Here is a 60,020-nt window from a genome sequence, read left to right as displayed (position 1 = left end):
CATCACTCAAGGATTTTGATTTCGTACACATTGTTGGCTTTCAAGAAATAACTAATCCAAGGAGATATGGTTTTTCATCACATCACCCCAATGACGTCGGCAGAGAATTGTTCACTGCCCCAGAGACTCCCAGGCTGCCACCTCTTTTACATAGTAAGCAGTTTCGACTAGTTCCCGAATCATTTTATACCTTTAATTATACTGGGTGGTCCCATCCCTAACATTTGGTAGGGGCTGCCCTTATTCGTACCCTACACACTACCCAAACAATTCTTATTTTCCCCCTGTTTAGAAGCTTCCTCGGCAGCTGCACTGCTTTACAGAACGTAACTTTATTTATTGTCTTCGGACCTAGTTCGACTAACACTCCATCACCCGTGGTTTTACAAATGGAAGACACTTCTGCTCCGCTATCTTCGGGTTTGATTTTATAACGTATTTCACTGAGGACTTCCGCAAAAGTGTTGCCTTCCGTCAGCTTACTATGCAGAGCTGGCGGTCTAGTCCTTCGTCTCCCCACCACTCCCCGTATCGTAACCGACCCGTTAAGGATCATTGACGACCCCTGATCTGGAAGTAGGGAATATACTAAAGTTCCTGACGGTTATAGGCTTGCTTGAGATAATGATTAATTGGTACACTATACCCAGCAAAATGGAAAATTACCATGATTTCTAAAGTAGGAACAAACAGGAATGCTATCGGGGGCCGTGTCTTAAAGCGAATACGAGCCAATTTTGGAACGCCTACAAATTTATCGTTTATCGAAACGTTTCCGCAAAAAGTCAAGAATTAATCTCATTTACTGGATCATGGACCTTTTCTCGATATCAGCACTCATCACAGAAGAATTACTTCTGTAGACGTTTCAAGGCTTATCTGTAGTATAGGAAGGGTATTGAATTAAACGAAAGCACTATCACGACATTTTCATTTCAGAATGGAGCGAAGCAATCTATCTTACCTACAGATATCTATAGGCCCTCCTGCGAATGAGACACACTATCTTTATTAGAGAAGAATCATAAATTCATACGTGTGACGCCGACATCTGAAGAACCACTGGCAGGCAATTTGGTTTGTATCGATGAAACCTTATGCATAGCTGAGCTGCATCCTAGGTTTCGCTTTCAATTATTCACCTAAAACGTCAACATGATAGATGATCAATGTGGATCCTTTACAAACTTTAAAGCTTTTCTTCAGCGAGTTTAAGACCCTTGATGAAATGGCCTAGCAAAGAACCTCCTTGATAAAAATTCCTGGTTATGCAAAATAATATTGTGTCTCAAATTTGTTTTGGCGATCTTCTTATTTTGTGAAACCAGCTTCAAATATAATATTTGCTCCAAGTGCTGAGGTAATCAGCTCAGACAAACCAACTTTTAGACATTTTTACACTAATTTGTCTAGACGGATCCAAATTGATATTTTCTGGGCAAAGAGTTCCATATAAACAAAGCTACCTAACTAATTAGTTAATCCTCCCTCAAAATGTTTAGGTGAGGGGCATTGATCACGTCTAGACGTTATCTCCATCAATTGGCAATTAGACAATGGTAAGGCCAGTAAAAGGAGGCTAACTGACATCTAGTAAAACTGCAACATTTTAACGAGCAAGAAATAAAAAGCTATGCATTTCTCTACCTTCTTCATTCCGTCTTCAGAAAAAAAATGGATCACCAAGTACCATCTAAGAAACTACCTCGAGTCATCAACGCTGCATTCTTCTCATCTGAGGATCTTCAAACTTTTGTTGATGCAGTTGAAGCAATTCCGCGACTAGAGCGCAAAAAGGAGAACAAGAAACTGTTTCTGGAGAAACTGCAATATCTGAAACTCCACGATAGGTCACCAACCGAATGTCCTGGAATATCAGCGAAGGTGCGGCAAACACAAAGTGATATCACTGAATTAGTTCGAAATTCAAGACTGAATGAAAGTCCTGCCGAGTTAACTCCGACTCGTGTTTCATTGCTGAGGGGACGTTGTCTTAGTTTTAGTCCAGAATATTACCAGAAGCGAAGATCTAGATTATTAATTAGAAAAATAGATTTTACTGATCGAGTGGAGATTGCGGAAGACGAGGGTGATGGTGATCTGGTTTGAAGTAGGGATATCGAATTTTAGTAATAAGGAAAATTTGTGGCTGTTCTAACATTGTTCTGAATAAAAATCTTATTTTTAATTAAATTATTAATCTCCTTATTTTGTGGTAAAAGATGCAGCTATTCTATATATATAGCTATTCTATAGCTACCCAAAAGCCAGCTGAAGCAATGACAGCTTGATAAGGTGATGGTAGAAGGACTCTCGCCTCCATGGGGGGACAAAACTGTGATTGAGAAGTGGCGAACCCAGCTTTACCGAGTCGACCTTGGTTCTGAACGAGACGAAGACCAAGGAAGAAAATCGCCACTCATAAGAACATTACTTAAGGACTATTCTTAGCCGTGCATTTTAGAGGTCAACCCCCTTTTACATTGAGTGATTTACCACCCTTTTTGTATCAGGCTGCGCTGTAGTATTTAACTTGTTCATCGGGTATAGACTTGAGTCATGACTTCGCTATTTTGTCGGCCAGAATATGTACCATATAGCAATTGATATGCACACCATCAAATTTACACAGGTTGATGCAGGAACCAAAAAGTACAGTATCTCTTGTTGGATAAATTTACTTTTGAGGAAATAGCGCATTGCGTGCTCAAAAGCATGAATTCAAGGATGAAATCATACCTAAGAGGAAAATCTGCTCTATCTTACCTAACCCCTATTGCCCCTCATCGGTCGCCTGCGATTTTTAACGGGGCGCTCACGATACGGCTGTTGTCGTTCCCGAGGTGCTGGTACTATATCTACGTCCTAAGTAGTAGCTACGAGCGTCGTAGCTCTCGGTAAAGAACGAACGAATGAACGGTACTCATCTGGGCACCCTGGGAGTCCCCGGAGTCATTGGCAGTTTTCTGAAGAGGCAGTTGTCACGTGTGTCAGGAGCCAGGCATTTCAGGACCCTCGTTGGCTAGTACATTAAACTGGTACTAGTACTTCGTATCGCCTCGAGCGAGCGCTGATCCGTTGAAGAGTTCCTGAATCAGTTCAGCGTATCTTAGGCCTGAGGCAACTGGGGTACGGGCTTTGTTTTCGAGCTCCCTTATACGCGATGTGTAGGTATGATTTCCATGGAAAATAAAAACAATAAATATCATAAAATCGACGAAACAGTAGGGAAGGAGGAGAGCTCACTGCGTTCGGGGAGGCGGTGAGAGCTTAAACAGCCGACACGATACCGGGACCCCCAAATAAGGAGAAAGTGTTTGAAATAATGAAGGCTTGCCTGTTCAATTCGCTAGTAATATTTATTAAGCCTGAAAATACCGATATTTCGGGAACTACTTGTTCCCTTCAAGTCTACACTTGTTAGCACTGATGATGCGTCTTGCAAAGTGATGCGACTTCTGTTGCGGTGACGGTAACGCCAGTACCCTGCAGTGTTTCTGTTCCGCAAAAAAGCCCAGAGAAAATCGTCAGATCTGAGAAGGTCGAATCGGACACACTCCGATTAGGAGCGCAGTTGATTTTCCCTGATAGCACCGAAGAAGGAAGGCTTGTCAGGAAATGCGCGGCGGCAGTGAAACACATGCGCTAGGCAATGTTCCTCCAAAAGAACGCCAGGGAAGGTGTAAAAAACGGACTGATGGAACTGAAAGAACTCTAGGATATCATTTCCTTCTACAAGCGAACATGGATACCCGTGGAAGACACGCGCGAAACAGTCGCAATTTTCACTGAAAGCACCGTAAGCACTAAACGCATCGCGGACAAACCACTGCAAAGCAAACTGGGTAAAATGCGGAAAGCGCGTCTGAAGGAAATTCACCCAAGTAGAATCCAGGCTCCAAAAAAGGCAAACAAGGACAAGGACAGGACAGGTGTTTCCTTTGTCGCGTTGTCAGAAAATCGTCTGTCCAAAGCCAATGGGGTTGTGGATGGTAAATCACCAACGGGAAAAACGAGTAGACGAAAAAGCACTAGACCGTCGGCTCCCCTTATTAAACTAGCGGAAGGCAAGATATATGGAGAAGTTCCCAGTGAGAACTGAAAACAAAGGGTAGCGTAGTCCTCGTTGAATTAGGTCCGAAGACAACTAACAAGAATACGTTCTGCGAGGTGGTCAAGGGTCTGCCGGGAGAGAAAGCTCTGGTTCCTAGCTTAGCGCCTATGTTCTCCCTTAAAATCCGAAATTTTGACTGTCTGACAGAAAAGGTCGAAGTGGAGGAGACCATCAAGTACAAACATGCGGAAGTAAGAGGCATCGCTTCTAACAATTTTCGAGACCAAAAACTCGCTGTGGTGGAAGTCGCGGAGCAATATGCAAGGAAACTCCTAACAGCGGGAAAATCAAAATTGGAAGGTAAGTATGCAGGATACAAATGCCCAAGACCGAATTCGGTGTTTCGGGATAACAGTTTTAGGGTCTGAATTCGGTGTTGGTGAGATAACGTTTTTAGGGTTTTAACCAATACTGCTCGAGACGACGTCGGACTTCCTTTTGGACACGGAAAGCCGAAACCTGGTAGAGGGTGATTTCAATGCTAGGGCCTTTGAATGGCGCGTGGCCCAACCAGGCACCGAAAGGAAACCGATCCTGGAGATGGTGGCGAGAACCGGCTTCGTAGTTTCAAACACCGAATCTACACCAACGTTCCGGCACCCAGGCTATGAAGGAAGCGTCCTTGATATAACCTTTGCGTCGAAATCGCGTTTGAAATGGTTGATGCTATGTGCTGGCGTGGATCAACCCGGCGTGGACCAATCCGACGTTTTCTATGAGAGTTGAACCTCGGAAGGGGGATTCGTTGAAGCCCTTGGAACAGTCACAGTCGCACTGGAGAGCGGTGGGTGGTGGCGTTGAAGCTGACACTAAAATAAAATAAAACGAATAAAAATTGAGTACACGGTGTTCTCCGATGTTGAGCCATCGCATGCTCTGGGTTCAAATCTTCGTTTCGGTCATGGATGTTGGTATTCGTCTCTGTGCTTTTCCTCCTACTGTAGGTTTATCACTTGTATAACGTAAAATCTGATGACAATGACTCTAGGGTAGTTCCATGAAAAATAGAGTAGGGGGGAAATAGCGACAAGGAAGGCCCGCAAAAAATGTGAACAGGAGACATATAGAGCAGTTCCAAATGGTTCTGGCTTACGTTTGGTCTTCATTTTCTCGAAAATGAAAAACATTTTATTTCTTGTAAGTGTTCAAATTTATTTCTATCAACGAGTATGGCGTGTATATTTTACAATGCACTACTACATAACTAAGTTTCATTTGAAATGCATGTGTTAGATTATAAAGCGGAGATTTTACTCATTTATTCCCTGGAAGCATATTGTAATCAAATGAGCTTCAGGCTGATTAAAAATATAAAAAAAAACGAAATAATTTACATTACTAGAACGAATATTATCTTTTTCATAGCTCGCGCCCAATAGTTTGTTCTTGGGGGTTGTCCAAATACGAACCTTTAGATACTTTTTTGGGTTCTGAAATCCTTAAAATGACACGAGACTGCTTTTAAGTACGAGCACGAAAATTTTAAAAATGTTCAAAGAAAGATTTAGATTGAAATGCTGGAAGTGTATAGAAGTTATTCGCTAGATGGCAGGCTTAGCATTGTCCTTTTCTATTTTTTTTTATCTATTAATGCTGACTTAATCCTGGCAGTGAAAGAGGAGACAATTGACGACGATGCATTAAGTCTACTATTAAAATTAATAATGATTTAGAAATTTGATGGCTTAGACCAGGAAGAACTGGCACTGATGAAAGGAAAAACTGGTTCCCGAGATAAGATATTCGCAAATTAAAACGGGTTTTTTTTGTTTTTTTAGATACAATCTTAGATTTTTAGGTAGAAAGAACCTCGTGTCTATAGACAAGGCAAGGAAGGAATCAGGGCTGAATATGAGTGTTAAAAAATAGAAAGTCTGAGTTTTGATAGTCTAAGCCATGTTATTGATTGATTTGGCACAGTATTTCTGGGAAATTTGATTTCCTTTGTTTTTGTTCGTTTTGTCGTTATTGGAAGATTCATGGTTCAATTTTTTTCTTCAGTGAATATCAATTTTTTTCAAGTCGACTTACGTCGATATATGAATTATGTAAAGTATTGGACTTAGGTAAAGATTCGATTAGGTAGTGCAAATGCGATATCTTGAGGCATCGGATGAAATTTTCTCCAAATGGGTCTCCATTTGCTCTGAGAGGGAGTTGATAGTGTTTTGTAACTCGTTCAATCGATTCACTTTGTCGTCGTATACGTTGACCATACCTGAAAAAGTGAGTACAAGGATTATTACCTGGACTTTTTATCTCCTATGTTTTTTTACTATTTTTATGGAATAAAACAAAAGTAGGTATACTGACCTTGAAGTTCCTTCAATTTCTCATCAGTATCGACGGTCAGCTTAGAGGCGCGCTTCAGCAGCTGCTGTGCCCGTTCACGAGCTATAGTGGAAGTCGAAGCCCTTAAGTTTAGGGTTTTATTGGCCTCTCCGAAGGACTGTTGCAGCTAGTTTGAAAGGAAAAAATAATATTCAAGGACCAGACCATATAAGAAAATGTTTAATCCTTACTTTAAAGGCCAATTCGTGAGCATTGACAGAGTCTTGTTCGACAAGTTTCAATTGTTGCTGAATACTGCGAACATCATGCTCGTTCTTGGCTGCGTTCTTTTTCAGCTTATTGATTTTGGTGACTAGTTGATCAACCCTCGTTGCAGTTTCATTAGCCGGAGCAGCAGCTTGTTTGGTTTCGGCGTCAATCTAGAAAAGAAAATGCGGATATATTATTATAATAAGTTCAATATTGACTGAAGAGTCGATAAATCCCTAAAAAAAATCAATATAATAGGCTGAGGCTTTCAGGGCCAGTAAGCTAATGAGGTACATTTTGGGCTATTAGGGCGAGGTCTATAGACTTTCATAAAAGACGGTGGTTGGCAATAAAACCCAATAATGGTTGTGATTGCTCAAAACTGCTAGAATAGGCCATACCTCCAGTGAACTGCATAAAAGCAGGCTCTTCAATCGATGTATGGTATAATTGTTAGCAAACTTCTATTTCTGCCTCCCCACGTCCTTTGAAAATGTCAACCGCAGCAATTGACGAAACTTTAAATATCGAAACCTATTAACCACCACAATGGAATTATTGCCTCTCCTTAATGTGTGACCACCCCCGCTTCCACCTTCTGATCACATTGCGTACGGGTGGCAGGCCTGTGCACCGACTAAGTTCTCTCCTTAAGATAGTATCAGGCCAGCGTGCTCCAATGATACGACACAGACAAGTGTTCACGTAGGCTTGAGTGATAGGGGGGGTCCTTTTACATTTTCTACTCCCGTATAGCGAAACAGAAAGAACACTAGCACAGAACAGTCTCAACTTGATCTTGGTGTTGAGATAACTACATTTCCAAATTTTAGACAGGACAACAAAAGCGGATCTAGCGCTGTTATCGCGTCGGGCATTAAGTTGGGCAGAAACCGCGTTTCCTAGGTATACAAATTGATCGAAGATTTCGATGTTCTACCCATTAATGGAGATAGGAAGAACGCGATGATTTATCAGACTGATAACCTTGGTTTGTTGGTGTTTATCTTCAGTCCAACTCTATTTCCCCCTCTTTCCACATCCATTTGCGCAAGATCTATAATACGATGAGAGAGCAAACAGATGTCATCAGCGTTGTCGAAATGTTCAAGGAAATTCCTACACTTCCTTCGGACAAGGCAGCATCAAGAACGTCACCAATAATAAGAAGAAATAATATCGGTGACAGAATGCAAACCTGGCCCCGATGGATAAATGCAGGAGAATCCGGAGCGGAAACCAGGCTGCTCTCGGGCGATTAAGCTTGCGAGATGTTCTATGAAGCAGTTACAGGATTATTTTATCCATTATCTTTGCGACGGCAGGGAGCACGCAGACACCCCTGCAATTATCACACATTAAAACGGGTCTTGACGATCATCTCCTTCTTCCGCTCTCTGAGAACGATCTTAGATTCGCAAGATATCGGTACGAGTGGAAGTAGCACATTTGCAGTAACTCTGCGGGGAGACCGTACACCCAAGCGGGTGAGGGTTCGAATATCAAACCCATATCTGGTGGGAATCGAATTACAGATCCTCAACTTGGGTAATGAACCCATGTTCTTCAATGCAATCAGGTAAAAGGCCATTGGCATTATGGTGCCATCTCCTGACATGGCGGCTCTTATTGGAAAGTGGAGGATATCAATCGAATCACGGTGTTAGATCACAGGTGCATTGATTTCAAAATGAGCATGAATTCTCCTCCAATTGCTCTATTTCAGAATCCTCGGAAGACAGATTGGGTGACGTAAAAAACAGAGCTGAGTGGCCAAAGTTACAATCCCTTGGACGTGCATCGAATTCATTGTTAGAATTGAGAAAACATACTAGATGACCACTACAGGTATCAAAAAAGTCTTCGAAGAGAAATGCCCATTCAATAGGCCAAAGAAGGGTACTCCTCAAGAGAGTTCTGAACCGAATTACACTGTTGAGTTGAATACGAAGAGGCTCAGAAAGCTCTAAAGAAGAACATAAGGTCAGTTAAACGATCATCATGGAGACGCTTTTGCGAAGAGACTAATGCGCTTGAAGCAACCTCGAACTTGAAGCGGGTAACCTACGTTTACAGACCAGAAAATACACAGAAAACAATGAAGAAACAGAAAACCATTTGCTCCAGGCAATATGGAAAATGTCAGCTCACCTGCGTACAGCCTTCAACCGAAAACTTAAACTTGCAAATAATATCATTTTTGTGAGTAAAATGCGCATTCAACTCGTTTTGGACAGGAAAAGCTACTAAACTTCCTAAAAGGACTCGAAAGACCAGTAGATCGGTTCATAGGATACATACATTCCTAGATGACCACATCACTGTAGACAGCATGCCTACTAGAAATACAAATCCATGGAGACATCACTCCATGCGCTCAAGGCAAAAATTGAAAACACTTTTATCCGAAAGGAGTACCTCCTTATCCGCATTTATGCATAACGAAAATGCCTTCAATTATGCCCCATTTGCAGCAATTGTGACGCGGCAAGAGAGCATGGAATCGATCCGCTGTCTGTTGGATCTTTCCCGTGGTGGAGCGAAGGAATATCTACATATTAGTTCGACAGAAGTCTATTAAGGCAGGACGCCTTAGGAACCACAGTTGGTGCCTCCGTAATGGACTCACGGTGAATGCTAGGAAGACTGGAATTCCCACCTTAGTGCGGATGTAAATCCGGCTAGTGCAAACTGTCAAGTATTTAGGACATATCGACTCAAAGATAACGTGGAAGCATTATATCCGCTGGCGGAACAGTCATAGAAGACGGATCGGGTGTTTTCAACACACACATTGAGCTCAAAACGTCCAGTCAGCCTCCTCCTTTCGGCCTCAAATCTGCGGCAATTGATCATCGCATATTTTGGACTCTTCACTGTGCTACTGTGTCTAGGAAAATTCGGAGAAATATTCAACCCAACCCAACTGCACAGACCATCATAGTAGTCGTCGTTTTGGGCCATCGCCCCATCTCCTTATGTCATTACAAATAAGAGGCATCCCCCCATTTTTATGGCCTGATAATGCCAAGGAAGGAAGAGAAACTCAAAATGTGCGCTCCACTGTACATCTGAGTCAGGAAGGAGTCAGGTCTCTCGATCAAGGCACTCGAGCCCAGAGTTTTAAGACTCCATCCGCGGTGAGATCGTTAGGTTCACGGGAATTCCGATGTTTGTTATTTTTTAGGTTTCGATACGGACTCATGCATCGGCAAGAACGGGCTAATGATACTCGAGGGATCGAAGTGTTCAAAGGACTCTTCGTAAATATGTAGAATAAATTCGAAACCTATCTATTTTGCATTGGGTGCATTCCTTCCGACGTTGGGCCTAGGATCCGAAACGCCATAAAAGCTTCTCCCTTCCGCTTCTTGTGACGGAGTATCTTGAATCCAAATGATCCAGCGATAGTTTTGGCATGCTCGGTTCTGGGGCGGAGGAGAAAGGATCCATACGTGGGAAACTGTCGCAGTGGTGAAGTGAACGGTCAAATTGCAGAGAGAACTCCTAAGGCGCTGCCTGAAGCTTCAGTCACCATGGGCAACGTTGCGTCGTATGCGGTATAGAAGTTTTGATAGTCCCCTGAATCCAAATCCTTGAAGTTCTTCGTTACAAGAGGGTTGAGTGATTATCAAACGACTGAGTGACACCAGCATAGTCCATTACTGCTTAGACCTGAGTTCCTAGAACAAAAAGACGAATTCCCATACGGAGGTTCTGATCGTCACGCAGGGCAACATCGAATTGAGCGAATTTGTGTTGAAATTCGCTTCGAACCCTTCAGTTGTTTGGTAGATACTATCTACTGAATACTTTTTAAAACAAGAAAGCTGTTCACTCTTGGTTCGATATTGAAAGCATAACGAGCCGCTAGATGTGACGACAGGAGGGGCTGTAGAGGAGGTTGGTTATCCCCGGACCCAAAATTTTCACGAAGATTCAAAATGGAGACTTTTTTCACGGCTTGGAATTACTATTTCTCCGTTGTAAATGGAGAAACCGATTCTTCCCTTTTGGCGCTGATAAGGATCGCTACAAACTGCTTCCTTAATCAAAATTTGTGGATGAATACTAGGTCATATATGCCTGATGAATACTCCATTTTGGGAGATACAGTATTCATTTAGGAATTTACCATTTTATACGTAACTACCATGTCCTTCAAAATCATTGCTTTAAAAGGCGGTTACTTAATTCTATCCATTGCATGTCAAGCTCAATCTTCAGGAAGGAACGGATGTTTGAAGGAGCGAGATGGTAAAATTTATTGAAATTTCTTCTATCGAAAAGGCGAAAACCTATATCAACTCTAAACTTCTCTAAGTATACATACCTTGGACAAATCCTCTTTCGCCAAGCTTATATCATTCTCAGCTTTTGTGATCGATTCCTGTGCTTTATCCTGGGCAATTTGGGCTTCATCTAGCGCTTTAACCACTTCATTTGCTACTTCGAGAACAGCGTCAGCTTCTTGCCTATGAAAAATGAAATAAGACGAATTCATATAATCACCTAGAATCCTCTAAGCTGCTTCATTGCCTTACTTAGTTTGATTTGCTTTCAATTTCAATTGGTCCACTCGATCCAGATCTTGTCGCGTATTCTGAATAATTGACTCGACATTTTCCAATGATAACACCACTTCGGCTATTTTCTTCCCAAGAACGTCAATTGCCTGAGGATCCAAGTGCAGATCCGACCTAAGAGTTTTTTCAGCAAGCTCTTTAATTTCGTCAATTGATGCTGTCTCGTCGTTGAGAATATTGGAGAGTGCAGTTAGAGATTCAGTACCTCGCTTGATGAAGTCGTTAGTGCGGTTGAGGTAAAGTTCGGTGTCATAATGTGCGGACTTGGCTGTAGTAAACGCCTCAGAAGCATTGGCTTTAGCTTGTGCCAAGGATCTTATCAAATTGTCAGCGATCTCCTTCTTTTCCTTGATCTTCTTTTCGGTTTCCTTAACAATACTCAAAGCTTTTTCAGCTATTGTTAAAGCTCCTTTTTCACATGCTAGGCCTCCACAGGTTCCGCATCCTGCACCTCCGCATAAACTATCACAAGGATCGCCTCGTCCGTCGCATACATCGTTGTTGAGATCTGGTATTTCAGCACTCAGCTCGTTCAACAGTGCTCGGTACTTGTCTATGGAATCATCGTTATCCTTAAGAAGCCGGTCGAACTCTTCCTTGTTTCGTTCGAATAGCGTTTCTGTTCGTTTGCACTGGCGTTCTGCGTTCGCATTGAGTTCATCCGTTTCAGCTTTGACTGATCCTAGAGCTCGATAACGATCCAGGGCTGTACGCGTCAAGTTCAAGGCGCCATCTATGATACCTTCCTGCAGTTCAGTCTTGTTCCCTTTCAAAGCGTCCGCCATAGACTTAAGGACGCCACTCTGGTCTTTCAAGGAAGAGATCTTTACTTCTGCTAAGTTGATAGTGGAATAGAGTTCCTGTGATGTTCCGTCCACTTCTCCCCAGTTTTTACGGGTGTTTTGATAGTGTTTTGTCAGGTCAGAAACCCGATCATTCAATAGCTCAATATCTTGCATGCCAACTGTGGTATTATCTAAAAGTTGCTGAATGGTTCTGATTTTCTCTTCCATGGCATTGAATTCACTGGAATAGGCGCCCGTTGCTCCAATATGCTGAATCTGTTTGGCACGTTCAATTGCTTCTTTGGTTTCTGCTTCAATGTTCTTCAGGATGCCATCCCAATTATCGAAACATTCACCACACTCGGAACAGGATGGTGCCTCGCCAAAGAATCCACGGGCACATTGGTCACATTTATAGCCACCAATACCACGCTGGCATACACACTGGCCGGTTTCACGATCGCATTGATAATGAGCGGATCCATAGGGGTTGCAATCGCAAGCTGAAATGAAAAATGTTCAACATTTCGTGAAAGCATGTAAGATACTAACGGAAAATAGGATTTTCAGGAGTGAAGGTGTGTGGATCGTCCAGTGGTGGAATACCATCTTTTACGCTGCTGTCGTCAACCTGTATGGAATATGCAGGGAATAATGCCCATACAATTCGACCCTGCTCGGCCTTAAGTGCCCAGGGTTTTCGCAGGGCCCCGATTTTTCGGGTTATCAGTTTATAACTGAGTCTCCACGGGTTAAAAACGATGCTCCAACATGTCGAATCCTGCCGAAGCTTTCTTGCTCAAGTCCGAAGGGATCCTTGAGCAACATCCCTAAGGCGGGTGCCTTTCTGAATCCACATAGTAGCGGTACCTGAAACGTCAGGGTTCCATGAATCTGTGCCCTTGTTCCGGTACTGTTCACTGATGAGCACTAATTGAGCGATACCAATTCGAGTATTCGCGCTTGATGGCCTTTTCTACTTCGGCCTCTTCTATGGGAATCAAGATCGCAGACTTTTAGAGAGCACGTGCACTTCCTCTGTGCGTTATTCCGGAACAGCACCACTCTATGGTCCTAGGATTGCGTTGTGCTCTTTTAAATGACAAATGACAAACTTTGATCCTAAGAATTTTACCATTTCCCACAACTTTTTTAATCTTTTTTCACTCCGAGATAATAATCACAAATTTGGCTTCGTTTCGGCCGTTTGGATAGATGTCAAAGCTTAAAGTTTTTAATCAATTTTTCGTCTAATTTCTCAATATTCCAACCCTTCCACCTACATATGACTTTCCAGCTCTTCTGATCTAATGGTAATGAATTTGACAACTTTTTTTTTTAAATTCTGTGTACTTTTGGAGATCCCGGAGGTATAATATTGTCCAGAAGATTTTTCCACTTTTCGCCGGTTTTTCGACCCATCCAATCTTGGTAGTGCACGAAACATTTCTCCGTTTTTTGTTAGTTTTCCTAATTTTTTAAGCCCCGACTCCCATATGCGTATTTTACTTTGCTTGGTAAGTCTCCAAAAGCTTCCTTAGCATTTCGCCAACTTTTCCAGCTTCCCCCCTCTCAGTCGTTTTTTCCTTTTTCCTGATCACGAATTTCATCGAATCCGGAGAATCTACGGGAACACCGGGTTTGGTTCAAACATTTCTCCCCTTCTAGCCACTTTACGCAACTTTCTAACCACCTGACCTATATATTATTTTGTTGCACCTTCAAACCTGTAAACTGGTGATCAGGATTTCCACTCTTTTTCTTAAATCTTACGCATTTAAAGAAAATTCCCCGAATACTACGGGGATGTCGGCGTTTGAATGGTTGCAGAATATTTCTATATTTTTCGATAGTTTTTGATCCCCAAAACCGCTTTAGACCGATGATTGCTTGATCTCCAAAGTTCTTCATGCCATTTTAATCTATTGTGCCGGTTTTTATCAGTGTATCTAAATCTATTACCACAAATTTCGAAATCTACATATGTATTTATGGAGATATTGACGTCGAGAAATCGTCAGAAGATTTCTCAATTTTTCGCTGATTTTATCAACCTAACTAGATGCTATTTTGGAGTTCTTTTCCTTTCCAAACTCGTGATTACTAATTGATGGGGTGTAACGCGTCAATCACACCTACGCACCATCGCTCGCGGTTACTTGAAATGCGCCTCAATTCCCTCCACGACGTTCCGAGACGCCTGCACTCATTCTCTACTGTTCTGTGCCAAATGCTCTTGGGATGACCTATTCGTCGACCATCTCGGGAGAGTGGATTCCACCGCACGATGAAGCCAGCAATACAATTTTCATCAATCAAGTTCTTTGTTTGTAATAGTATCAAACCAGCGTGCTCCGATGGAACAACGGGTGTTCACGAAGACTTAGAGCCTTCGAGTGACAGTGGGGGGTCACTTTCCATGTACTACTTCCAACTAACAACACAGAAATAACACTAGCACAGAACAGTCTGAACTTGACCTTGGTGTTGAGATAACTGCATTTCTAGATAGACAAGGCAACGAAAGCAGATCTAGTGCCGTTAATTCATCGGGCAACATCAAGCTCAGTGCCACAGTCGGCACAAGCAGATACTCCCCAATTCTCATATTCAAGACGGTCTCCGATTCCCAAGGTTTCCAAGTGCAGCAATAAGTAACTCTGCAGGGAGACCGTCAAGCTCAGTGGCTTTATTCTGTTTGAGTGCATTGATGATCAAAATGATTTCTCTTCTGCTTGAAGGGACGGTCCGTAACCAGCAGTGTATCTGCCGTCCGATCAGTAAGGTAGCTTTTCTATTGTCGAACGACAACTGTATCGTACAAGCGGCCGATGTTGAACTTTTGGGGTCGCAATTTTCTAACCGTGCGAGAAGTGGCGGACACAACACTCAAGCGAGGGTAAGCAATCATCAGATGGTGAATCCTTTTGAGAAATCGGCAATAACTTAATAAAACTACGGTGAAGGTATCAAGTCTAGCACAACTAGCTAGCGAAGCAGTTATTCAATTCCCATTGTGTCGACGCAAAGAATGGCAAGCTGCGAATACGATACCATCTTGGAGCGAATGCGGTTTGTACGATTCCTACGTGGACTCCGCTCACGGGAGGTGTGCGGTAGCAAGCAAAGAAATCCACTGTGCAGAGGCATACAAAAATGCACAGGACTGGAGTCGGAATTCCATGTAATGATAGAAATTACACGACTCGAAACAGAACTCACATCTGACACAACTGGTATTGGCTGGTTTTCACGCCGTACAACAAACGCAATACCCACCGACCTACAACTTATGCATAAATTTATCTCCAGCTATCACTGTAGAAAAAGCGTACGATGAATTCTTTGAGTTTACCCTCAAATCGAGTAATAAACGTCATACGAGCTGGGCACATTATTTGAGAAACAGCTAAGGGACTGCGGTAGGGTTCGACAAGTTATCTCCTCGAATCACATGTGTCGGATACCAAGCACTTGAGAGTTATTAAAAACTGTTTGTAAACCGCTTGAGGGGCAAACGTTTCCGATCGGGTCCCCAGACCAAAGTGTGGTATGGAGTACCTCGATGGATCAGCTAGTACAGACCATAGCAGGGGAATGAAGCCACCGGAAATTCTGTCACACACAGAAACATGATGCACGTATCTTTAGCAAGTCCAATCTGATGATCCTCGGTAAACAATCGCCCACCAGGTCTTTTTACCAGTCAAGGGGGCAATAGTGCCAAGAAGTTAAAAGAGGAAGGAATATTGTGTTAGAATATCAGAGCCTGTAACCCCGGGTGAATCAGAGCTAGCACAATCCTCAGATGTAGGTTCTTCGAAGCTGTAATGGACTGTAAGAACTCTGTTACGTTGTAGAGTGCATCGCGTCAGCTACACCTGCGCCCTCCTGGCTTCAGCTCCCTCCATGACTTCCTGGGAAGCTTCCACTTTTCCTCCACTGAACTGCGCCATCTAACTATAGAGCAACCACTCACCATCATACACCGCAACAGAGTTACACCCTTTCGCAGTGTGTGACCTATCCACAGCCATTTCTTCATTTATGTTTGTGACAGGCCAGAATACCCCACGCAAAAATGAGTTGATGCAAGCTTGAACCTTTCGAGTCGTCAGCAGAAACAACGCCATCTAGATATACAAACTGTTCGATGCTCTCGCTTTTCTGCTCATTGATGTAAATAGGCAAAGTACGATAACCAGTCAAACTGATAACCTTTGTTATTGTTTACCCTCCAGTGCGACTCTACTTGCTCCTTTTTCCAAATCCACAGCCATTTGACCCTAGAGAGCTCGTCAGCGACCCTTACAATACGGAGGGTGGTGTCCCCGAAGTGCCTCAGCAAGTAGTTCTGACCCCTAGCTGACATTTTTTCTGTTTCCTAGGTATAAGTTGTAGGGATGGAAGAAGAATTGGCTGCGCCCGCCAAATCGCTCAGCGAAGGAGACAGCAAGAGCTGAAATACCCGACGTGACAGGAATAGAGTTCCAAATTTGAATTTATGCTGTGGGGCCGAAAAGTGGGGTAAACTGTGAAAAATGTAAAATCATTTTAAATGGCGATATTTCCATAAGAACGGGGTAGGGACGAAATTCGCGATCACCCATTTAGAAGGAGTAAAATAGCTACAGGACGAGAGTAAGGAAAGTCGAATTCCAAACTCCGTCTTCCTTTTTCTAAAATGTACTTTTTTCTCAACTTTAATAAACTTAAGCTAGTCTCGAGGACTCGTTACTCAGTATTTCCTAAAAAGTAAGCGAACAGGATAGAATTGAAAACAAAAAAAAAAACTTATACTCACGATGACACTGAACATTTGGATCTCCCCAGAAGTTGGTCTCACATTGGTTGCAACGGCGTCCACCGAATCCAGGTTTACACTTACATTGTCCATCATACTAAAACCAAAGAAATTTTCAAAATAATTAAAGCTGAAAGATATTACGGATACCTCTACATACCGGATTACATTGGTTAGATTCTGCTCCGATAGGATCACAATCGCACGCTTCACAACCCTCACCGCTTGCTATCTTCCAATGATTTTCAATGCAATGGTCACATCGTATTCCATCGACATTTTTCAAACAAGGACATTGACCCGAAACCCGATTGCAATGCTGAATTGTCTGATTTGTCCCCAGGACATCACAGTTGCATTCTATAATATTGAGAAGAAATTCAATTGGCTTTTCTGCTGGATGACAGAATAGAAAACACCACTTACGTCGACAGTCCTGATGCAGGGCATCACCAAAGAATCCATCACGGCAATGTTCACAATGATTTCCTCCGGTGTTGTGCAAGCATTTTAAACATTCTCCTGTCTCTGAGTGACAATTGCCAGTATCTCGTTCATCGGTATTTCCATTGCACTCACATTTCCAACAAGCGTTACCAGGTACAGATGGAAGTCCATAGTAATTATCGGCACATACGTCGCACCGAGGACCAGAATATCCTTCATTACAGTAACACACCATATCGTTTGTGCGTACATCCAAATCACAGCTGGTTGCATAGACGTGTGAAGTATTAAAGGTGCCAGGACAACGACAAGGTCTGCAGCCTATTTCGCTTCCCAGCTGTGGATCTCCATAGTATCCTGCAATACATTTCTCGCAATAGAATCCCGTAGTGTAGTCCGAACAGGATAGACATTCCCCTGTGCGAGGATCGCAATTTTGTGTGTGACCATTACAGTAGCACATTTGGCAATTCGGGAAGTTCCAGAATCCTGGCTGACATTCGTCACACTCACGACCATAGGTGTTTGGATGGCAGTTACATTGACCTGTGATTAGGTCGCAGTCGTTATCACGAGCCCCAATGCTGTTACAGTCGCAGGCTGTGGGACAAATCCTGTTAGAGGAAAATCAGAGACCAGAAAAACTATTCGTAATACCTTTGCAGCCTTCAGGGCCGAAACCATAGGTTCCTGGAGCACATCGGTCGCATCTCCGTCCCACAACATTAGGTTTGCATTGGCACATTCCTCCAAACTGCTCACATTGTTTGCTGAGCGAACCAGTAGCATCGCATTCGCAAGCTGTTTAAGAAGGATTTGGTCAGCAAATACCGAGTAGTCACGAAGCTACTGAAAATACTTACATGACGCTCCATCAAAAACGTAGATACTGACAATATTGAAGAAATCCTTACACTCCGGATGCGAGCTCTTGTCATAGTTCAAATCGTAGTAGGTCTGGTTGCATCCGTAACGAACATACTCCCTGCGTCGATTTTCAGATGGAGGTGATCCGGAGAAAATAGGAGTAGCTTCGATATGCGGCACTAAAGACAACTAAAAACAAGATCTTTTCTGATTAAAAAGGAATCCTTTTCGTCTCAAACAATACTGAGTCCTACCGAATCTATAAGGATCTGCGCTGCTGGATTATCCTCAGAGTTTCTATGTCGTTCGAAATGTATTTTGAATTTGTACACTTTATTTTCCTCCAAGCAGATATCATGTAGGGCTACCACTTTATTGTCGTTCTCAGGCAGACTGAATGGAATTTGTTGTTCGTATGAAGGATGTGAATTGGCGCAAGGTCCTTCGGGATCGTATCCCTCTGGACGTTCTAAAGTAATTCGGGCATCTTCCCAATTACCACGAGTTTGTGTCAGATAACGTACAACTACATCATAGGTCATCGTTCGCGGGACTCCATCTACTTGAATTTGAAGTTCAGTTTTCTCGGGAACACGTTCGTAACCTGGACCGGTCCACTGTGGTGGACGATCAGTTGGGAGCTCTTGAAGGACAATGCTGCAATTCTAGATTAGAAACGACGTTATTATTTAGTTTGTTTCAATTTGGCTTTATTGTCCAAAAGGGAGAAGGAACATCCGAATTTTACTTACTCCGTAAGATCGGCTGATACACTCAGTAATCCTTGGAATTTCAGCTTCATAGACATTGTGCAAGGATGGAATGAAATAGTTTTGTAATGGAGTATCGCACGTTCTTCCAGTCATATGCGAACGACATCTACACTGACCCGTAATCACATCGCAGAAATTATCCAACGAACCACCAGGATCACAATTACATAGTGAACAGCCATCCTGACTATCGGACAATCCATACGTTTCAGGCATACATTCGTTACAGTCCTTGCCCGTCACAAGGCGTTTACAAGTACATTCGCCCGTGTACATATTGCACCCGGAATTGAAAATAGTTCCAAGAGTGTGGCAAGTACAATTGGAGCAACCAAGGGGATTCCTCTCGTCCAAGTTCCAAAAGCCGTCCTTACACGTATCGCAGCGACGTCCTTTGACGTTTGCTTTGCAGTGGCATGCCCCGGCTTCGATGCCATTTGCAGGATCATTTACAGAGTCGCAGATTCCATCGTCCAGAGAGCCGCTAGGATCACAGTCGCATGCTGTGATATAGTTGGGATTAAAAAATTCAAACTAATGCAGTTTCAAGTTGATAGAAGGAGATCTTACGTTTACAAACATGAGGGCTCTGAAGATCCTCAAGAGGGTCGCGATAGAAGAACTGGATACACTCCTCGCAATGTTGCCCGACAGTATTGTGCTGGCAGTTATCACACACTCCTCCACTCACTCGTCCCGAGTGCTCGTAGACAGCTTGATCGAAGTGACAACTTGTCGCATGGTTGTTGCATGTACATTCTGTGAGGAAGTTTGAAATAGTAATGCCCATTTTGTCACCTAAATTAAAAGAATATACTCTTGCAAGCGTTCGTCTGTTTTCCCAAAGCTGGCTTCCATGGTAGATCGTTGTAGAAGTCCTCACACTCCTCACAGTTCAAGCCCTTGGTATTATGTGTACATTCACATTTTCCATGGACCATATCTACCACATTAGCCACTCCGTCAAGCGGTAAGCATCGTGAAGCGTGTCCATAGCAGGAACATGACCCTCTCACGACCATCTTGCTTATGGCATAGTAATACTTCTCCTGGATCTCCTCGCGGTCATCCAACAGAGTATCGCCCAGGTTGTGTAATTTGGTGAAATTCACTCTCAAGTTGGTCATCTTCAGCATATTCTGTATATGCGGAGCGTAGGGATTCTCGATCTTGATATTGGGCGGTAGAACCCTAAAAATAACTTCGCCATCCTTCGATGGTTCCACGTTTGAATAGCGATGGTCGCAAACTACATCGGTGATATTTTGAATAACCAGTGGCGCATGTGGGAAAGATTTATCACAATCGTGAGCGAAGTACTTGTAGATATGCCATGTCTTGCCGAAATCAAAGGAACGTTCAATAAGCATAGCAGCCGGTCGGAATGTTGCGAAAACAATGAACATGTGAGTAAAATGGAATTCAGCTTCTAAATCGAGCTGGATGGTGACATTTTGTTTTCCGTTTTCAGATTGCCACCATGTTGGGATGCGAGTCCTGAAATAGGTTAAAAAAGTTGAAGTTAGTTGTATTGAATGTGCATGAAAGTCCTGGGGGTTTAACGTGAGTACCTGCCCACGGTCCTCTTCGGACACGAATTGATTTTGGGACCACAATCAGAGCCCCGCCATGCAAGCACAGTGGTCCTGGTTTATACTGAGTGCAGGCTCAGCATTCATACAAGTGGATGCGAGGCCTATCTAACATCTCTGCCGCAACTAAGGAGTACGGCACCCGTGTTGTACAGCGCAACTCCACGCTCGAGCTCCGAGGAACTCTGCCTGCGATGTAGGCATAACCACAACAACCATGAAACTCCCACTAGGAGGCCAACCGCAAATAACCTGGCCGAGAACACATCCTCCAGGAATTCTCCTGGAGTATTTGCTCTCAGAGGACCATCCCGATTCCCATGGTAGCAGATAACCTCCGGTGAGGCTTCGTGGCAAAGCCACTTCAGATGAGTCCCTTACAGACTCGGGTCTGATCGCCCTCCTCGAGAACGGAATGTGCAGTGAATAATGACAGGATTTCCACAAAGCTCTGATTTTTCGGATGACCAATATATAACCAAGTCCCCATGGATCCCCCTCAACCTGGCCAATTTCCTGGTAGTCGGCGAGATGAACTTTTATTTATCTCGTTACAGGATTTTCTTTTAGTTGTTCTTTACTTCATCATACTGGCAAATGCCTCCTCCCGGTCGTCTAAGCACAGTAGCCCACAGGAGTGCTTATAGTGCTACTACCACAGCTTGGTAATTTCCACCGTCCGTGAATCGACTTGTCACAGCATGGAAGTTCTGGGAGTCTCGTTATCAGGTTCATAACTGAATTTACGACAGCATCAGGTTCATCTGAAGTATCCTCCGTCACTCCCCTGAAAAATTTATCATTGTAATGTTTCACGTACTGGGAGGGTACTTGGCTGGTACGTCTCCTGTACGGACATTTCGAACGCGAAACGATATATCGATGTTCATTTGCTGAGAAATTCTCCTCCATCATTCCTCCACCGTCGACACCAGTGATTCCGACACAAATGTTACACCGGGACTGCTTCATTCAAGGTCTGGGCGCCGGCAATTAAAACAAGCTCCATCCTCGGCACCATCTCTAGAATTAATTTTCCTCTGAACTCAGGATAAGAGTTACTTCATTCTCTCACAACCAGGATGCACCCGTCTATATCCAAGCCGGCGTCCTACGAAGCGTCCAAAGTCAAGCATTTAGCGATGCGTGAGCTGAGTTGATTGAGCGTCAGCCACTTGACCGCATCACCCGGGTTGGAATTTCGGTTGGTCATAGATGTTTATGTTCATCTTGGTCTGTTCCCGCTGTTGTGGGATCACCAATTCCACAGTTTAAGTTTGATGTTAATAAAGGGCAAAATAAAAATAGGAAAAAATTGCAACACCAAGAAGACATTGTGTGGACGCCTTGTACTCCACAAAGGAGCCATATATTTAGACACGGAATCCAGAAAAACGCTACCGCGAAGTTGGGTATCATCCTGAACTCAGGTGGCTGCCATGGAGCGGGATACTGTTTGCAGATAGTTAGCTTTTACTTCTCCAGCAAATTGCGCTAGAGCGGTTGGGTAGGTGAAGTATTTTCATCCAAGGGATGGCCAGTATAATAAAGATACAACATTTTATATCCTAAGTCCAAACAACTCGTAAATCTCTTTAACCAGATATTATCTCATATAACACATACATACTGTTAATATCTTATTTCAATTAAACTTTCCACTTACCCAGGCTGAGTTGGATAAATAATCTGTCCAATTCGATGATTCAACATTGGGTCATTTTCTGTTTCTCGTCTTGTATCGCACAAGAAGCATTTCTTCTCCTCAAGATGTGAAACGATACAGAATCTTTCCGGTCCACGTATGCCACATGTCGATGAGGCTGTAAGGCGATTTTCACGTCCGATCAGCAGATTTCCCGTGGCCGGATAACATGAACTCTGTTCACATGGATGGACCCTCTGTTGTGGGCGGCGAGCTATCGATGAAAATAAACATTTCTCATTAGTCGTTGTGTTGAAAAGAAAAACAGAAATTACTCGTTGGAGTTTTCCAGGGAAATTATGCATATCGATATGGAGTAAAGTCAGCGCCAAGAAAGAAGTATCAGAAAAAAATTAGATAAAAACCTTTCCTTGATAAGGCAATGAAGTTAAATGCACTAGGACCATGGGGTCAAGAAAATTTAGAAAATGGCCATTTTAAAATTCATATTTTCAGAGGGCCACCTAATTTCTTTTATTAAACAACCAACGAATCTTCTCCTTGACAACTATCTTGGCGTAAACTATGGAGAACATAAGCACATAATTTATCAGACATTCAAGCACATGAAAAAAGGAGGAAACAAGCGAGTATTTTAGCAATAATTTATCTAAAAATAATCCAAAAAGCGACGGATGGAATAATATGGGTGGAATGATATGGAAATCTCCAGCATGGGTGGCAAGATAATCGAATGGCGAAATAGTGTTTATTTACAGAGAGCAAAATTTATTAAAAGCGGATATTAATTAATGTACATCTTATTCTAAGGCATGAAAAGCCGGCAGAGTATTAAGTTGGTGTATCCAAAATATCGCCGATAATAGGAATTTTTTAAATCAGTTTATTCCATCAAATTAAAGCTACACAACTCTTCTCGTAATCTCTTTACTACTAAGGAATATAAATTACAGATTAAGGTCCTTAAAGTTTATCATCAATCGTCTTTCGACATAAGTCAGTGTGGTCACTAGAATCAAATCTGCGTAATTATTTGACAAGGACCATTGACCAATAACTTAGAATTCCGAACACTGGGCGGAGTCCAACGATACCCATAGATGTAAGGATTCATATCTTCACTATGAACATCAACACTAACCATCATACAACTCCTACGAGAGCAGGCACATTTCTCATGAATATAACCAGATTCAGTCCAGATTCATTGAGGATCCTTTGAGAGTTCCTGTTAGACTATTTGAGCTCGGGAAGCTTAATACAGCCATTCTGACCGACAGCCAAAAGCCATTAAGGCTTTGTACTCAGTGGCGACATCCTCCTGCTGGGGCAGTGCAGGAATACGCTAAACAGTCTAGGCGGCATGCTCAAGGTCACCCTTCTCTGGATTCCCGGCCATAGGAACATAGAGGGTATTGAGCGGGCTGGCGGAATTGTAGGCACTTCTCTGCTCTTGGCAGTCCTTCTGTTGGCATAGTTTGGGTTCCATTGGTGACTGTTAGCTGTGGAATATACTCGCACTACTTAACGGGGGCGGAGTTCAGATGGCTGCGCCACGTCAAGGAGGATTTTGCCCGCATATAGTACGACTCGATCGTAAAACCTCTTATTCCAGATGTGTGCAAATGCATACAATATTACATTGGTTTGCACGGGGGGCCAGTGTAGGGAACCATACCAGTAGATTCGGGGTAGCCTACAATTCCCACTGCCGAAGCTGCGGAGAATAGGGAGAAACAATTAGGCACTTCCTTTGTTAGGGTTTTTGACATGTAGTAAAGCATCCGTTGAGGATATTAAGGAGATCTCTAGTTGCACGGTGGTAGATCAGCAGAATTCAGTGAGCTGGTTCAAAAGGTCTGACCCAGCTCGACCTTGTTGCCTTCGTCCTATCCACAGCAGTAATGGTCTTAGGAGTCAATGGAATCAAAGGGGGGGTTTCTGGCAGCGCTCACTGATTCCTGCCTATCTATCCCATGGTTGTAATAAATTTGTCATATTCCCCTTTCCTCAATTACTTCATATTTCTTTCGGTTGGGTTGGGGCTGGACTGTGCTTATCGAGACCTTTCATTTGATACCCGTCATGACTATAATCGATAGGTCGGCACTGTCATCACTGAAAGGCAAATGCTCTCCACCGATTACTTGTCCCAAGTTCTAGCAGACTATAGTGAACACTCTGTTTTCAGAAGATGTGAGCCCTTTGAGTCTTCCTGCAGTATATGTAAACCCCGACAGATATGGAAGTTCTACATGCATCGAAAAGGTTCATTGTATTTAGGACCCCAGGGCCAGATAGACTCCCAAATATTGTTCTCAAAACAGCGCTAGGAATGATTGCCTAAGTTTTCATGTCATGCCACCGAGCAATGGAAGCTACAAAAGCTGATATTCACTCCGAAATTAGGTAAACCATTGGGTGACCACTCCTCGCACAGAAAATCATCGGCGGGAAAATGCTGAAATCGGGGGCAAACTGGCACGCGGTGAACTCCGTAATCAAAAGTATTCAAACGGCAGGTTTGGTCGCTTAAATCTCAGTTCTCCTCGCAAAATAATGCTACCCGGAGGTTCCGAGCTGTAACCTGGCGCGAGATTGTATTCCTAAGATATCCACCTGCAGCCATAAAAAAAGACAGACAGATGGAGGCATGGCTGGACAGAGAGTAAACCGATTTTAATTAGGTCTTGTTTCACACAAAAGTACTCATTTAAAACTGCATCTACTCGTATCCGACATCCAGTCACGATTATAAATTCATCTACCACCGGTGAGATTTGAACCGCGACTTTGCCCTGTAACAGCCTAGCGCCGCTAAGCCATCTGAACATCCATTACCGTATACGGCATCACAAAAGTCTTTATCTTATCTATCGCAATAGATGGAAATTGACCGCCACTATTACTCGAAAGCAGGCAGAAGTGGCAGTGGATAGGTCGCAAATGGAGAAACGTCGACAACTTTATTTGCTGATTATGCCATAAAGCGTGAATCCACTATCCCAGAAATATATGGAATAGAATAGTAAAGGAGAAGTGTAAACATCTCGGCGAACTGTCAGTGTGGTTGACGCCCTATGTTTCATTTAAGGGACAAAGACAAACATATATAAATGTATTCGTTTTGAGAATGATGGGGTCCTAAGTCTAAGTCCTAAGTCTAACTTAATGCTGGACCGTTCTACGAATTATATAAAGGAGCACTCAACATCTGCGAGCCGCTACGGTCACGCTGCTTCCAGGGCAGAGGTGAGGCAGCGTCTGACGATTTGCCTCTGCCCTGGTAAGAAACCGTAAAGCCGCCATCGCTTGCTTTTTTTATATATAAATCTTCTTTTCCTTTGGCCCTTGTCCTCCTCACAAGCAGAGTCAGCGTCTTGATCGGTTGCACCATTTTGTTCTGTCCTTTGTCTGACTTGGATACACTCGCGAGGCTTCCAAATCACCACCCAGCATATCAAGCTGCCGTTGTTTCGGTCGGTCTTTTGGTCATTTACCATCGATCAGTGCAACCCCATATCGATTTTGGGTGTGATCATAACGTGTTACGTTACTGCTCCAGCGCAGCTTCTTCGACCCAATTACCGCAAGACGCCGTTCATCGTCTTTTATAGTCGGCCAACACTCAGAACCATAAAGGGCGACAGGGTAGGCCGTAAACTTTTGATTTGACACATCGACGAAAACAAAGAACGCCCGTTGTGACACACCACTTCATCCACTCAGTGCTGAGCAGGTCACTGCCACTGACAGTGACAGTACCTGTTTTATTGGGATCGGTCGTAAAAAATTTAATTTCGTTCAGGTTCAGTCTTAAACTGTGTTAGATTGGGTGGTCATTCCAGTTGCTCAAGATCAACTTTCTTGCGCTAGGAAAACATGATCTTCAAAGGGCAGTGCATAGGAAGCTGGAGTTTGGATATCTCCTGTGATATTGTCCATCACAAGAACAAAGAGGCGTTATGTTGATGAACACTGAGACATGGAGCAGTTCTAATATACTTGCCACACTTCAAACTTTATTTTTTGGACCGCGGTAAATCTGTGCACTACGTGTGTCAAACACCTTCTCTAGATCCAGACATGGAATGTAGAGAAGTCGATGCTGGTCACGGCCCATGAGTAATCGTGCAGCATATTTTGCGTCGGTAGTTCTGGAGGTCTTGATTGCGATCGAACAGCGACAATGCATCTATCAGCGGAACCTGGTGCCTACTGGCCACCGGAAAAACCCACATTGAATCGGTTGCCTGATGATTGAGGAAGCAGATTTAATAAGTAGGTGTTTCAAATGCCTCAAGTATAACACTTCGTGAAGGTTTGCTCAAACAACACTGATCGATCCGGTTGATGCAGGAAGTATGGGGACGAAAATACGAGCAGAGCTTTTACCACCACCTGATCTTATCAGTGTCTTCAAGTAGGGAAGTAAAGTAATGAGCGCAAAAGGGCACATCTGAACATAATCCTGGCCAACGAAGGTGATGTGTATACATGGATATATGTTATAACGTAACACATCACGAAGCAAGATGTCCCTGCACTACCAAAATGCCTACCAATCGGTGGTATAGTGAATTGACTAATCTCTGCTGAGTTTCCCTTTGAGTCAAATGAACGGCACGGAGGGCAAATTGTAGGCCGATCAGAAAGGAAAACAGCTGACGTACAAGCTTATGATTGGTATTTACCCATGGTCATTCCAATCTGAACTCATGAACCAACTTACTGCTAAAGGGGTTAATTTTTGAACTCCAAATGAAATGGCAATGTCTGCAGTAACTAGAAGTGACCTGCAGGAAATTCGCAGAAGAGGAGTCAACAAATCTCTTAACCTGCATAGTATACCGAATAAGGCTCTGGAGGTTGTACATCAAAGAAAATCTTTCCTGCATTATGCAAGCTGCAGAATCTGGTATTGTAGCCTAGCTAGATAAGATACGGAAATAGAGAAGGTACAGACCCATGTGCCTTTTTGTCTGCTTCTGGTTGTTGAAGAACTACGTAGGAGCTCTATAAAGGATGGTATAGATTGTGGTAATACCAACTAATATCGCCAATTCGTTTCCCTCAAATTGAGGAATCCATTTAATTAGGGTTTACCTATCCACTATCATGGTCATCAGCTAATTGAGGAAAAGAAGAATGGGGAACGCAGGATATCTGTTCTCTGCGCCGGCGTCTCACAAGATTCTACTTTTGTGAAATATCATGCTCAATGCTGACCTCATTTTTCGGTTAAAGAGAAGGCCAGGGTATTGGGTTACGCTGACAATATACGATTGGTGGTGACTGCGAAATATTTCGGTATGTGAAATTATACTCATGTGGACAATCAACGCTACAAGGACATGGCTAGCGCTGGACGGGCACTTGTGGAGTAAAAACGGAAACGATCCTTCTCATAAAGCAGTACAAGAAATACTATGCTAGCATTAGAATTGGGAAATCGGAGATAAAATATCTAGAAAAGGATATAGATACAAAGCTCAACTTTAAGCAGCACATGCAGTATACTTCCGACAAAGTGTCCATTCATAGCAAGGATAATATTGAACTTAGAAATGGGTCCCCAAGAGTGAGTACACAGAAGAGCAGGGTTAAATATTTGTTCTGATTTCAGGACCGTCTCAGGCGATGCAGTATTAGTTATCCTGGGAATGACTAATATATTATTGGGAGTCTGTTAACCACCATCACAGATTAAGAACGATAAAAGAGAGAATTCTAGAAATAAATGGAAGCAGTGGTGGGAATCAAAATAGGACCTGCTTCCTTGTCATAAGGAAGCCGTTGCAAAAATATCATTGGAACATCAATTATATTCTTCTCCACTTTCTCACATTACATGGAGAATAGTACAAGTACCATTACAAGTTCAAGCTGGACATTTTACTCGACTATTCCGTACGACCGAGGCTGTGTATTCTTCCCCACAGCTGATAGAACAAACGTTTAGTGATCAGGGGAGTCCATAGTCCGCATTCATTTAGTGTCAGATCGGATCAATTGGGGAGGATCTGCCCCTTCAATTTATGGTGCATGGGCGCTTTCTGGGAAGGTTTCAATACGGTTTCTTCCAAAACAAAGACAACCCATCACACTCTGCTTGATTCCTGTTCAAAGAGCACAGCGACCGTAAGTGGTCGTGGGAAGAGATGAAGGGCTGGCAAGTTACCTCAGCGCTGAACGAAACCGTAATTAAAATTCCTGGAGAGGAAGAAGAGGGCATCAGTTAAGCTAGATTGTCTTTGTGAATTAATTCCTAGCAGAAGTGTAGGCCAGTGGCTTCAATAGGATTGTCATCCTCAGGCCATCAATTCAAGGTGGATACTCTAAAGGCTGCGCCTTATGACAATGTGAGGAAGAAAAAGCATCGAGTGAGGGGTAATCCGCCGTGACTTTTCCCTCTCGATCGCAGTTCTCTGGTCTGGCATTTTACACCTCTATGCATGCACTGGAGCCGTATTTTCTTTTATTTTCCAGCTTTAGCTTGAGTGTTCTTCTCCGTTAGATTCTCGCGACATCCTTTTTTCGATGCGGATATATTTTTATGACTATGACGATGCCAGGGCAATGTGGCATGGTGGGAACTCCAAAGGCCGCGTCTTTTCAAGATCAGAGAAGAAGCATCGATTAAGGATATGAGAGAGCTTTATGGTTCCACGTGCACGGTCGAGCTGTTATTTATTTTCCACCTTTACGTTCACGTGTTTTCCCGCTAGATTCGCGGGATAACACCTCCCCGTCTACGCATCGGTTTTGGGACACATGAAGTGTGGTGCAATGACGTTTCAGGGACCCAAGTGTCGAAAAGAACTTATCCCCCATTCCAACGTTCAGGTTTTTGGGATAGTTCTCTCCTCTAGCTCGACTCCGGTCAAGCAGGATGGTCTTTGACTATCGCCTACTCCACTAAAAAAGGATATTATTTGATCCACTATGTTCTTGCAATTATGTTTCCTCAAACTGCGACATTTTAGATACACCAATAGAAGTGGAATACTGGGGATGAGGTTAAACTAAAGCATCATATGTGGTTTAACTGTTAGAAACTTTAGGATTTCAAGTGCAAATGGTTTTTATATCAATATCCCTACGATCCTCATATGTAGTATAAATTGGACCATGCGTTGATGTTATTCGATTTGAGTTGGTTCTAGGCAAAGGATGAAAATCTAGCGCATCACCATAATCTCGATCGTCTCCAATTGGGATTTGGTCCCCTCGTTGTCGTGTTGATGATGAACGAAATGTGGTTCTCTCTACATTTTGGAATCGTGCAAATGCCTTTGTATTCACTAAATTGAATGATGTTAATTTGATGATATTATTATATGTAATGAGGGATGATTGTGAGTAAAATTGGTAAAATGCTAAAATGCTAAGAAAGCTTACTAATGGTATTTAATTCAAGCTAAATTCTGTGGATATCGTTAAAAATGATTCGGAAATGATATGAATTAATTTCATATTTGAGTTTTGAAAGGGCTTGCAAATTACCTCTTTGAACAGGTCGCCTTCCTCGAGATTGGGGGTTGGGGCGGTGTTGTGCATTGCTTAAAGATAGATCTGTAATATGAGTTATAAAAAAATGTTCAAAACGATGTCCTTGAGCGAAAGATATATACGCAATTACCTTGGACTAATATAAAAATAATAATAAATAAAGTTAAAGTTGCTGGGCGTAATTTGAACATTTCACGAATCTGAAATGAAAAGAGATGGATAGGGTTTAGTTAATATCTTAAAATCTTAGATTAATGTAGAAATAAATTTTTGAATAATTCTCAATAGACTGTAAGCAACAGAGAGAAAGTAAGCTTGCAATTGGGGTACCATGTATAGATTTGCTCAAAAAGCGTTCCTTGAGTCCTTTACAATTCCCGAGAAGGTGGGGGAAATATGAGTGGGACAATCTTTCTCTTGCGTTCAATTTGGTGACGAATATAAGGTACCTTTCAAAGGTTCCGCCTTGCTATTCATACTCCTCTTATTGAAGACCGCGAATATGTAAGTCTCACGATATATGCCATCAAATTCGGTGGAAGCAACCCCAAGTTGCCAGCATCTTGATCCCGTGCCCCTGTGTTCGAATCCTGGTTATGTCATGGATGATTCTGTTCATCTTTGTGCTTGTCGCGCTGGTGTAGACTTATCACTTGCAATATAACGAGTGATGTTAATGAAATTGAAGAACCGTCTTAGTTTCATTGAAGAAACAAGATGCTGCGTGGATGCTTTATACTTCATAGGGGATTGGACGTGTTTAGTAGAAAAGCTGTAAAGTTTTGAGGGGAAGTTAACGTAAAAATTAAATTATGAGGATGATCTGCTCTTGTAGTTTTTCTGACAATCCTCGAAAATTGTCAATATTAGATCAGCATACACTGGAAGTCTAAACCTGCTATAAATAAATACACCTTAAAAACAGTCATCACTAAAACCTAGGAAACCACCAGCTCAAAAAAATGGTAACAAAAACCTACTGAACCTGGAAACCTTTTTGCCTGGTCTGAAAATCGAATGATAGTATCCCCTGTCAGCCGGAACGGTGGTTGAAGAAGTAGAGCGTTATTCTCTCAGACTGCTTCGTCATGGATGTTTGTGTTCGTGTTTGTGCTGTGGGCTGACGCACAGTCTCATTGAAAAAAGAAGAGAACGTGTGAATGCCATTACATTCGGCGAGGTACTTCCTCTTGTAGATGAAATTGCTAGTCATCGTAACATGCGGATACGGAATCTTCCTCCAAGCAGAAGAAAAATCATTTCGGCCATCAATGCACTGAAATGGAGTAGAGCCGCTGTCCTTGATGGTTTCCCCGCAGGGTTATTTATCGCTGCTCCTACAGTTACTGCAGATTTGCTGCTCCCACTCGTACGGAAATCTTGGGAATCCGAGCCCTTTCCCACAGAGCGCAAGAAAGGGATCAACATCAACAGCCTATGAATCGTTTTGGAACAGTGCGCGGAATTTAGATCTTCACTGCTTTTCATCCATTTCGAGAAAGCTTACGATAGCGTAAACAGGGAGTGTATCTGGCACGTATCTACGCAGGAGGGGCATTTAGGAAAAACTATTTTTAGAGCGATATATGATCGCGCAAAATGTCATGTGCTGCGCCGAAGTAAAATCTCGGAGGATTTTCAGGTGCAAAGTGGAGTCCCCCAGGATTGCATCCTGTCACTGATATTATTTCCTTTTGTTATTTTTGACGTTCTTCATGCTGCCTTGCCCCTTGCAGGGATTCAATGAACGATGACATCTTTCCTCAAACACCTCGACTGCGGTAATGACATCTATTTGCTCGGTAATCGAATCATGGACCTTGGCCAAATGGCTGTAGATTTGGAAGAAGAGGCAAGTAGAGTTGGACTGAAGATAAACACCAGCGAAACCCAGGTTTTCAGTTTGTATTAATGGATAGAGTATCGAAAGCGTCGATTAGTTTGTATATCTAGAAAGAGTGGTTTCTGCCGACACTGGCATCGAACTAGACTTTGCCTGACACATTAATAGCGGTAGATCGGCTTTCTCTGCTCTAAAAGCTGGAAATGCGGTTATTTAGTGTTCTCTCCTTGTTGCTATATGGGAGTAGCACATGGAACGTGAACTCCACTGTTACTCAAAAGCTCAAAGCTCTCGTCACCTGTCTCCATCGTATCATCGGAGTGCGCTGTCCTGACACAATTTCAAACGAACATCTTGGTCGGCGCACAGGCTCAGCACTCGTACGCGAAGTGATAGGAGGGCGAAAGTGGCAGTGGATAAGTCACACATTGATTTGCTGTGACGATTATATTACGGGCTATGCCATGCAGTGGTATCCACTCTCCCAAGATGGCCGACGAAAAGGTCGCCCCAAGGGCACTTAGCGTAGAATAGTAGAGGACGAATGCGAGCGTTTTGGGAGGTCGTGGGTTGAGCTGAAGCGCATTTCAGATAACCACAAGCGATGGCATGTAGGTATGGTTGACGCGCTATACCCCACCAAGGGGTCACGGGTAACCACAACTGCAGATATGGGGTTTCATCGATCGTTGAAAAACTGCGAGAGAGGGGTCTTCGATGGTATGGTCACGTAGTTCGTGCTAGCGAGAATTCGATTGCCCAGATTGATCTAAACATCGAAGTCGATGGTAAACGACCAAATGACCAACCCAAACAATGGTGGGTTCATACGCTGGATGGTGATTTGAAAGCTTCGCGACTGCATCCCCATCAGGCAAGTGACAGAACAGTTGCAGTAATTTAGACTACAAGTACAATAATCGAAAGGCTGGTGAAAATCCTTCTACTAGTAACGAAGTTATAACAATTAAAATGGAACGATCATGAACTCAAATATACATAGAAAATCCATAAAACCTTTTATACCTGAAGCGCCGAACTTCCATTTTCTGACTTAAAGAACAGAATCTTATTAAAGTTGTCTTACTCGTACTGCCCGTCCTACGAAAGAAGAACGACACCGACAACCAGAAGAAGAAGCATTGGAGTGAAGATGGAGCCCTGGCGGACTCCTTCTGATATTTGGCCTCAATATAGCGCGTAACATTTGGTGCTATTATATATCGCTCCTGACAATAACTATTAGACAGACTCAGAACTCCTTAAATTCCTAAACAAAATCAACTATTAGTTTCTCTATTAGTTGCCCCTCCTGCAAAAAGCAGCAAATGAAGCGGGGATTCAAACATCGCACACCTCAATGATCTGAAGGGTGCTAATGAGGTCGGTATAGAAGGATCCAAGGCAGAAACCAGCCTCCTCTCTGCTCTCTGGTCAAGCTTCCGAGGTGTTCTTTGATACGCCAAATATAAAGACAATTTTAAGGGCGACCGACAGTATTCATCAATATTCTTGCTCGCGTTGTTAATGGTTCATGCCGTCTACGCAAGAAGAAAATTTTCTGTTTGATAAGCAACAGTATAATAAAGGAAATGACCTGGATTGAAGTCGGGGAGTGATATTCCCTTCCGATGCTGATGTCAGCACTTCATTGCTCTTACAGAAACTAAATTGATAAAAACTATCAACAACGAAGAGCAAACTTTTTCGTCAGCGTCTAAAAGGTGTTTGGATCAATGCGATGATGTCTCGCTCTAGGTTGACAGGCATACCCCGAACAATCCCACGAGCATTTCCTATATTTGAAAGCCATTTTATAGGGTTGATTCTTTTGTTATTATTATTATGCTGGAAGTTTCTAGCATCTCTCTCCTCATTACTGCGGGTGTTACTATTTCAGCAGCAGAGTATCCTTAGTATGCCGTTCTCGTTTAGCCAAACCAAAACAACATCCATTGGCAAACATGCGCTGAGAGCGCTAAACAGATAGTCTGGCCTATAGGTAAATACAAGCTTCAGCACTTCATTGGGGCAACCATCCAGTGCAACTGCGGACAAGGTCGCTCCTTCCAATGGATGCATCTTCCATAGAATAGGGTAGTCGGTAAGCTCCGAATTGTTTAGTGACCAACTTCTACCTCTTTAATGTCGCTCACTAGCTCCCACCAGTAGTACCATTTTGATTTTTCCTCTTGCCTCTTGGTTACTGTGAAATCCATCAGAACCTACGGCTACTCCTTTGAGAATTGGAAATTTCAGTTATCAATGCACGAGCGACTTCCCGTACCGGGCTCTCTTTTGGGCACTGATATATTGCTATAGGCTGTAATAAGGTTCATCGTGGAGCTCACTAATGATTCAATGACGCCTCTTTGGTCCTCGTCCGAGGTTTCTGATTTACCCCTTTCGAGGGAGCTTCGGAATATTTTCTTGACACTGGGAATACATGTCTGCTACTGATGTTTAAGACAATAAGCCCCATCTTAGTTGTCACCTAATCCCCGGGAGTTTGGTTGAATCATGTCCCGTTCTGGAGTTCTGCCGTTAAAATCATTTCCAACTAAGAAATCTCCTTCCATATTTAGGATCTTATCCTCGAAGGTAACAAAATTGTCCCAAAGAGCAAGGTACAAGTAGTGGAACTGACATTGACTTTCCAGCTATCTAGGATAGTGTTTGATAGATAAGAGACTCTATATCCTCTTAGTTAACAATTAACATGAAATTTCGGTTCCTACTATACAGTAACGAATCATAATTCAGAAAACGACATGCTACAAATAATCACCAACTGTTACCTGAGAAGACGAGTCACCAGTAAGGATCCTTGGAAAGTAGCAAAGGAAGAAGAGAAGAGAATCTGTGAAAGCTCAACGCTTAAAATAGGATCGAGAAAACAGGAACAAAGAGGCTTCGTGAAGAGTTCTGCGATTTTCTTGTTGGAAGATCTTGCCCATAGTTCATTATGAAGTTTTCAGCATGTTTGGCTGATAAGTGGCCGATAAAAAAAAGATTCAGATGATAGACATTGATTTGGTTTCAAATAGATGCATTGCAGTGGATCATTCTGAAGCGTACATTAAAAGCTTTAAAATTTAATCCTTCAATCGGAGTCATCTGGCAATCTGAAGTTACTTCCTAGACACCAAACCTCTTATCACTCCATTTTGCAGTGTATGTGCTGCCCAGTACGCCTAGCATATGTATATCTTAATGCTTCTTAAAATAGAGTATTCATAGATATGCCTAGGCCTCAAATTTCCTAGAGCTATAGACTTCAGTGCCATGTGTGATATGCTCAAATATTTACCGAAAAACGCTTGAAAATTACTTAGATAAACACATCTATTGAGATTCTAGATAGTGTGAGCAAGAAGCAATCCCTCAAAAAAAAAAAATTGGGAGACAAAACCGACCGCAAATATATGGCATGTATTGTATATATTCCAAAATCATGAGGTCATATTGGCAAAATCCGCGAATAGATATAAATGTATGATCTAATAGTTAGTATGTGATGATAATTTCAATCTACAGTTGTTTGCATAAATTTGAATCTTTTTTTTGGTCATGCGAAAAATTATCTGAGGCTTCGGAAATAATTTTATTTCTTTTGATTTGAGCTCAATTATCAGCACAAGTTGTGAAGATCTTTAAGGTTCATTTTATCTAAAATTTTCTGTCCATCTTTTGATCATGGTTTTCTTTGCTCTCATCATTTCCTTTCTATTTGATTTCTCAAACTTTTCCAAATATACATAGAAGGACACACATAACATATGTAGATCCACGTTCTCGTAAGCCCATAAATCTGTAGATAGTGAATTTACCAAAACTATCTCTTGGGTCTTTGCTTCACTACCGAACATTTTGAATATTTTAGTTGCTAACGACTTACCCTATTTGGGCACCATAATTGAATTTGATTGCTCCGAATGCACACAAATATAGCAAATTTATTCAACAAGCCACATATGTATATATATACATTCTCCAATTTGAGACCATGCTTATATCTGCTGATATCTACGAGTATGTAAGATACAAATTAATATGAATGCCGGAAAAAATTATTCTGCGATCTGCACTTTAATTTCATATTTCCTAAAGTTGATGATCATGTTGCAGACTAATTTGATGAGCCAGCTTAGTTGCGACTCGATAAAGTCTGGAACTTTTTTTTGGGAAACCTTTGTTTAAAATGCTTGCAATGATAAATTCAAATAATTGGAACTAAGTTAAGAAGATATCTTGTTCGTAAGTAATATGAGGTCATTGTGGCGAACCTCAGTGAAACCGGAAATTAAGTCATGTTTTGAGCAGCAAATTTTCCAGAGCAATTATTTTATGGCTCGGAAAATGAGGAGTATTCATCAAAATTTTAATGAATGTTTCTGTTTTTAGATAGATGAGCGGTTAAACTTTATAATTTTTCCCAGTCAGAAAAGTGAGATGAATTTTAAATTCGAGAGCGACTTAGTTTAGTTAGTTTAGTGAGGGAGCTGCAGCTCCAAGAACTCTGACCGTTGCTCGGCCCATTGTATTATCCCCGGAGATTATCGGCGTTCGCGAATCTGAGAACATTATCCAGAGAGGCTGTTCGTTGAAGAAAACCTTACCAAGGTGTCTTCATCTGACATCTGAGGAGGCCGGGCAGCTGCATATGAATTGCCGTCTCTTCTTCCTCCTCGCAGTGGCTGCATATAGCCGAGACCACCCTCCACCACATTCTACCTGTGGTAGTTTAAGGTTTTCATGTCCCACTTCTTAAGGGACAACTAAAATGGCGCTCTAGCGTCCTCAGGTTCCTTCACGAAGATTTTCGCCTGTCGACAGAAGTTCAAATTTTTCCTTTCGGCTGCGTGAATCCTTGCCATTCAGAGTAGACTTGACAATAGATGTCTGGATGCCAAAAGCTGGTTCTGGCCCCACCATTGTGGATACATACACTTGGCGAGTCAGTCCGTCAGTTTCCTCATTACCAGTGATGTTTGAGTGCTCTGGCACCCACATCAGGAATGTTTCGTTCAGTCGGCCAAGTTTCACCAACACCTGATGACAGCACCAATTAGCTTGATATGTCGTTGCTGTTTAGTGCTGATAATGCTACCCGACTATCGAAACATATTCGAATGATGCGACCCCTTTATTTTTGACATATATCTCCACCTGGAATATGGTCGTCATTTTTCCGAGACGTGGAGCCAGCTTGGAGCGCCACGATCGGCGTATTACTCATTGCTCCACTAATACTTGGGTAACCGAGCCCCTGAATCTACATCAGCAGCTTCCTGCTGTCAGCAAAGTTCAGTCTTGACCACCAAACGATGCACGCATACGTCAAAATGGGCTTTGGTGAAAGTCTCCAGGTCTTACCTATTGCAGTCCTACAGCACCAGAGCAATCTGCGGGATTTTTGATGTTGTTCCTGGATATGGCGCTTCCACGTCAACTCGGAGTCGAGATTGTTTGTACCAGTTGGATTTCCGCCCCTGCTAAGGTGGGTAGCGTGTAGCTGCCCTACTTGATATTCCTAGTGAACATAACTAGTCCAGTCTTCTTAGCGTTCACCGTGAATTAATTATGGAGGTACCAACTGTGGATTACATGCAGTGCTGCATTCAAGCGATCACATACTGTGCCCATAAACTTGCCAAAAATTATTACGGCTAGATAGTCCACAAATGCTTGTGCGAAGACCGTTGTGCCCTCCAAGAACCATACCAAGGTGTCCATTAGTAGGAGAGATAACAGAGAAGAGAGAACCTCTTCCTGTGAGTAACCCTTAAGACACCCTGCCTTAATAGACTTCTGTCCGACCAATATGTTTATCTGTCTCCAGTCTAGCATGTCAAGGATTCAACTGCTTAACAGCGGATCGATTCCATCGTCGCGAATGAGGCATAATTGAAGGTGCCTTCGATGTATAATACGCCTTATAGGCGCATTTCTTAATCGGACATTGCCTTCTTAATTTTCGCCGTTAGTTCATGGAGTGCTGTCTCCGTGGATTTGCCTTTCTGGTAGGCATGTTGCCTACAGTCAAGTGGGCACTTAGGGATATATGTATCCCTTATGAACCGAATGGAAGTCAGACTGATTGGTTGGAAGTAGGTAGGTTTCCCTGGCTTGGGTATAAGTATTTCTTTCACATTACGCCAGCAAGTTGGAATATAAACGTGTGGTAGGCCCAGAGCATCCATTATGAAGCATCTGCATGATGATCGTATGGCCGATGTTATGTTCTTCTTTAGAGGCTCATTGTACCAAATCCAGCAAGCAGCTGAATCAGACTTTAGAGCTCGGTTGGGGAGTACCCTTATCATTCTCTTCTGTTTCTCCAAATCCGAATTTCACACATACCCTTCTTTGGCATCATGAGTGGATAGCTCTCTTCGAAAGCTTCTCTCATGCTGGTGGTGATCATCTGGGTTGCTTCTCAATTCCAGGAATGGATTTGATGTGCTGCCCAGGGATCGTAACTCGGTTGCTCAGTTCTGTTTTTTACGTCGCCCAATCTGTCTTACGAAGATTCCGAAATTGAGTTGGTGGAGGTGGATCCATGCCCATTACGAAATCAATGCGCCTGTGATCCGAGAGCGTGATATCGTTTGATACTCTTCAATCTCCGACAAGAACCGCAATGACAGGGGATGCCACGGTGATACCGATGACCTTTTGTCTGATCACGTTGAAGAAAGTGGGTTTATTACCCAAATTAAGGATCTGCAATTCGTTTCCCACCAGATACTTCATTAATCTCGATCCTCTTGCGTTGATGTTAGAACTTCCCCAACATATGTGGTGGGCGTTAACATCATATCCTGTTATTATTCCCATATCTTTACTTTTGGCATATTGGTTAGCTCTAAATGTTCCACTAGGAACATTTACTACGTCATAAGTGAAATAAGCAGAGCACCATAGAATCTCTTTATCTTTCTGTTGGGTTTTTATGGTCAATTCGATCGTTGTGGTGTCTCTATCACATAGATCGTTAACCAAGATAGCTTGAAGGCCTTTTGAAACCACCTTACAGCAAATCAGCATGCCTGAAGTTTAAGCCCCTAATTTCTCCACATGTCTTGCAGCTATTGATCCGACGACTAATAAGTGCAGTCGCTTTACAATGCTGCAAATTTATCTGAGAGATATGGCACCTCATCTACGGTTCAGATTAAGATGCCGTGGGCTGCATGTCCCCCTCGATAGTTTTAGGAGCCGACACTTGTAATGTGACGGTCCCAAGCCGGTAGTAGAACCGATATCCCCTTTGTTCCCGAACCTTTTCAACATTCGATTCAGAAACGCCAATAATGAGAAAAGTCCCGGGTCTATCGGCACTTCCCCTTACTTTCCTACCTAGTAGCATCCAGGTGGAGGTGTTGAGGTTATTCTGGAATCCAAGTTGTTCCAGGACCTCAGTACTATTACGCTCCGCTTCTGGAAACCACAGAAACCACTTTCTAAACAATGGTAGCTCGGAAACCCTCTTCAGGGTCAGTCGTGCACTTTCCTACACATCGCACGACCTCAGCAGGTGGCGTAGATTGGAATCCGGGGTCAGGAATACCGACAGAAGGGGATAGCCACTTATCCCCTTTTTCATTAATTTTTCTGAATTACCAAGGTAGGCTAAGTGGATAAAGTCTTGAAAAATAGCTCCGGAAAATGTCGTGTGTATATCAAATATACTGACGCAATACATCATGCGCGCTTACTCATGAATGAAATAAGGCCATCGGCCTCCTACGCAACCGGAAATTGAATCTATCATTATACATGACGTTCCGTATTAGGAGGCTTACCACAGGACCTTATAAGGCACTCGTAGGGGTGACGTGGTCTTTGGGCTGGAAGGCACATTGAACGTGGCGTGAACCATAAACACAGAAATGCCGAATATATTTGCCATTTAACCCTTAATGTTATCATTTGCAGGTCACTGAAATGCGCTTTGGCTTACTCGCTTCGCAAGACGTCCCTATAAACACTTTCCAAGTGAACCTCGTATTGCTGAATAAAGGGACTAAGAGATACGACAGACAGCTTTTAGGGGTATCGAATTGGTGGACCTCGGCGCAAAACCGGGATGTCTGGAGTTCCTTATTAAGGCAGGCCTAGACCGGATACCGGTTGTTGCGTTGATGATGATGAAGAGATACATATGAAATACAAGTTAACTGCTAGCCTTATGTTGAATTACAAGGGCTCGACAGTGAAGAAGGAGTATAAAGAAACTTCTGAGGAAGCTATGAGGCAGGTGACGCACATCGCCAGAAACTGCCAAAGATAGTGCTTACACAGAAGTGCCCTACATAGATGTTTATAGTAGCTACTTATTAGGCTGAAGATACATTTTTTTACTTCAATCCTAAATTGGTAGGACGTCGTTTACTAAATGCCATGAAATACCGGTGAAATTACATTACGGAACAGTTTTTTTTATTTGCCTCAAATAGATTTCATCTTTATTTTTAACTCATTGCTCCTGTTTACAAGCATATGTTCGGTAATCCCAGAAATTATATGAATATGTTCAGACAAAATTACCGCTGGAGTTCGCAATAAATGCTTTCCAAGATAGTTCTATTTTTAGAATTGTTTAGATACAAAATCAAGAAAGAAGAACCAATTGATGTATTGAATTTTCAAATTTTTCTGCCCAGTTGGGATTCAATTTGCTTCTCGGAAATAATACATAAGAAAGGACTCATATAGTTCCGAGTTTTCACACCATTGGTACTTAAGGTATGCAATTTTTATAGACTTTGTATTCTAAAAAAATCAATGATAGATTATCATCGTCACAACCCTGCCTGTTAAATTGAATTTAACATGGCGGACCAAATCAATTGGTAGGGGGTTGGATTGGGTTTTATGATATCCTTGAATGCTCTGGATGAATTTAAGGAATCACAAGTTAGGATTGAGGGGTCCTAAGTCCGCATCTACTTGATGTCCGACTGGGTCGAATGGAGAGCACATACTTCCACTTTTTTTTTAACCCTTCGTTAAGCTTAACGCCTCAGTGCCTCAGTGACCGAAACGGTTCGTAGGTGTTAACGCTCATCTTTTATACATTCACATATGACTACGAATTATAACTATGATCAATCCGGCATAGTTCCACCAAAGCTTGGTCGGAGCTAGTTTTTTTGTTTGAGAATTGAGGAACCCTAAGTTCGCAGAGAAGTTCGCATGTCGGACCGGAGCGAATGGAGAGCAACTTACTCCTTTTTAGATCCACGAACCGCTCGTATTTAGCTTTGCGCCTAAAGTTTATAAATCAAGGACGAAGATAACTTACGGTTTCATTCAGGGCAGAGGCAACTCATCAGGATCATTATCCCAGGTGACGTGGTTGGGACGTGAAAGTTATTGCTGGCTTCCACTGACACAGTCAGTGCATATAAATTGTTATTCAAAACAAAAACTGATATTTTCCGTCATCGTGGGCTCAGAAATCATCACTTGTCATTGGTGCCTAAGTCCTCCATATGGGTCTTAACTTTAAAAAAATCGACTTGTCTGCTCAATATTTGAATTCGCATAAAACGTGAGAGTCAAGGAAATGTTTTACAGGCTCTTAACGGAGAATTTACCTAATTAGTTTTGTATTAGATGAGTGAGTGGTAGCAGTGATCAAAGGACTACATTATATTTCCAAGCCTGGCTAGCGTAGGGGGGATTTAAACAGTCACCTTTCGCCACTTTTCAGGTTTTTGGCGCAACTCTCCCAGAAGCTTACAGTGTCAATTCTATAAATGAAAATGAAAATGATTGGATCTGATTCGTAGTAGGAAGGACTTTTGAGCAATTAACAACCTTACCTAGATTATTCCATTTCCACCAATCATCATTATCATTAACGGCGCAACAACCGGTATCCGGTCTAGGCCTGCCTTAATAAGGAACTCCAGACATCCCGGTTTTGCGCCGAGGTTCACCAATTCGATATCCCTAAAAGCTGTCTGGCGTCCTGACCTACGCCATCGTTCCATGTCAGGCAGGGTCTGCCTCGTCTTCTTTTCCTACCATAGATATTGCCCTTATAGACTTTCCGCGCTGGATCATCCTCATCCATACGGATTAAGTGACCCGCCCACCGTAACCTATTGAGTCGGATTTTATCCACAACTTGACGGTCATGGTATCGCTCATGGATTTCGTCGTTATGTAGGATACGGAATCGTCCATCCTCATGTAGGGGACCAAAAATCTTTCGGAGTATTCTTCTCTCGAACGCAGCCAAGAGTTCGCAATTTTTCTTGTTAAAAACAGGAGGAATACATGAGGACTGCCAAGATCATAGTCTTGTACAGTAGGCGGGGCAGTTTTTGTAAGCTAAAATAGGCTCTGTTGACTGCCAACAACCGTGCGCGGATTTTATCATGGTAGCTGTAATCGGTTATGATTTGCCACCTTAGATAGGAGATATTATCATCAATTCCACCGATGCTAAATACCAATCCTAAATACCAATGCACCTATGCCATAAATTTACTACGTAGGGTCCCCACAAATCAGTCGATTCTATTGGCCCCCAAAAGAAGAAATCCAAGCACTTCGAACTATACTATGAAATAGGATACGTTTTGCTATATCAAGAAGAATATACTACCAATAAAGGAAGCTAGTTGGGGTGAATGGGCTCGGCTTTAGATGGGCTTCGCAGTCAAGCATTTATATTTCGTCGATTGATTAGGAACTACATAAGATCGGGACTTTTTTCAAAGAGAAGCTGAGGAAGGAGTATGACTCCAATTCAACTGAAATTTTAGGTTACTGATTGAGCGAGGACGATAGAATGTTTAGTTGATTCAACTATACTTATACAGGCATTTTTTACCTAAGCCACTAACATACGTTGAGGAAGGCATCACCCTTTATATTTACTGGGAATAATAACACGAATTGGTGTATCCGTATTGAAATTTGGTATCAATTTTAAATACAAAAGGGTAAGTTGAAAAGCGAGTCATAAATACGTAGCATAAAATGAGAGCTATCAAAGGAAAATTGTCAGATATGAACCATCAAAGAATCGATAAAGGATTCCAAAAATTACATACCAAGTGAATTTAGAGCAGATTTCTGCCAAGCGAAACTAGATGAGATAGGTTAAATCAAACAAAAAGACGGGTACTGCGAAATATTAATAATCCCGTTGTTGTCCCACAAAGAAGAATTATCTTTTTAAACAAAATAAAACTCAGCACATCCTAGAAGTGGTGGACAGAAAAGGGAAAATGTAAAGGTTTTAAAAAGATTGATGTCCTTACCCAAAGTGAAGCTAATATTTAAACAGCATATCTTCAAAATAAAGTATGAAAGAGTGACTACCATCGGAGTGATGGTCAGTATCTTACTTTGAATTTTCACGCTAGACGAAAAATTACTCTGGAAGACACATGTCGGAAACACATGTCGGAAAGCCACGAGGGCTCTGATGACTTGCAGATCCATAGCAGGGAAAAAATGGGGTTGCAGCCCGAAGATACTACTTTGGATATATACTGCAATAGTAACGCCAATGATTACCTATGGAGCGGTAATCTGGGCAGAAAGAACCCAACTCAGCACACAAGCCAGGGAATTACATAAACTCCAAAGGCTGGCTTGCGTGTGTATCAGTGGGGCAATGAGGACATGCCCAACGGCATCCCTGGAGGTCCTTCTGGGATTAACCCCTGTCCATCTGCAAATACAGATGCAGGCAAGGAGATCAATATTCAGGATGGCCGGTAGTATGAATGAGGCGGGGAGCTGCCTAAATCGAAGGAAGATTGATATCCTTTCTAGGCGGTATCCCGAATTACTGATACAGAGGGACAACATGACAACGAGGTTTCACTTCGATAAGAAGTTTGAAACACGTTAGAGTAACAAGGCAAACTGGGGGAGCGTGGCTGCGACATACAGCTTAAACCAGCAACTGATTACTTGGTACACTGACGGATCCCTCACAGCAGAGGGAGCGGGTGCCGGTGTCATTGGTCCAAGGCAAATGAAATTTGAGCCAATGGGCAGGTACACTATCATATTCCAGGCGGAAATATACGCCATAGACAAATGTGCCTCCTTTAATCTGCAAAGGAACTACAGGGGGCAGAACATAGCTATTCTCACCGATAGCCAAGCAGCGATCAAAGCACTTTGGTCCAACCAAGTGAACTCTAAACTGGTATGGGAATGCCTTGAGAGACTGAATACACTCGGCTCGTCCAGCAAGGTCTGGATACTTTGGGTTCCAGGCCATGCTGGGTTGGAAGGCAACGAGGCAGCGGATGAACTAGCCAAGAAGGGAGCAGGGATGCCTTTACACGGGCCAGAACCCTTCTGTGGAATCGGAAACGGTTTCATGGCTCTGAATCTAAGAAATGAAGAGAAACGGTTGAGGGAACTGTATTGGGCGGGCCTACCAGGGATGGAGCAGTCCAGGGTGCTTATTGGGGGATACGAACCCATGCGCACAAAGAATTGCTTCAACCTCACCAAAAAGAACCTCCGAATCGGGAAGCTAGAAATATCTACGGACACTGCCTGCAGGTTTTGTGAGGAGGAGGACAAAACCTTTATACACGTTCTGGGACTGTGTCCGGCACTTGTGCAAAGTAGGTCGAGACATCTGGGAGAACACTAAATACCAGATGCAAAGCTGAAACATCTGGAAGTGGGGAACATACTAAAGTTCCTAACGGTTACAGGCCTGCTTGAGATACTATGATCAATAGGTACACTAAAACCAGTAAAAGGGGCACAATAGTTCTTCAAGGACGCGGTGCGACTTTCCCTTAACAGAATAATAATAATACTCTGAATTTTGTACGCGGGTCGGTTAAAGCTGTAAGTGGTATTATTTATAAAGCATTAAAAAAATTTGCTCAGTGAAAAAGCTTCTAAACTGGTCGAAAATGAACAAACCTCCCAATCAATCAATAAAACAGCAACCGAAAGATAATATCTATATATTCGGAATGAAGGATTTTATGGATCGTAATCAATATTGGACGAAGTACTCGCGTGATTCTCTATTTTTATAGATTTCAAATAAAAAAAAATCCCTCCAAAAACTTAATTTGACCGATTCAATATGACTATTAATAATAATATCTGTACCAAATTTTTCAATATCGTTCTCTATATTATGGTACATGATGATAGAATCGGGTGGAGTACAATTCACAAAATAAACTCAACTGGGATTTTTTAAGAGATTAATCTTCAATGATAAGTATCTTTTTTCCAGAAATTTCGAAATGACTTATATTCTACCACAATTTTTCCAAGATTTATATCTTCAAGAGCCCCTAATTTTCCACTTTGGGACTTATGGAGGCGTAAGGCGTAAACTAAGACCAGTTCAAAAAGTGCTATTGGACCCCCTTTTTTTTATACTAATGACAATGTCTAAAAAATATATCCTCCTTTTCGCAAATTCAAGATACTCCTCCCTTTTTGGAAACAATTTAGAGATATCTTATTTACTCTACATACATCTGTTAAGAATTTTCTTACTACGGTAAAGTACAGAATTCAGATAATTTAACTCGACTTTTAATATTTCATAAAGAAAACTAAAAATGTGAAAATTCATTGAACTTGAATGCTTCATCTGAAGATAGTTTACCTGTGAGTTTACTGGAACACTGGAGCAAAATATATAATCCTCTATGAGTGATAATATCCAAATTTCTGGTCAATAAACTGAATCTACACCAACCGATTGTTTTAACATTAGGATATCTTTCCGTAAGAAAGATAGATTCTTCGGTCAAATTTGGCAACAGTGCCTGCTATGAAAACTATAGGTAGTCGGCCGAATGGATGCCTCACAAAAAAAGTAAACACTGCACTGCACCATATGTAAACTTCAGAGTCTTCCCAAAATCTGCCATAATCCGAATGCACGTACCACGAAGATGCAACTCAAGTCAGATACTTGCAATCTGATCTGACTCACTCTTAGCATGCACTACTTCCTTGCATTTACATTCCCTCCTTTCAAGAAAATCAAACTCAATTCACACAACACAGATTTCACTAAACGCACTGGAATCTCATTCACTAGATAGATCTATCTGCTATGAGAAAGATTATTCATCACTTAAGATAGTGTAATTCGGCACTAATTAGAGCGAATTCACTTTACATAGCGCTCGATGAGTCTTTTCCCTTTCAGCGGGCGACCAAAAGGGAAACTTGGAAGAAACTCTGCAGATCTTCAAGGAATCACCGAGTCTGAAGGAACCAAGCAACCTTACAAAACAATGCTACCCACCCGCTCAGGGCACACCAGTCAACTGAGCGAGGTATTCTCAGATCACATAATGCCCGTGTTCCTTTCTTAAGAAAATTATCTTGTGCTGAGTCTATGCTTACGAAAAAACTATATTCGTTACACTCGTGCTCGTGGGTATGGAATGAACAATCTATCTTTATCTCGACTGTATCTGCTCCAGAGGAAATGTCGGAAAACCTGATAAGATATTTCTCACACACACTGTACGAGCGAAGTCAGCCAGGCTAGAGCGCTGAAGAGATGTGCGTGCCGCATGTGGTAAAGATACTTTTCAATCTTCTCATGAGGGTATAGTGCAGTATCTAGTATCTGGTTCTGGTCTTATCACGTAGCTCGCAGTGTTTTGGGTTGTTTCTCAGTTGGATTCCCAGCACGATCTCTCTTACTTGAATTAGAATTTGTAATTCTCCTAAGATCGCTAGATTTCAGTTCGTGGTTCTCTGCTCATTTCCGCGTATCTTAAGATACCGCACTAAAACTACGTTTATACTGGAGAGTGTGGAACTGAAAAATAATTTAATTTTTAATTTAAATTATTATGAATTGTGATTTTTCCCTTTACAATCATCTTAAATATGAGTAACTAAAATACAGTTGATAAAAATCCTCATTTGTAGGGGAAGTTCCTTGCACAAGAGTACTACAAAACCTTTCCTACTCGCAACGCTTATCGACTGAATACTTAGCATTTAACACATACCCACCAGGACTCATGTGTATCCTTATTGCCAAAGAGACTATTCCTTTCTTCAATATCACAACAATGCCTGGTGAGAAACTTGGGGGTGGTCGCCTACTCGTCTGTTGCTGAACATATGTATCTTTATTAAAAGATTCATTTTGTGAGAAACTAGGACCCGTCGAAAAGGGGTAACATTTGTTTGAATTATGACGAAATGCGGATCACCCATGTAAAAACATATAGTAAAGGAGATGCAAATTTTTCTTGAATCATCGTATCTTTCGGGTTGGTTTAAAGGAAAAGATTTTTGTTAAAGAAAAAATAGACAAAAATATTCTGAGAGAAAAAGGAAAAGGTGTTGCCTTCATTATTCATATAACGAAAAAAAGGAGTGTCCTAGGGTTGGACGCTTTAAGTAGGGAAAAGCAACCCCTCATCTTCATTCAAGATCGTGTCTAGTCTCGAGCCTCGAGGTTTTGAGTGGCGGCCCGTCGCACTTACGAAGGAAAGCAGCTCTCCCACCCTGCAGCTAGAAATCTCTCTGACGTCCCCAAAGAATGGTTTATTCAGTGTCCGTAGCCAGACTCTAACTAGACCTAGGAAATGGCAAAGAAATGCCGGAGGTTTTCCCCCTCTTTTACGCAACTTTGGCAATTCGAATTGTAGGGTATGCTCAGCCTGGCGACATGGTCCCCTATGGGTCAGTGCTCCGTGCAGACCGCCATAATCTTGCATGCATTTGCACGCGTCTGGTACAGGACAAACAAAACCCGATCACGAGAGGTTTTGTTATAAGAGGACCAAATCCTCCTTGATTTTTCACAGGTGGTGAACCTTCCGTCCGCGGCTACTAAGCAGTGCGAATAAATTCCGCCCTTGACAGTCGCCAGCGAGACACTGACTATACCCGCCGAAGGATTGCCAAGAGCAGAGCTCCGCCTGGCCAATTCGTCAGTCCGCTCATTCCCCTCCAAGTTCCTGTTACCGCGAACCCAAAGCAGGGTGACTCTGAGCGTGCAGCACAGACTAGCTTCAAGGCCTTAATGGCCGTTTGGCCGTCGGTCAGAATGTGAATGTGAATATGTTATGCTTAGGGCTCGGATCATGCTCTAGCCATCGGCAGGCTTCTAGTAGCGCCAGTACTTCCGCTTGGAATACATTCGCGAAACCTGGTAGAACATTCGACTCGGATACACTGTGTGAATTCGAGAAAACCCACGCACCGACACCACAGACCATCTCTGATCCGTGAAGAATAGTGTGGCATAACCCTGCAACACGTCCCCGGTCTTCCATTAAGCCCTGGTTGGAAAGTTCACAGCAAAGTTCCTCGTCAAGTTCAACTTGCGTATGGCATAGTCCGTGGGGAATGCCCAGATATCTCGAAGTACCTCATCTAGGATGTCTTCTATTTAACTTTGGATCCATGATTACACCCAGATACCTTAAATTGGAGGAAAGAACCAGTCTTCCGCCAATCTGATGCTAATATCATCAAGTCGTCGGCATACGTTACTACCGTCACCCCGCTGCTGGGGTGTGCCTCTGTTCAAGTGGTTGCCCCCCCCCCACATCCGACTGGATTATCCTGGTTTTTAGGTTGGTTATAATTCAATGCCTAAGATACCCCTCCAATCTAATACTGGTCAAGGCTTCATTGATGGCGTGGATACTAAAGTTGTTGAATGCACCCCCTATATCCAAGAAGACAGCTAGGGTATACTGCTTCTACTGTAGTAACCGCTCAACCGTGCCAATTACCTCGTGGAAAGTGGTTTCTGTGGATTTGCCTTTGAGGTAGGCATGCCGGGACTTAGAGAAGGACGTTCTCTCCATAATCGCCCTTAAGTGGATGTCCTGGACGCGCACTATGGTTTTCAATACGAAAGAGATGAGGTTGATTGATCGAAAATCCGAATCATGGCCGCACCTACCCGCTTTCGGTATGAAAGCTATTCATGCGCGTCTCCAAGACTCTGGTACGTATCCTAAAGAGATGCAACTCCGGTAAATCTCGAAAAGCCATGGCACAACCCCTTTCCTGCTATTTCTAGCATGACTGGCGTTATGTTAACTGGATCCAGAGATTAATATGCAGAGAAACTGTTTATAGTCCAGCCGATCTTATCCTTGGTAATTACCGATTTGATAGTCTCGCACGGCTGAGGTGACTGCAAACCCTCCATACAAAGCTCTGACTCACAATCCCCTTCGCTGGCGAGAAAGTGTGTCTGAACCAGCAGCTCGAAGGTTTTACCAGAAGATTCAGATACACGAGCCTTCCGACTTTTTAAAAAAGGATGGGTTCCTATGTTGTTATGTGGACAAAATCTTGCTGAGCCTCGCGGATTCGCTGGTTCTTTCGAGGTTCTCACAATAGTTCAACCAAGACTTCTTGACTTGATCTTAGCAACGCTCGAACCGAGAAAGTCCCTGGAGAATTGGTCCTCGCAAGCTATAACGTGGAATCCACGGACCACCAGAAAAGAATCGACAGAGGGGATGATCCCATGTATTCGCCTTTGGCGTCCAGGAGATGCCCAATGACCATCTCCGACAGCCTGGCTACGCCACTGGTCCACACCTAGAGCGCTACTATACCGATAGCGGAATTGCCATCGTCACACGTAAATGATTCTTGGCCACGTCGTTGAAGGGTTTCGTAGTTTGTGGCTCGTCGGCTGGCTGTTGCTGCTCAACAGTCTCTCCCGAGGTTGCTTAGCGTCCAAGCTCTTGTCACTTTCCTCTGTTTGTGTTTTTGTTCTACCTCGTCGTGAGGTCGATTGCGTTTGAGAGCGGTAGGCTTCACCTTCTGCTCGTCTGCCAGGCGTTTGCTGTTATATTCCTCAACAATCGCCTGGTATTTAGCGAGGTGTTTTTCATCCCTCTCGTGCACAGTACCGGCCTCCTTAATCTTAATAATTTTGTTGAGAATATGCATGTCCTTCTGGTACTGGCTCTTGAGCAGGACACCAGTGGACCTTCGCTTTTAGCCGGTTCCTGGTGATCGACGTTCTTGTCGGTGTTTACTTTTGAGGGATCCCCCGACGTCAACGGTTTCGGGTTAGGAGTACTGTGTCTAGAATTCGCTACACCCAGTTTGACGGCAGGGGATTCCAAGCTGGATACCACTAGTCAGTCTAGTGTCTCGCTCCGGGAGGTCCCTGTGGTTGTTTTCAGTACGATGATGCGCTTAGCATCACCACCTCTTCTTCTTTCGTTGGTTTATTTGTTTCTTTTTTGATAATTGAGTCCATGTCATGGTCCCGCGAGTAGTCCGGCAAAAATGTCTACCCTGGCTAGCCTGGCCACCAGGGTAAGGGTCTTATTTGAAACTAAAAGTGCCCAAGGTATTCAGAGTTCGTATATTAAAGACCCATTGGCCACGCAGCCATACACACTGTTGGCCCGTCGGAAGACGGTTTCCAACGGCCACCGCGAGGTGTGAGGCCTGGTGAGGACTTGCCGAATTATGCAACTTTAGCCTGAAGCATAATCAAACCAAGCTGCCATAGTCTGTATGATCGAAAAACATTTATGAATTGTTAGGACAAAGGAGGAGGAGATTAAGAAATTTTTTAAACTCTTTGACAGGATAGAGGAAGGAGCGTTGGGATAGGGTTACCTGTGTTCTGAAAGACGTGGACTCGGCATAAATCTAGCCAAAATGAAACTGATGCTATTCACCACTAAGGTAATAGTACCCGAAATCCATCTCCTGTGAATGACTGGTGAATGGTTCTTTTCTCGAATGTAAACTATCTGAGTCTGAAGATGGTTCTCTCGATATACACAGCCGCGTTTCGCCCTATCGTACCGTACGCCGTAATGCATGTATTGATGTTTTAAACCGTCAGAACGAAGATTAATAGAATTCAAATGACCGCTACCGCTCTGCAGTCCTGGCTGACAGCTGCCGTCAATGTAATCCAGCACCTGATCCACCTGGGCCTTTACATTAAATACCCGGTCGCGTGTAGTCCTGTTTGACTACATGAGTTCGGTTGTTAGGCAGCCAACCTTAAACTTTGGGCATTCCCTACCAACTGCGTCACACACAAGCTGACCTTCACGAAGAACTTTGCTGAGGACTTTCCAACCAGGGTAGAATAAAAGACCTGCGACACAGTATTAGGCTATGATATAATGTTCTTCACGGACGGATCAAAGATGGTCTGGGGAGTCGGTGCGGCAATTTTTTTTGGATACACACAGCGCAGCTGAGTCATACTGTCTCCAATGATTTGCTGTGTTTCGAACGGAAGTACTAGCGATTCTAGAAGCCTGTCGATGTCTGGGGTATAATCGAAACTTAACATAGCCACTCTGACCATTGTACTCAGTTGCAATATCCTGCACGCTGATGGGGCAGTGCAAGGACGCACTGAACTCTCTAGGCAGTCATAGCAACCTAGAATGGGGAATGAGTGTTCTAAGGGTGTAGCCAGGTGGAGCCCTACTCATGGCAGTCTCTCCGTGAGCAAAGATGGGGTCCGGCTTTCGACTGTTAGGAGCGAAATCTACGCGCACTACTTTTCAGCCACGGACTTCAGATGATAAAATCCGATCACAAGAGCTCTTGGGACAGACGCGGGTCAATGCAGACTGCATTGACTTGCCTTTCCGAACTTGCAGAGAGGTGTGAGAAACTCTTAGGAACTTTCATGGACACTAGATAAACCATTCTTTGAAGAGCTCAGGGAGATCTCTAGTTGCAGGGTGGGAAACCTTTTTTCTTTCTAAAATGCTACGGGCTGATTCTGAAGATCTGGCCCGGTTACACTCTGCTCCCTTACTCTTACCACAGAAGGCATGGGTCTGTGGCATCAACACCGCGCACCACAGCGCGAACCGGGCTCCTCCGAGCGGCCACTGATACCTAATTACCTACCTTCTGAAAGTTTCCATCACTGCTGTCAACTATGCTGTGAGGATACCTCTCATCTAAGGATAGACAGCCAGCACATTGTTTACCAAGGTGTCAATCTATACCATTTTCACGTTGGTATATGCTTTGTATATTATTCAAGAGCGCATGGGGAGTGCTTTCTATTCTGAGGACATTCCTTTGCAGGGTGTACTCATTTTGTGGACTAGATATGTACTATGCTGTCGTGCTCATAGGTAATTGACGTTCTAAAAACCAATGCTTGGGTTTTTCACTAGGGAATGGGTAATTTATTGATAAGTTGGACATAATTAGGACCGCATTTCATCCTGCGAAAAGTTCTTTTTAGCTAATATAAGTGTCCGGATAGCTGAGTGGTTAGAGCACAAGGCTGTCGTGCGGAAGGTCGCGGTTCAAATCTCACTGGTGACAGTGGAATTTGTATCGTGATTTGACGTCGGATACCAGTCGACTCAGCTGTGAATGAGTACCTGAGTCAAATCAGGGTAATAATCTCGGGCGAGCGCAATGCTGATCACATTGCCTACTACAGTATACTGTAGTGTACCGTTACGGTCTTGAATGAAGTGCTCTAACACACTTCAAGGCCTAGATCCAATATGGATTGTTGCGCCAACGATTATTATTATTATTATATAAGCTTCTATAAACTTTTTCTTTATTTAAACAAACGCAGAGATCAAAATTATGACGTAGGATTGGAACTTGAGGCAAGAGCTTGAAATCCTAGATCTACTAGTCCAACCACTTAAGCCGTTGCAGTGGCTGGTGTCCAAGAAGGTTTACCCGTCTATTATTTTGAAAAACCAGTCTGAGGTCTATCTCATATCCGGGAAGGCAGGTTTCCTGCTTTTTTCTGGCTTCCTCAGTGAAGGTTTCCATAGGTAGATTCTCAGTCACGATAAAAGGGGTGTTACGCTAAGACCTATATACGTTTCCTAGCACCTCAAAAACGACAACTACATTACTATCTATGTCATGCAATGGAATCCATTATTGTCGAGTTGCCCTAGAAATACATGACACAGAACAGTAGAGGAGGAATGTATGCTCCTCAGAAAGATCTGGAGGGAGCTGAAGCACATTTTAGCCAACCAGCAAAAATTGTACTTAGGTATAGTGGACACGCTATGCCCCATTTAGGGAATATTGACAAGTTCAGTTCTTGTCACACTCAAGCTTAAAGGTTCAATATAATATGCTTCTTCTGATTACTCTGGATCTTGATAACGATCCTGCCGTTTTTCAAAAGGCTTACAGCTATAACGTTGGGTTACTACCTTGGGGTCTTTTTTTTTGCTTCTAAAGCGTCTATTGGTTATCTTGGTTGGTTGTTTCCCCTCCTTTCCATTGAGGCTACATCGAAGGGTATAGCCCGATAGACAAAAAGGGGCTTATATTAGATTTAATTGTACACATTGAATAAAATCCCATTTTTAATTGTATCAAATTAGATACTACTACGATGGCCTAACGTATGAAGTCGAGTGCATGATTTGAAAACTTAACTGCTGCCAAGATTTTTGTATGTTAGTCGCTCATTATGTTGGGAATTGCGAATGTATATTTTTTTCGAGTTACGATTTGAATCTGTAATCTATTGTCCCACAGGAAGTAGTGATAACGCGTGTAGCGCCTTTCACAATATGTCACATAACTGCTTGTTCTAGAGCGACTATCACATACGAGTATTCTTTAGCTATTCAATATAGAATATGAATATATGCTTTTTGGAGCTGATTTTTCTTGTGTTTATGGTGGTATTAGTTGCTTTTCTTAGTTGTTCATAGCCGAGGGTATCTTGTCTTTTCAATTTCAACTCGTTGGTCATGCTTCCTAATCGATCTGATTTTAGAAAACTTTTGAAAGAAGGTTGCATTTTGGAACTAATTTTAGAATATTTGGTTCTAATTTTATTCCCAGATGGAAAAAGTTTTAAATAATACGAAACTTCCCATATATAATAATGAAGCAAGGCTAAATGCGGAAGCTAAACGCATCAAGTATAAAAGGTTTTGTAGCTTCCTTGCGTAGTGAATTTGGAGAATACTGTAAAGACCATCCAGTCTATGGGCATTATGTTTTTTGTGTAGATGACCTTCAGCTCTCGTCTTTTCTATTCAATTTGAATTGCACCCGTATTTTTTCCAGCAACCCTTATTCTTGGGACTTTCTTTGACCGCTTTTATACTATTAAATACAGCATTCTTCATGTTGTAATCACTGAGATCGGTGAGGCGTCGCTTACGTAATCTTTATCTCGCGTCCCAGGTTCGAATCCCGACCCGGTCATAGATGCTTGTAATTACCGAAAAAGTCACTAAAGGTAAGAACCCTGGAATTACAGTTTCCCTCTTTGTACAAAGAAAGTAGCTATTATCTTAATTTTCAAATTTCCACCCCCTCTCATTTGCTTCACTGGAGCCGAGCAACCGCTTCTATAAAAAAATACAGAACCCTAATACTAACTTCAATCTCACAGTCCATTGTTTGCTTCGTCTTATCATCTTAGCATTTTCATTTATTGTCGAAGCGGAAATTCATAATGGAAGAGGGTCATATGAGGCCATCACGAGAAGTAAAAAGATTAATCTTAGACTGTACATACCCCACAAACACAAGTTGAATTTATGTTTCAACTAATTATGTTGGCTTTGCCGTCCTATTATCTTTAGATGTTCGCATACTTATTCCTGCAAACGCTTCATAGTTAAATCCACCAGATATTTTGTCAGTTAGGGACGGTTTTGAATCCAGCAGAGTACAGTGACCACATGATTAGTTGATAACGTAGCCTAATTTTCAGCTTTAATTAACTTTAAATAGAATTGGAATTAAGACAAAATTTCATTTTTGGATTATGTCAAGAAACTCGGAATTCTTTTTTATGTTTTATTCGGCGATAATAGGAATAAAAAAGTTGACCTTTTTCGAAGACATGATCACTGATAGAACAATATCAATGGGGCACATATCGGTTGAAAAGAGACGTGGTTGATTACACGTTGAGGGTTTTTGTTTAGGGGAATATTCTGACTCTTTTTAAAGTAGCGTCTTCTACATATATATTCAGTAATGTATGATCATCTTTGAAGTTTCAACAGCAAAAATTGTGCGATTTGATTTGGCAGTAATCAGGTAACTTCATTCAATTCTAAATAGTGTGAACTTTAAGCTAACCCCAAAAAAACCTAAAAAAGTATTGCCACAGTTTCCTTCTGTCCGTAGCCCAGCTCATATCTTAAAAAGGTTCACAACCTGCTCCTACCTCGTTTCTTGATCACCATGACAGAATTTCCTAAAATGATTTTGCTTTGCTTCCTCGATTGCCATACATCGTCAGTGCATTTCTGTATCTTGGCCGATTCTGTATCTTGAAGAGTTTTCGGGCCTCTGTCCTCATCCTGGCAGGGCTTCTGCTCTTCCAATCTATCGATTTCCACGGGAGAATTCTAATATCATCTCTTGGAAAGTAGTTGATGCTGGGATCTCGAATTACCTCCATACTTTTTCCTTGTTCGCTCCATTAGTGATTGAAGCTATCCACCCCCATTGCCACAAGATCCACCAGTATCAGACCTGATCAAAAGCGTATGCCGCGAATGCAAGCTTTGGATTCCATGGGGGCTAACAACTTGCTACCGAAACGTTAACAACGCCTCGGATAGGGGTTGACTTCACGGCCTCACCTCAGAGACGGACTATGATTTATTTCTGAAATTTACGAACGCTCCATCATATCGGCGAGTAGAGTCCCCAGAATGCGGAGCGAGAATTTCAACGAGATAAGCTGTAAATTGTGGGCCTAAGCGAAGTAAGATGATGGGACTCTGGAGAGACTGGTCCCGCTCTTGCGGCAACATGTTTTTGTACTCTGGAAAGCGAAGTGATACCAGACGCGGGTCCGGTGTCGGATTGTTTCTGACGGCTACGGCAAGATGCGCCCTGTTGATGTGGGAACCGGTTTCTCACAGGATTCTGACTGCAGCATCCTGGTTCAGATTAAAGAGCATCACAATTGTACAGTGCTATGAGTCAATGGAGATTTCTGAATTAGGGGGGAAGATGCTTTTTACGAGCAATTACCCACAGTTCAGGAGAAGCTTCGTAAAGGTGAAATTGTGATTGCGGTGGGTGATCTTTTGCTTCGTGGGCTTCTGTAACTTCGACCACCTGGTCATTGGTGGCACATTATTCGAGATCTTGCCACAAGGTTTATTGAGTTTCAACCAACTGACCGCACGATCAATCAGATTGGCCACTTTGCGATCAGCAGTAGATTTAGTAGTCGTCTCTGGGATATTCGTAACAAGAGAGGCGCTGATATCAGCCTCGAAAAGGATCACCTTATGGTCGCTTACGTTTGCTTGCGTGTTGCGTTCGCCATTTCTCGCAGGTTTGGAGAGCTGCGACTCACCAAGTTCAACATCAACCTGTTGATCGTACGGCAGATATACTGAGTAATCCGCCTTAGAATATCGGTGAGCATAGGTTTTTTTTTCTCGGACACCAAGCAGGTCGTCCGTCACGTTTCCAAGGGGCATCAATGATATGGCTGACTTCGGAAGGGGTTGAAACCTATATTGACCGCTGCGAGCGATATTGGGCCTGATATGATATGATAGCGAAATCTCATCCACGATCACGAAAAACTGAAGAGGTGGGAAGAAAACTTCACTCCAGTTCTTAACCGTATCATATCCGGTGAAGTATCTCCTCTTGTGGATGAAATGGTTAGTCACCGCCCTCGAATAGAGTAAAGCCGCTGGATTTCACGGTCTTCCCGTAGAATTGTTTGTCGCTGCAACTGCAGTTACTGTGAATCTGCTGCTTCAACTCGTACGGAAATCTTGGGAATCTGAAACCTTTCGCAAAGAGTTGAAGAAGGGAGTGATCGCTAAGATTCCTAAGAAGGGTACTGTTTTTAGGGTGACACTTGGAGGGGTATCTCTGCGCTCCCTGCCGTTGCCAAAACAATAACTAGAATAAGTCTAGAACGCATCAAAGAACATATGGAAAGTTTGATCGACAGAGAGCTGTCTGGTTTTCGCTCGGGATTCTCCTGCATTGACCACATCAACACTCTACGAATCATTTTGAGACAGTGCGTTGAGTTTAGATCTTCGTTGCACCTGTTCTTGATCGACTACGAAAAGCCTTTCCACAGTGTGAACAGGGAGTATATCTAGTCATTATTAGAGCGACATATTATGGCGTACTCCGTCACGGTTGCACCTTGTCACCGATACTATTTCTTCTTGTTATCTATATTTTTCGTGCTGCCGGAGGACTAACTGAATGGATTATGGCATCTTTCCGCAAACGCCTCGACTATGCTGATGACATCTGTTTGTTCTCTTACCGGATCATGAACCTCCTACAAATGGCGCAGGATTTAGAAAGAGAGACAAGTAGAGTTGGAATAAAAATAAACATCATCAAAACCAAGTTTCTCAGTCTGACGATTTATCGTACTCTCCATGTCTGCATTAATGCGCAGAGCATCGAAGGCGTTGATCAATTTGTATATCTGCCAACTATTTCGCTCGAGGCACTAGAAGCGCTAGGTTTAGTCACCTTTTACGACAAGCAGGAAAGTCTTTGAGTATATTCTTAAGCCCCAACTTACAGGACGGAGCACAAAACAGCAGAGAAGAAATGTGGCCACCCCGGGGAGTCCTGGAAGGAGTTGAAATGCAGTTCTGTGGACCGTGTACTATGGCGCGTATGTGTGGCTAACGCGCTATGCCGCATGGTTACAATATATTTTGGTATCTAACTACTACAACTCGTATTTGACCCGTCATTTTTTGTTGGTGGTTGGATAGATGTTGAGCAGCTTTTGAGTTCCAGTGTTATCCGGAAGGCAGCCTTGCTGTCAATTTAACATATTATAGCTAAGAACATTCGTAGTTCTCTGGTTTTTTCCGGAAGGCCGTGTGTAGGCTGACTGTGTGTACCAACTGGATTTTCTTCCCCTGCTAAGGTGGGTAGCGTATGGTGAACATTACTAGTCCAGCCTTCCTAGCGTTCACCGTGAGTCCATTACGGAGGCACCAACTGTGGATTTCATCCAGATTTGCATTCAAGCAGTCACATACTGTGTCCGCAAACTTGTCGGTAATTATTACGTCTAGGTTGTTCGCAAATTCTTGCGTGAAGACTTTTTTGTCCAGGTGGAGGTGTTGAGGTTATTCTGTATACCAAGGTGTTCCAAAACCTCAGCACCATTACGCTCTTCTTCTGGAAACCAAAGGAAGCACTTTTTGAACGATGGCAGCTCAGGGTTACTCGCGCACACTCCCACACATCGTTGAGGGAGGAGGAGTATGCATGACCAACTCGTTTAGATTCTCGTCGGCAAAGTTTAGCCGTAATGTTTTACGGTATACGCCCACCGATTCAAAATAAAGCTTAATGTTTTGCATTCGTACTGCTCAGTATCGTAACCGTGTCGTCATACAAGACTTATCCATCGGCTACGATGGCCTTGATTGCAAATGAGGGCTTTAACGTTGCCGGCCAAGCCCTCTTTCCTGCCTTTTGTGTTGAAAAGCACCGCTACCGCTTCGGTTTTGGCTTAGCCACAGGTGCGCCGGATGCTCCTTTCCCCTCAACATTGGTACACCCAGATTTTTGAAGGGTTTTTGGTTTTATTAGTTTCTCAAAATTGGCTATCATGGACTAAGTATTATCGGGGAAAGTAAGGCGATCTCGGCAGAGCCCCTTTTTGCCGAGACAAGGCTAGTTGAAAGTGGGGTCACCTGCTACCCTCTAGGATAGTCTGTTGTACCAGTTATTAACACCTAGCACCGATATGTGTTTATATTAAGTTCTATATGTTCCTATTATTGATTTTAAAATTTTTACTTTTCGGAGTTTCGTTATCTCTATGCAGTAGCCTGGGCCGACAGTTTGCCCTATGTTACCGTAGACAATGGACCTGGCCTATCTTTATCGAAACTAAGAAATCCTTCGCACTTACCCTTTTTATCAGGAGTTCTTGAGGCTCGAGCTTTTTGAACGCTTGCAAATTGTGCTCTTTTGCAGTCATGATCTGAATTGGGGAAACTCTTATGTTGACCGATTCAATTCTACCGTCTTCCATATTTTTTATTGCATGTTGCACCGGGCAAAGTCACCGTCATTTTCAGCATATCCCCAATTAAATGTTTTTAGCCGCCTTCATCAAATAATACTAGACTAATAATAGACTCGCAGACTAGTGATTATCGATTTGATGGATAATCGAAGAACAGCGTTCTATATAACCCACTTTTTCGCCTCCATGGAAAGGGAAAATCAGTTTGCAGGGAGTAGTAAGGATCGCTTCCCCGTCCCGAGAGACTTCCGATCCTCGCATGAACGGAACTAATGGTCCTTTCGCCTCGGGTTTCTTCAGTTTCGAAGTAGTTGAAATATTATAGCTTCGACCCTCAGTGTGGAAGTGTTTTCTAATGGAGGACTTTGAATCAGTCACAACTGCGGTAATAAGTGCAGCCCCTTTATTTAGGAATAACTTCTCTATCTCTACCGGTATTTTCTTACATGTAAAGCCCCGTTAAGACGAGCACGGTAGCAGTCTATACTGGCTCATTTATACTGGTGGGTGCAAGGCCTATCTAAATCTCTACTGAATTACGGAGTACCAGGCCCAAGTTGAAACGCAACTGCACTTTTGAGGCCAGAACGTCTCTTGTCTGCTTGGACGTAAACACAACCGCCGTGAAACTCTGACTAGGGGGTAACCGCTACAACCAGGCTGAAAGTACATGAACCAGGAATTCTCCTGGAATATGTAAATTCAGAAGGTTATCCTAGCTTCCATGGTATAAGCATACTCTGGTCAGGTTTCGTGGCTGAAGCCACTTCATTTGAGTCCCCGTGCAGACTCCGGTCTAATCACTCTAACCTTGGAGCATTCGACTACTGCATCACGGCCAGTAAGCTAAAGCGAGAATAGCGTTCCCCGGAGGTTTTTTTCGGCCACTTAGTTTGGTCTGCCCGACAGGGTTGTTGCACTTTCTTGCCGTCACCTCATACCACTGATTTGCTGAAAGTGGGGTATATCGATGATACTCGCCAATATAATATACTGATAAATCCCTGCCTTGATGAGGAAAGAAGTCTTGGATGATCATAAATTGAGTGCAGTTGATTCCCGTATGACTTTGAAGTGAACCGATCACAGTCCTCTGGAGATCCACAACGAACTCAATGGAAGCCGAATTGGTTAAATATGGAGGGGATCAACTGATCAATGGTTCATCAATTGATGCTCAAGGTGTGAAAGAGTGAATCAATGCCTGACGATTGACAACGAGGCATTATCTGCTTCGTATATAAAAAGAGAGATATCACGCAGTGCAGCATACAGAGGTATCACGTTGCTGAGTACCATTTATAACATATTTTCCGCTATCTTGCTAGGCCTGATAGCTCCATACGTTCAGAACATCATTGACCCATACCAAAGAGGCATTCCAGGAAAATCAGCAAAAGATCAGATTTTCTCTCTGCTGCAAGCGATGGAAATCTGTTGGAATATGGCCATCAGTTGCACCATCATTTCATCGACTTCAAGCCGCCTATGA

The 60,020-nt window shown here is 42.8% G+C and overlaps 1 protein-coding gene across 1 annotated transcript; it reads right to left on the bottom strand.

The window, feature by feature from the left end:
- Window positions 1-5,240: 5,240 nt before the first annotated feature.
- LOC119658940 (laminin subunit beta-1) lies at window positions 5,241-45,846 on the bottom strand. The gene is made up of 18 exons (XM_038066797.1): window positions 45,164-45,846; window positions 29,818-29,887; window positions 29,682-29,750; window positions 22,176-22,428; window positions 19,735-20,414; window positions 19,488-19,676; window positions 18,897-19,420; window positions 18,399-18,809; window positions 18,141-18,333; window positions 17,935-18,078; window positions 17,257-17,877; window positions 16,991-17,190; window positions 16,831-16,927; window positions 11,200-12,529; window positions 10,989-11,130; window positions 6,637-6,825; window positions 6,428-6,572; window positions 5,241-6,332 (listed from the first exon to the last, which is right to left on the bottom strand). The coding sequence occupies exons 2-18, from the start codon at window positions 29,876-29,878 to the stop codon at window positions 6,193-6,195; spliced, it is 5,388 nt and encodes a 1,795-aa protein (XP_037922725.1). The 5' UTR covers window positions 29,879-29,887; window positions 45,164-45,846; the 3' UTR covers window positions 5,241-6,192.
- Between the last annotated feature and the right edge of the window lie 14,174 nt (window positions 45,847-60,020).

Source organism: Hermetia illucens, chromosome 6, assembly GCF_905115235.1.
Source record: "Hermetia illucens chromosome 6, iHerIll2.2.curated.20191125, whole genome shotgun sequence".
In the NCBI taxonomy this organism is placed as follows: Eukaryota; Metazoa; Arthropoda; class Insecta; order Diptera; family Stratiomyidae; genus Hermetia; species Hermetia illucens.
This window is presented reverse-complemented; position numbering and strand designations above follow the sequence as displayed.

Bases quoted from the DNA above. Each gene is read 5' to 3' on its own strand.
- LOC119658940 (XM_038066797.1), bottom strand. From the start codon at position 29,878: ATGTTCAAATTACGCCCAGCAACTTTAACTTTATTTATTATTATTTTT. The intron at 17,878-17,934 runs GTATTACGAATA...TTTGTCCCACAG, and splicing joins CGGCCCTGAAGGCTGCAAAG to CCTGCGACTGTAACAGCATT. The intron at 16,928-16,990 runs GTATGTAGAGGT...CTTTGGTTTTAG, and splicing joins AATCTAACCAATGTAATCCG to TATGATGGACAATGTAAGTG.